Source organism: Nuphar pumila, chromosome 10, assembly GCF_984573655.1.
Source record: "Nuphar pumila chromosome 10, dmNupPumi1.hap1.1, whole genome shotgun sequence".
Taxonomy (NCBI): Eukaryota; Viridiplantae; Streptophyta; class Magnoliopsida; order Nymphaeales; family Nymphaeaceae; genus Nuphar; species Nuphar pumila.
The window spans coordinates 102821478-102893566 of NC_143258.1; the positions used below are offsets into that span (position 1 = coordinate 102821478).

The 72089-nt window shown below is 37.2% G+C and overlaps 2 protein-coding genes across 2 annotated transcripts; one reads left to right on the top strand and one right to left on the bottom strand.

The window, feature by feature from the left end:
- Positions 1-15647: 15647 nt before the first annotated feature.
- On the bottom strand, positions 15648-44721 carry LOC149827683 (ARM repeat superfamily protein). Its single transcript, XM_090019555.1, has 30 exons — positions 44554-44721; positions 44253-44375; positions 43208-43365; positions 41026-41070; positions 39699-39777; positions 39527-39600; positions 38212-38318; positions 37046-37228; positions 29509-29835; positions 29150-29369; positions 28985-29059; positions 28565-28899; positions 28272-28464; positions 27877-28126; positions 27459-27798; positions 26089-26269; positions 25833-25973; positions 25352-25613; positions 24197-25248; positions 22527-22663; positions 22234-22415; positions 21721-22143; positions 21518-21643; positions 21346-21411; positions 19468-21269; positions 19098-19389; positions 18219-18449; positions 17275-17793; positions 17069-17201; positions 15648-15905 (listed from the first exon to the last, which is right to left on the bottom strand). Exons 1-30 carry the CDS (start codon positions 44617-44619, stop codon positions 15649-15651), a joined length of 8379 nt encoding a protein of 2792 aa, XP_089875681.1. The 5' UTR covers positions 44620-44721; the 3' UTR covers position 15648.
- Positions 44722-68564: 23843 nt separating this feature from the next.
- LOC149827684 (FCS-Like Zinc finger 2-like) lies at positions 68565-70752 on the top strand. Its single transcript, XM_090018210.1, has 2 exons — positions 68565-68965; positions 70366-70752. The coding sequence occupies exons 1-2, from the start codon at positions 68721-68723 to the stop codon at positions 70559-70561; spliced, it is 441 nt and encodes a 146-aa protein (XP_089874336.1). The 5' UTR covers positions 68565-68720; the 3' UTR covers positions 70562-70752.
- The last annotated feature ends 1337 nt before the right edge of the window (positions 70753-72089 follow it).

A 72089-nucleotide genomic window follows, 5' to 3' on the forward strand; every position in this document is an offset into this window, starting at 1 on the left:
GATAAAGAATAGAAACAAATCTCAACGACTTTCAATAACTCATCAATCTCGCCAGCCACCATAACTAATATGAGTCACACGAGGAAATCACCTTCCTTGATTTTAAGAGGTGATAAAGTTCGGCAACAATCTCCCCCTCAATTTGGTGCATAGATGTCAATCTGTTCTAACTTGATAATGATTTGATGATGTTTCTCTTTTTCCAGAGATTTGATAAACACATCTGTCAGTTGCTCATTACTTCCCACATGGGAAGTTCGAATTATTCAACCCTAAATTTTCTCATGAATGAAATGACAATCCACTTTTATATGTTTTGTACGTTCATGAATGATAGATCCATTCATTCTCAAAATTTGTCTTATACTGCTATACTTTTGGTATATGTTGACATTATCATGATAGCTCATTCAATTTGGTAATCTATGTTTTGTACGAATGAATGATAGGATTGGCTCTAATATAGATTGGATTCATCTTATCACATTTAAGATCCATAGGTTGAGATACTTTGATTCCCATTTCCTGTAAAAGGGCTTTGACCTATATCAACTTGCATGTACACTGAGCCATTGCCCGGTATTTAGCCTGTGTGCTGGATCTGGCTACTATATTTTATTTTTTGCTTTTTCAAGTTATCAAATTTCCTCCAACAAATGCGCAATAACCTGTAGTGGATCTTTTGTCCTTTGTATCCCTAGTCCAATCAGCATCTGCATATCCAATAATATATATTGCATTATTTCTTTTCATTAAAATACCTTTCCTTGGGCGTCCCTTCAAGTACTAAAGAACTCTCTGAGCAGCTTTAACGTGTGTAGATCTAGGATTATGCATGAACTAACTAGTCACACTTACTATATATGCAATATCAGGATGAGTAACTATCAGATACTTTCCTACTAACCACTGGAAGCTCTCAACATTGCCAACTATGTCTCCATCTTTCTTATGTTTACAATTGACCTCAAGAGGTCTTTCAGCAGCCTTTGATCCCAATGTACCTATTTCTTTGAGAAGGTCTAAGATATATTTTTTCTGGCTAAGAAAAAATTCTTTATTTGAATGTGCAACTTCAATTCTAAGAAAATGTCTTAGTTTACCCAAATCTTTGATTTCAAACTGACTATGTAAAAATGTCTTCACTTTTTTCATTAAGTTATGACCATTACCTATCATGATAATGTCATCAACATATACCAAAAGTATAGCAGTATCAGACAATTTCTAAGAAATAAATATGGTATAGTTGGTTGTGCTTCTCTGAAAACCAATTTTGACATGGGCATCACTGAGTTTTGAAAACCATGCACGAGGAGACTGTTTAAGACCATAGATGGAATTTCTTAATTTGCATACTAATCTGTCTGAATTTTCTCTTCTCGAAGGAGGATCCATATATACTTCTTCCTCTAAATCTCTATGTAAGAAAGCGTTTTTCACGTCTAATTGGAATGTTTCTCAATTTTTGTTGGTTGCAACAGATAAGAGGATACGTATAGAACTCATTTTGGCAAATGGGACAAAAGTCTTGGTAAAATCGATTCCTTCTTTTTAAGTATATCCCTTGGCAACTAGTCTTTCTTTGAACCTTTCTATAGTTTCATCGCTATTATACTTTACTTTATATATCCACTGGCACCCAACGGGTTTTTTACCTTGAGGAAGGGGAACCATTGTCCATGTACTATTTTTGTCAAGAGCTTTTAACTCCTCAGTCATTGCACTTCGCCATTTTGGGTCATTGTTGGCTTCTTGAAAGGTCGGTGGCTCCTAGACAACATAGGTTTTTGAAAGGTAGGCTTGGTAGGAGGGTGACAAGTTTGCCAGACTAAAATTTTGCTCAATAGGATGATGGCTAGAAGGAGATGTATGATATGTGTAGTAGTCACTAAGGCGAACTAGGGGTCGAGTGGTTCTAGTAGATTTCCTAACTAATGGTTCTGAATTTGGATTGGGTTGGATATTCAGGCCATAGTAGATATTCGGACTTGGAAGTTCACTAGTCGGATCAGGATTATGGTTAAGATTATCTAGATGGTGATTTTCAAAAGAAGCTGAATTTTTCATTTGGATAATAGGTAAGATGGAACCATGACCATGATGATGTTCATTCTCCCCCACATGAGATTCATCCAGTCACCAACTTGGAAAGTATGATTCATTTTAAAAAAAAACCACATCTCGAGAAACATATAACCTTTTTGTATTGGGATCAAAACATTTGTATCCGCTTTTTGATGAAGAGTATCCCAAAAAAATACATTTGATAGCTCTTTTATCAAGTTTGGTGCAATTTTTTTCTTGAACATGTACAAAAGATTTGCACCAAAAAACTTTCAAATATTGTATAGAAACAAGTTTTTGTGTCAAAATTTTCATGGGAATCAAATTATTCATATTGGTGTTGGAAATGTGATTTATAACATAACAAGCAACTGAAATATCATCAACCCAATAATTTTGAGGAACATACATATGGAACATAAGAGATCTTGCCACATTGAGGAGATGCCTATTTTTTTCGTTCAGCGACCCCATTTTGTTAGGGGTGTTCCCACATAGGTGGTTTGAGAAAGAATACCCTTTTGTGTCATGAAATTTCCTAAAACCTCGTTTGTGTATTCTCCCCCATTATCTTATCTGAGATGCTTAATTTTAGCACCATACTGAGTATGAATCATATTATAAAAGTCTTTAAAAACTAAAGCAACTCCACTCTTATGTTTCACAAAGAAAACTCAAGTAACACGAGATTTGTCTTCAACAAAGGTGACATAATACATGTATCCAAACACAGACTCAATTGGAGTTGACCCTCACATATCTGAGTGAATGAGTTCAAACAAAGTATGGGATCGACTCTCTACGAGCTAAAATGACAAATGAGTGGCCTTGGTGAATTCACATGCATCACATGCCAATATAGATGGACTCAGATAAGGAAGAAAAGTCTTTAAAACATGGTCGGAGGCATGTCCGAGCCTAGAATGCCATAGGTCAAAGGAAGGACTTGATTGAACACGACTGAGAAGAGAGCACCCACAATCATTGAGCACGTATAACTCGTCTCTCTCCATTCCTCTACCAATCTCCTTCTTCGTGGCTATGTATCGAAAATTCACATGCTTGGGAGAAAAGATAGTCAAACAGTTATGAGCTTTGGTTAATTTACTCACAGATAAGAGAATAGCTGAGATTTTAGGTACATGCAAGACTTTTGATTCCACATTTTGATATAAAAAAGAAACTTTTTTTTCTTTAATTAGCATATGACAATCGTCAGCTGTGAAGACAAACTTAAAGCATTTGTCATCATTGTTACTAGTTTTAAAAAACCAACTTGTCATATGATGGGTGGCCCCAGAATCAACTATCCACTCAGAATTCAGACTGTGAGAGATATAAGCACAAAGTTTACCTTCGGTTTTTTCTAATTCAAAAATGGGTTGGTTGGTGATCAAATTTGTTTTGGCCATTTGCTGAAAAAATTGAGTCAGGTCCTCTTTGGTGACATAATTTACAACAGTTGGTTTGGGCTGAACAGATTGTCATTTGTAGGTCATCTGATAATGTCCCAACAATGATCACGAGTATGCCCCAACTTCTTGCAGCAGGTGCATCTCAACTTGGGTTGGCTCTTTGATCGGTCTGGTTGGTTCGTGTTTGATTGATTGCTCATTATAGGGGAAGACTTTGTAGCTATTTGAAATGTCATCTTCTCGGGTTGTTCATCTCCACTTTTGTTAACAGGGTTTATTGCTTTCCTGCGGGTCTCTTCTCTTTGGATAATAGCACATACAACATTAAACAAGGGCAGTGAATTAGTTAATAAAAGTTGGCTTTTGAGAGCTTCATAGTCTTGACCGAGCCTTGCTAAAGCCTTGAAGATCTTATCTTCTTTAAATGGTTGTCGACTGACCATGAGATCAGCAGTAGGAGGTCAGAGTTGTAGCAACTCATCATACATGCCTCGAAGGGTGCCAATATACACATTGAATGGAGTGTCACCGCGGGTGAGATTAGCAATCTTCTATTGATGTTCATAGACTCGTGTCAGATTTTGTTGTTCACCATATACTTCACAGACTGCTTCCCAAATTTCTTGAGTTGTGTCAAGAAAGAGGAAGCTTTTTGCTATGGGCGGTTCCATAGAGTTGAGGAGCAAGGACATCACAAGATGGTTTACTGACTCCCACTCATCAAATTCGGGACTAGACAATTTTGGTTGTTTGATCTTGCATGTGATGAACCCAAACTTGGATTTGTTGCTCAGAAACAGGCTAGCGGCCTTCGACCAACTCAAGTAGTTGGTGCCATTGGACAAATTTGGTGTGATCTTAAGGATCGGGCTTTGATCCAAAATAGTTTTCTTGGTGATGCTTGTTGTGCTTGGGTTGGCCGACGTCGACTCACTGCTCTCAGCCATGACAGCTGATAATATGTTGTTAGGAAGGATACCAACAATCGCAGGTAAACGAAAGAGTCATGCAAGAGCCTTGATACCATGTTAAAACATGGCACACATAGGAAACAAGAACAACATATTTACGTGGTTCGACATTAGAATGCCTACGTCCACGAGTGAAAAAAATGCATCAGGATCTCTACTTTTTCTCTCTTATTATTTTTCAGACTTTTACATCCAACTTATATACAATAGAGAGATACAAGGATAAGGAATATAAACAAATCTCAACAATTTCCAACAACTCAATCTTGCCAACCACCATAACATATATGAGTCACACAAGAAAATCACCTTCCTTAATTTTAGGAGGTGATAAAGTTCGGCAACATAAAACCCCTTCACAAGAAGGTTGCAAGGACCTAACGGTGAACTCACCATCTATCTATCATATCAAAGCATAGAAACAACGAGGCACTACGACATCGATGCTGAATGGCGGTGCTGAGAAAGATATGATGAAGATGTACACAAAGAGAGCAACCCCTTAAGAGGACCGAACTCAGCTCGATGGGTGATAAAATTGAGAACATCTTCCAAAGTTTCTTCTACTGGAAAAGCTTGCATATTTTAGCCACTGGAAACAAGTTGAGGGCACTTGCTGCTCAGAAAAGCACTGATACCATCACCAATGTTTCAGGTATGAATTACAAGTTCAGATTCATGGAGAAATTAGATCACCTATAGACTTGGTGCCATCTTTAGCCCACAACTAAGATAAATGAAAATCCACATTTTATTGTGCTCATTACAAGATTAGTCATACCGAAAAACTGCACAAAAATAGTGTGTCATTGTGTCTTTTACAATTGACTGGTCTTCATAAGAAGATGCCTAAAGACACGCTGATGGAGGACGATTGTCAGGTATATATAATGGACACTTTTATCACTCATCAAATGTGGCCAACCAAAGGAGAATCAGTTGTTATGTTGGAACTGAAATCCCTTCTTGGTTTCTCTAACAAGATCCAGTTTTGGGTTTCCCTTTGGATAACGAGATGGGTCTATTCTAAATTGACCCCAACATCCTACCAAGATCCAAACAACCCTCCAAGTCCTCTCTCAAGGGGGGGTGGTAAAGAAAATCGGCCCAACGCAGCTCCAAGAGTAGTGAGACTCTGTGTTCTTGATCTTTGGATCATCAATTGATCAATGAGCTGTTATGGGACTTTGAGGCACCACAACACCAAATTGAGGGTGACAAAGAGGAACCGACCATGACAGATGAGTCAGATGACTGGATATGGGACACCCGGGGTGAGCCCACCTCCCCTAACAATTATGTCAATAAAGCTAGTCTCGTGGAATGTTGGGGGGGGGGGGCTACTAGTGGACACGTCGGCAATTTTTTGAAGTTTTGAGAGTTTAAGAAATAGATGTGGTCTTTCTGTTGGAAACCAAGGTCACTAGAGATCAAATGTTGAAGATTGAAAAGGAATTTCCTAGTTTTGGCATGCAATGCAGTAGAGAGTAGCATAATAATTTGTACATGGAATAAGTGTGGAGTCAAGTTGGAGGTTGTGCTCAATACAAATGACAGTGATTATAGGCCTTCCTAATGAGGTTGTAGAGGTGATGGGCATATAAGGGCGTAATGAAGTGATGGTAGGAATTATGGCAATAGTTAATGCAACATCCTCGTGACAATCCGTAGATTGTTTTGAGGAATTTGAACACCACATGTTCTCCTACAGAATGAATAAGTTCCAGAGTTGGATATGTGGATAATGAAGTATTTAACTATATGATTGTGTCATGTGGGTTAATAGAGATCCAGATTCTTGATTCGGCAATAACATGGCACAATCAAGAAAAAGGACTTCCCTTCTAAGCTTGTTATTTGGACAAATGTTAGGTTAACGACCATTGGATACAATGATTTCTTAACACTAAAGGTAAACTCATTCTTAGGGTGATTTCATGCCATAATGGGATTCATATATATGTCTTTCCCTCTTGTAGACCATCCCCATCATTTAAAATTTTAATTGTTGGGTCCTCAGGAAAGATTATGAACAGGTCATTAGTGATAGTTGGGCTTCGGAGGTACGAGGGTGTGCCATTATGTTCTTATGGCCTGCCTAGATGCCACAAAAAAGAAAGTTAATTGTGTGGGTTAAGTCGTTCATAGGTTCCATCCCAACAAGAATGAAATCCATTTATGCAAATCTTGAGACATGTCAAGTACAAATGGAGAAAGGGGATCCTGAAAGTATAGTTAAGGAGCTTCAGTTGAAATATGACCTTCAACTCCCTTATGGAATGGAGGAAACTGTGAAGACAAAAAGCGAGATGCCAGTCGATAGAAGAAGAGAATTATAACATTACCTTGTTTTACTCCTTTTACAACAGAAACATCATGAGAAACCATATTACCTCTCACTCAAAAAGATGATTCTATGATTCATTCTTTAGTGGAGATTAAAGTAGAGGCAGTTTGATACTTCTCTTCCCTCTTCTAGAAGACAAATATCAACATGGACCATCTCACGAGGGAGCAAAATCCTAGGGTCAACAAAGAAGAGAATATGATGCTTGTCCAAGAAGTAACTAATGAGGAAGTAAAGAAGGTAGTTTTCAAATTGGATGTCAATAGTGCCTTAGGCTCGGATGAGTTCTTGGGATTATTTTTTTCAAAAATATTGACATATTATAAGGAGAGATGTTGTAATATCCACAAAGAACTTCTTTCAGATGAGAAAACTTCTTAGAAGAGTAAATTATACTCACACAACTCTCATTCCCAAAGTAGTGGGAGCAAATAAATTAAGCAATTTTGTCATATTGGGTTGTGCAACTTTGTCTATAAGATCATATCTAAGATTATGGTCAATAAAATGAATAAGATATTGGATTGTCACAACCAGCAAGCCTTCTTAAAGGGGATGAGCATCCAGAAAGTATTCTCTTGTCTCATGAATTGGTGGATTCAATGTTCTCTAACAAGAAGAAATAAGTGATCTTTAAAATGGATCTCGCGAAAGCATATGACAAGATCGATTGAAACTTTTTTAGCACACTCTGGGTTTTTTGACTTTGATAAAGGATGGTCTGATAAGATCATAAAATGCATATAAACTCGTTCCTATGTAGTGATTTTGAATAGAGATGCCACTAAGCAATTTTGGGGGAGTAGACGTATTAGATAGGGAGACCCAGTGTCACCTTATCTCTTTTGCTTGTCATGGAGAGACTTACTAGACACCTCAACCTCTCAATATTAAAGGGCCACATCTTTCATGCATCTTTCAAAGAATTTCAATGGCATCACTCATTTTATGTGGATGATGCAGTGTTGTAACTCGCCTGAAATATTTAACCAAATTTTTGTAAGCAAGTCCATTGTAATTTAAAAAAATCCTGTAAAATTTTGAGTTTAATATTTTGGGGCGTTACAAGTGTTCTTACGGGACAACAAACAATCAGTGCCTGGTTTTTTTGAAAGCATGGGATCATTCAAGGCAGCATCTGGATTGCAAATTTGTAAAGAGAAAACTAAATTTCTCCCTTGCAACTTATCCCATAGCAAAGCAGTTACCATTTCCAATTGGAGTGGTTGGAAGATCAAAGAGCACCCTCATACTAGGGTTTGCTAATTTTTAAGAGGAGAATGGAAAGGATAATGTGTGATCCTCTCATTTCAAGGTTTCAAAACAATATTAAAATATGGAATGAGAAACAACTCTCAATGGCGATTAGAGTGGTGTTGAGAAGGACAGTTCTTTAATCCTTTCTTCTATATTAGATGAGATAATTTTTTCCTTCATTGAATATTACTAAATCCATAGAAAGTATCATCCGCAACTTGTTGGGAGAAGGTTTATAAGCCCCAAAAGGAAGGAGGCCTTGGCATTCACAATCTAAAGGAGATTGATATTGTTTGTCTTGCTAAATTAGCTTGGAAGGTTGCAAATCAAGTGAAAACTCCATGGGTGCAGATGATCAAAGTGAAATATCTAAAGGAGGAATCACTATGGGTTCTCAAATGTAATGGAAGAGGCTCCATTGGGTGGAAATGAGTTAAGCATGGGGTAGCAGTCATTTTGGAGAGCTTTAGATAGAAGATTAGAAAGGGGGTGAGGGTTAAATTTTGGTTTGACCCTTGGTCCCTAGAAGGTTTTCTTGTGAACCTTATCCCACCAAATTCTAAAAAGGTCATGTATTAGAGTTTGAGAGCCATTAAAGTTTAGGGGCAAATTAATAGCAGCCAAGCCCCCCAATTATTGGTATGTAGAATTTGTCCTTTGTATTCTAGTATCAATAAGAGAAATAATCAACATGCAAAATTGGTCACTATGGAGCCTTGATCGTCTAAGGTTGCAATTGGTGGAAGGCTTCTTAGTCAAATCGGCATTTGAGGTAACAAGGGAGAAGATATGAGGCGGAGTTGCTCAGGTGGTGAACGATGTTGATGGTCCTTAGTTGAAGGAGAAAAAGAGTGAGGGCCCCTCTGCAGACTGCAGACGAGGTAACACAAAAAAATAAGAAAACCCTGGTTGGAGAGTGTACAAGAGGATGTTGAGGAGTATGTGGAGGTGGAAGATGCGACATTGGAGGAGCAAGTGCATGCTATGAGAAAGATGTTGTATCGGCAACAGTCCAATTCTTGTGGACATGTAGTTTCTTTAGAAGTTATATATGTAATATGTTTGTGATCAATTTTAATGTTATATTCAATCATTCATTAAATTTTCATATATATATATATATATATATATATATATATATGTGTGTGTGTGTGTGTGTGTGTGTGTGTGTGTGTGTGTGTGTGTGTGTTTGTGTGTGTGTGTGTGTTGATTCTATATTACACAATCATTCAATAAATTGTCATATCTAGTTTAGTTTATATTTTAATTACATTATGAATTTTAAATTGATTCAGAATTTGCATTATCAAGAGTCAAAAGATCCAATACCCCTTATCGAATACATTTTTGAAAATTCTTGAAGGACATGCTATAAAAAATTTATCATAGACTCATAGATTCTATGGCGTAGTTATGAAACCGGCAACTAATATGATTAAGATCTTTTAGATTGAAATTACCATCACCTTGGAAGATATGGCACATATCACCAGACTGAAACGCCATGGAGAGCTAGTGAATTCACTTCAGTTTTGAGATTTGAAGCACTTATGTAGAGTCATATTAGGACCTGAGGATGCATTTGAAGGTGAAAGGTTGCAGTTGTCATGGTTGATAAAGACATATGACAACAACGCGATCAAGGAAATTATGAAGAAGATACCCTATATCAGAGGAAAGGTCGGTCATAGGGTAGAGAGGGAGTTAAGAGCCTTCTTGCTCTACTTATTGGGCGTCGGTTTATTTATTAACAATGGAGGAAAGTTGATTCATGCATCATATGTAAAACTATTGCAAAACGTGGATCACAGTGATGAATTTTCATAGGGAGCATCTTCACTTGCACACTTGTATGCAAGCTTAAGTGTGAAAAAAACCTAACCAGCATGTTAGTGTTATTGGAGGCACGAATATTGATTTCATTTGATTGATATGAAATAATGATTTTGTTATTTTTATTTAGTAATTATGTATTAATTCATGTAATGATCCTCGTAGGTTTGAGAGCACATATACAAGCTCCTTGGACATGACACAGTTTTCAGGTATTGCTGTGTGGACTAGGTCACACACTAGAGAGGAAGAAGAAGGAAAAAAATTGTGTATGTTGACTAAAGAATATGTAGGTATATATTAAAAAAGTGGTTATATTTTTATAAATAATACAATATAGAACTAACCATGAATAAAACTTCATTATGTAGGTAACGTGGTGCTCCTACAGAGAAGATGTAGTTGTCCAAGCCATGGACTTCGTGAAGAAGAATATTTAATTGCACAACATAAATGAAGTTGACTGCCAAATGACTAGCCGAATTGTCCAACAATTTGGATCTACTCAGCAACAACCCTCTCACCCCTCCATTGTTAGCAGAATTGTGTTAGCTTCTTTGAAGGATAGGCCTAATGATTACCCAATGTTGTTTTCCTTTAAACTAAAAAATTGACATGACGATGATGATGACATTGGCTTGTATTCCAACAGTTTTGCTAACAACAAACGAGTGGCAGGGTGAGACTTTATTGCCATAAAAATGTATTTGCTAACACCCAACAGTTGCCAAGTAATTCCATGGTGAAGAAGGGTTTCAATGAGATGGTAATGTACATATAGATATATTAACTCTGTTTATAAATTTATTACCTCACACACACACACACACGCATATATATGTGTGTGTGTGTGTGTATGTGTGTGTGTGTGTGTGTGTGAAAGGAGGAGGAGCAACTAGGGGAAAGGAGACATAAGAATGGACTTCAAGTGAAGAGAGTGCAAACTTAGCTCTTACAAGAGCTGAAATCCATAGGTTGCATGATCTGCTTAAATTCAATGATATGGAGTTGTCGACCAATGACCTCATTATTTTGGCTCTACAACAGATTTCGCAAACTCAACTAGTGTTGCTCTCTAGCAAGGACCAAATTATCTCTATTAAGGATAGGGAGCTTGAGGTGCTAAGAGCACGAGGGCAGTAGTTGTAGCCTCTATAATGTGGTGCCCCTATTTGTTTTTGTTGCTTAGATATATTTACAAATAGATATTTTTTTTTATTTGTATATAGTTTGTAACAAGAATGTATATACTATGAATCTTTATAACAGTAATGTATATACTGTGAATGTTTGTAATATATTTATTTATGAAAGAATAAAATGAATGTAATATATGAGAATGTTCAGTTCTAAATGATTGCATGATCATGTTCATTTTTTAATTAATGGAATATATATATATATATATATGAGGAGGTTCATTTTTAAATGAATGAAGGATTGTATCAGCAAGTTTATTTTTGTAATATATATATGAGCATACTCATTTCTTAATGAATGAATGGATGTATGAGCATGTTCATTTTTTAATGAATGTAATGAATATATATATGAGCATGTTCATTTTGTTAATGTTAGCAAACATTTACCGGCCTTCCTCTTCTCCACCTCAGTCATCTGCATCTCACCATTGCCACTACAGGTAGTCTTGTGTCTTGCTTCCTCTTGTCAGGCATTGATTTGAGTTAGCAAACTGCCTTAGACTCAATCATTGGTTTCTTAAACTTTTTCACCACTGGTTGTCGACATGAATTCCCTCCTTCAATGCTTCCTAGATGGAAAAGATGGTTTTCTCCAGAAGCTTCTCAACCTTTAATTTTGCAATACTTTTGTCCATTGAAGGTGTTATTTGCTTATTTAAGCCCAACTTTTTGAGCTTTCTCTTACTCATGATGCATTTTTGTGGTATATGTTGATTACCCATATTTTTTGTGATGAAACAGGTTCCTTCTATATCTATATGTCAAGCCTCAATCGTACTTTATAGTAGGACAAATAAGTAAGTGAATAAGGTATGTGTTGCTCTCTTTGCTCTATAACATCAGTAGGTATTGTTGTCTCAATGACATACTCTTAAATTGTCAATTTTTGATAAAAACAAATGAACAAACTGGTAATTGACACTTATTGTCTTTAGAACAAATTAAGAGGTATATGAGAAGATGAACTTTTTATCATGAAATTCAAATCAAAATCTACAAAATGTATTAGATTTACAATCTAGAGTGGAATCAAGTTGTGTCAAGAAATAAAATGCAATGCATAGGATAAACAAACATGCCTAAAAGTAAATCAATATTGAAAAAGAAAGTGCTAAAAGAATGTGCTTAACGAAAAAGAAAATGTCAAAATAACATAAACAAGTAAAATATGAAGCAAATTTTAGACTTTTACCTTTATCTATTCATTTAACTAAAAATGAGAATACCAAAATAACTTATTCATGCCAATGTTCAGTTCAAAAAAATGGATTCATAATAGAATTTTCAAAAAAAATTTGTTTCAGTTAATGATGTGCTTATCGAAATATCTAGCTGATGATGATGTTTTGAATGCTAAAAAAGTCACTGATGAAGTAATATACTTGTCGAAAATACTAGATGAAGAAATGCTGGAAATTTTTTATAGGAAAAACACAGTGGGGCAAAAGGGATTGGGGACCATAAACAAAGTCCTAAAATGCAAAAACAAACCCTAAAATATGAACCATCGCTTTTTAAATAAATATTAAAGTATCACATTTAATGCTAGTACAAACATTCAGAAAAAATAGAGGTTCACATTGTCTTTGAAAAAATTGTGAATCACATGTTCAATGTGAGAATGTTCGAAAAGTTCACAAATGAGGCACAAAAATCTTATATGCAAATATTTGTGAATGTAAGTATACATTTATGGATCTCATTAAAGATATTTACTTAACAGAGGTTCACAGGTTATACTCACAAAGTTTGTATATTCTACATGGGTGTTGTGAAACAGAGTGAGGTACAACATTTCAAAGAGAGTAGTGGGGTTGTAAAATGGAGAAGTTGCACATGTTTGATGTGTGAATCTACTCTATTGTAATGAAAACTAGCCATATTCACATATAAATTTATATGAAATTTGGGATTTCTATAAAAACATCATGTGAATATAGTTTTTACTTAGAAATTGTGAGATCTGAAAAATAGAATCGATGTATCATGCAAAACTTAGGAGAAAAATTACATATTTATCACTACATTCGCATATATATTTGAGAGGAAATTTGCATATTTAGGAAGAAATTCACATATTTTGAGAGAAATTTTGTAGAATGAGATTAAACATACAAAATATATAGAACATTAAACCTAGAAAGTAGATTTACAAAAAAAATATTCAGTTTATATATAATCTTTGACAATTCTATGAATTTACATACAATCTCCAACCCCTTTGGACCTTTGAACCTCTCATAGATGCGCATTCTCCACAGGATTCTCATCATTTCATTCATCAATTGTTTTGTATACATCACTTATAATTGTTTGTTTAACTGTTCAGGTTTGCAAGCAAGCAAGTAAATATTGTCACTAAATAACATTGATTCTACATCATCATCGTCTAAAACATCTATCTATGTTTGGAGAATAACTATATTGAAGGCCTATAACTCTTATGCATAATCGATTTTACGAGAGATCAAAGTTACAAATTCATTAAAGATATTGTTTTTAGAGACCAATACAGATCTTCAATTAGTATGATAGTTACGGTAGTGTACTTTGACTCTTTCGGAGACCATCATTAATTGTCTAAACCAACAAAAAAATAGCATTTATTTAATAAAAATACATGTGAGAAAAGTTCATCCATATTTAAAAATTAACAAATTCATGCCAAAATATTTAAAAAAATAACTATTTCAGTTATTAATTATGTGCTTATCAAAATATATCATGATCGATGATGTCTTGAACACTTAAAAAGTCATTGATGAAGTATTGTCAAAATACTCACTAAAAAATAATCGCAGGAAGAAGGCCGAAAAAATTTGTAAGGAAAACATGATGGGGCAAAAAGGGTTGAGGACCACAAAAAAAACCCTAAAATGCAAAAAAAAAAAAGCTAAAACATGAACCATTACTTTTTTAAATAAATATCCAAGTGTCGCATTTAATGCTAGTACAGACATTGACAAAAAAATTGAGAGGTTCACATTTAAGTTTTCAAAAAATATGTAAATCTCATGTTAAATGTGTGAATGTTCAAAAAGTTCACAAATGAAGAAAAAATCCGCATATATGCAAATTTAGTATAAGTTCACAAATTTAGTTATGTAAACTTCGTACTATATATGCATTTAGTAAAATATTTGTGAAGTTACAACATATTTCAGTTATAGATTTCAAACCTTGTAATATATTTGCGAATTTAGTAGGATATTTGCGAAGGTTCGAGAGATTTCAATTAAAGAAAGTTTGCGAATTTGATCATTCGAACTTCATACAATATATACAAATTTAATAGAATATTTGCAAAATTATGACAATTACAAGGAGTTCACAAATTTTGTTATGAAAACATCGTGAGGTCTACAAAAAAAGTGTGAATCTACCTTTTAGCGAGAGTTTGCGATACCTGGTGAGCATATTGATATTTCATGCAAACTTGAAAAAATTTGCTTGTACCGAAGTTAAAATGATCCTTTTTAAAGCCAGATATTTGCAAACTTGGACGTTTGGGCAAATTTCAAAAGTTGTAAGGTATTTCTATAAACGTGTCATTTTTTTAGTACAATACATTCATTTTCCGAAAACCCGATTGTATGAGGCTACTAACTAAATAAAAGCTGCCATGAATTAGACATTTTCTATGGCATTTTCCCACATTCCTTGTGAAAGTGTATTGAGTTTGTAGCTTTTGCACGGACCATCCATTCTATGATGAAACAAAATCATTGGCCAAGGATAGGAAATATACAACTAAGATCACTTACGTTTCCGATTAAGTTTGGAATAGATCTGATCCAGCCTTTTAATGGGCAAAGATTTGGTTGACCCAGCATCCCAAAACTGTTTCTTATGAGATTTTTTTTTGACCCATAAGCCCAAAACTCAGCTGCCAGGTTCTGACAGAAATTTGTATGGTTTTCGAAAACCTCTGGAGTGTCGGGATCATCCCCATACTCTCCATAATCTAGATCTCGAGCTTTACTACTAGAAAGGCTCATGGCCAATTAAGATAAAACCACATTCGTTTCCTCCAAGTACCTTTCCCATTATGATGAGCTTCTTGTGAAGTTACTCAGAGTATTACAGCTGATTTTAGAGTATCACCATGAAAACAAAGTGCAAACACCCTCTTAGATATTAAAGAGGCACTAATATTGCTCGCTCATCAAGGAGCGAAACAAAGAAGTTGATGACATATGCAAGTTCCTTCTCATTTAGGAAAGAACAGTAAGCCAGTTAACAAAACCAATATACATATGAGCAGAAGATGCTTTTAACATAATTTAGGGGAAAAGAAATAATACACTCCTTAATTCGCTCATCTTCTGAACCTACTACTTGTTTTCTGCATCAACAAGACCCTCTTCCCCCACAAAAAAGTGAGAATTTCGGTAAACTATTACCAGCATTTACAGCCCCTAAAACACCGATCTTCAGATCCTGGAACAGTTTTTAAGTTGCATCTTGAACTTAAGACACTTTGTTGACCAAAATGAAAACCAAAAAGGCAGCCTTGAATTCCGCACCTGTACACTCAGAAACAAATTCTTCAATATTTACATCCTCCACTTTCCCATCTTCATTAACATCAGTTTCCTTTTCTTGTGAGCCCGATGCTTTTCTGCAATCTTCAGTTTCCTTTTTGCACTGCGGGTGGGGTCAACAACTGCAGTTATCTTTTCTATTTGCTTCCTCTTCTCCCTCTTCGTCTTCACACCCTTCCGAATACGGTCATATACCCGTACAAACTCCTCTGTGCCCAGAATGCCGCGGATGCTATCACGAAGTTCTTCTGCAAGGTGCTTTGCCTCGTCTGAAGTGCAGAAATCCAAGTGATCAATATCCGCAAGAATGCCAGGATAACTATAAAAAAGGAAAAAGTTTTTCTACTGTATTGATGGTGGCCATTGGGATTAGCATCAGAATTCTCCTATTGATACAAGGAGATTCAACTTACAAACATAAGTTTCTTATAATTGCTTCAAATGATCTACAGAAACTTGTATACAAATATATATGTAAAGATAATAAGATATGTGTGCTGACATATGGTGTTGGGATAAACTAGAATACATCTCCATCTTTTACAATAAAGTCTGATAAGGGTCCAGGTGCAAAGATAGTACGGAATTTTCAGACTGGCATTAGAATGTAAGAGGGGTATATGTGAATTGGAAAAGAAAAAGTAAAGCAAGAGAGGTTAAAATCATATTTCTAGTTTGAAAAGACCTGGCTGTTCTGTCATCAAGGTGGCTCATTTTAGCAGGTCCCTGTGACAGGCTTGGATAGCTGAAATTGTGGGATTTCTTTGAGGATTGAGATGTCATTCGATGTTCAATTTATTCAAGGGTGACTGCACAACCCTCGAAGAGATGGAATTGAATTGGTTCAATAGAATCAAAGGGAAAATGTTCATAATAAAGAATGTCATGATTTAACAAGTTCCATTGTAGGAAAATTACTAAATGGTGTTATGCTAATCAACAGGTCTTGCCTGGAGAAAAACCAAGTAAATGATAACTAACAATTAATTACGCAATCCATTATGTGTTCTGCCTAAGGAAAAGTTTATCAGACATTTCTATCTCTTGATGTGTCCTTGTTGCAAACGAGACTTTGCACTCTCAACATGATATTTCCATTGGTTGAATGTTTTCAGTAAGTTTTGATTGTGTGCCCCATGTCTGCATGCACACATACGTGTACACACACACACAAACTATATAGATGTATATACATAGAGAGTGGAAAGGGAGTTCTAGTCTGAATGTTGATGAAAAGGGGACGGATATGGAATACTTTATAGTGTGCAACTTTGAGTTCAGGGCATTTGGCCTGTTTAATCACAATGGTGAGCACTTGCGTGCAATACAACAACCACAGATAACAAAACATGTCAAGTAGCCATGATTTAAAATATGCAGGACTGGCCAACATAGATTTTGCCCATGCAGAGGTTGATGGAAGTGCACATACCAGTGAAAAATTTCCCAGCAAATCCTTCACAAATTTTATATAACGGCAGCAGCAAGGTGTCCGCATATCCTAGACAGCCGTCCAGACCAATCTGTGCTGAGATCAGCTTGAAGCAACTAAAAACCACCTTAATCTGCATGCAGTAAGACATTTCATTAGAAACTTGAAAGGGAGAAAGAGGGAAGGGGAGAAGAAAGATATCATACCTGTTCCAAATCCAGAGATTGGAGGGCTACACCACCCAGTTTCCTAATCAAGGGTACAACTAACAAAGATGCAAGGTCCTCGTGAGGGCTCTCATTGCTAAAGGAAATGAGAACATTTTTCTCTTTTGTTGCCCCAAGTATCTCAAGAAACTCAAGAATAAGCACATGGTCAGAAGCGGCAAGGCTGGACCAGTGATCATGGAAGTTCTGATTATAGATTTGTTTGGCAAAAGAGTGCACACCGCAGATTGAAAATACAAGATTCTCCACAATTGTGTTGCATAATGTGTAATTGGAACCAGCAGGATGTGCCTCAAGTTGGCAACAGAGAGAAGCAGCTGTGACAAACAGCCTACATGGTTTCAGGAGCAACGGAACTGCCTCCTCACTCAACTTTGGATCCTTCAGTCCTATCCTCTTTGATGAAGTGCTGAAGTAATAGTTTACCAGGCAAGTTGATGTTTCATGAAGCCTCTGATCTGGATGCATGAGAAACCCAAGAACCAGTTCCCATATATCCTGAAAATAAAGTAAACATCATCAGATGTTAAAAGAAACACGTTAAGTAATGGCTCAAAAAAAAACCATGAGGATAGGTGCCTCGAGCTGCTTCTAAAGTCAACTGACAAGCGGTAGACACCTTCAAAGATGCAAGTGCACCGGCGAAGGATCCCATTTCAGAAAGGATGTCAAGGTGCCAAGTTAAATAATATCCATGCCACCCCAGCAGCAGGAAACCTATTTGAAAATTCCATGCAGCATTTTTTTTTAGTATGACAGAATGTGGCTTAGAAACAGCAGGGGCTTGACATCTGTTTACCATTTGTACATGGCATGCATGGCACAAACATAGCAACGCCCTTCATATACACATGCAGATGAAGCATGCCTCAAGTTAACATGATCAGAGAATATTATAAGGGGAAAGTTTTTCGGCTCCATACCTCAAAAGCTGTTTGAAAGCACAAGTCTGGGAACTGAAATAACACCTTCTCTGTCATTAAAAGTGAATGGAAAGCATCAATGATGCACTTTTCTTTTCCAGAACAATCTCTTCCATTGTTTCCATTTATGACGAGAGCAGCTTTCAGTATCCTTGCCAATACTGGTATAATATTATCTATATATCTCTCACTGAAACTTTTCTTTAGGAATTCAACCAACAAGCCAAGGAACTGCATTTGAAATTTGACAAAAGCTTCAGGTGAAAATCGTTTTACTTCTTAATGAATAGTAATCTGACATGAATGATGATGAGATGCGGATATTTTTGAGAGTTTTTTCCAACTAATACAGCTGAAATCATAGTTTAGTTTATATAATATACTTAAGCAGAAAGCACATAATGTAACTCATCACTTGAGAAATCCAGAAAGTAGGTTAAAAGAAAGAAAGCATGGATAAGAATCACACAGCCGTAAACATTATTTAAAGCTACAAGCATCAAAATAGTTTCCTTTTCAGAATTGAAGTAATTTTACAAAGTTCAAACTTCAGATTCCAATTACTTGGTAATTTCAGAAAGGAATTTCACTATGATAAATTTTAGAACAGAATTTAACTATGAGATCCCTTTCTCTACCAGCCATCAACATTAAAGCTATAGAACATAAAATAGTTTGTGTAATCAACAAGAAGCTATCAAAGTATTCTTATTTTACAGCTTACAGCAGTTAATAAGAATCATGAGAAGTGAATCTAACATTATTTCAAGCAACAATCTTTATGCATTTTAAGTTTTTAACTGTTATAGGAAGTAAAGAATTCATGAATGCCACTAGAAGGCCCCTAGAATATCTAAGACTACATTGGAAAATACATACCTGCGCTGCAGCAGACCACAAATTCGGATTTTCACCTGTATACCATGAAAGACCATAATCCAGAATGTTTTGAAGCATATTTGCACTGGAGTATTTTCTAACACGTCCTACCAGGATTTTTATCACTTTTGCAACCATGGCATGAACTTGGCCTTCATGTTCATTAGCCAAACGAAGCACTAAAGGGAGAATAAACGTCTCAGACAAATTAGTAACAGCTTTAGGCTGAAATTTTTTAATTATTGAATAAAGCATTTCAAGCACTGCTTCTCGTCCACTTGCATACTCATAACTGCAAAAGTAATAATCATTAGAACAAGAAAATTATAATCATAAAACAAATTAATAGACTAACTATTAAGATCCTTACCTCATGTTTTCTACCAAGAAGTCCAGATGCTGCTGTAAGCGTTTAGGACTGAATGGATAATCCATAAGAAATTGCAAAAATATTTTGCTACACTTTTGGGATATTGGTGGTGACTGGCTTGTAACCATCAACTTAGAAACTTGACAAACAATATCATACATCCGAGGTACCACCAGCTTTCTAGCAACTATAGCCTTCAAAAGTGAGAGGCAAACAACAGAAGGATTACTTTCTAGGTCAACAAAAAGGGGAAACTGCAAGAGCATCTGCAACTGATCTGTTGAAAATGAAAATTTGGGGTCTCGCAGCAGCCTTATCAACAATTTCAGAGAAGCTTGCGTTAACAGGCTGCTTGCTTTTGCCGGCTTCTGGGATAGTACCAAAACAAAGGAAGTAATCTTATCTTCTTGGTGTTGAAATGATGGTAAAGGTAGCCTTATCAGCAAAGTAAGGCACCAGAGAGCTCCTGACAAGATGTCTTCATATTTGGATTCTAAGCAGTTCACAAGTAGTTCCACAAAAGGGTCTAGCATGGACAACAGTTCTTGATCACTCTTGTCAAGCTTCATTTTCTTCATGCGATCATGCAATATTCGAAGGGCAAATGCAGCTACAAGTTGATTGCTTCCACTCGCAAAAAAATCATAAAATTTTTTCCCATTCTTTTCATTTTTCAATTGTTTTCCATTTTGTAAATTCGATGGTTCTTTGGATTGAAAACTTTCATCTGCAATATAATCTTCAATAAGACCATATATAAAAACCAAAAGGTCTGTCTGATTTACTGAGGGATTCGCTTCAATCCCTTCAGCAATGTGGCGCAGCATTTCTTCAAGTCGTATTTTATCTCTTGGTGTCAGATTCCTGAGGTGAGCCTTTAGGGGTGAAAGCAACTTTAGAGCATTCACTTTAAATGTAATACTTTGTGCAATCAACTTCAATGTCTCAAAAGACTTTCTCTTTCTAGCTTCCTTCATTTTGGAAGCAATCTTCCCGACCTCTTTCTGCTCTCCAACATCACCAAAAATGTCATGTTCTACCACAGAAAGCAGCTCTTCCAAACAATGATCAAGTTCAGAAATGCAAGGTTTTATCTTTGACAGAATGAAATTGACTGTATAACCTAAAACATGCAGTTCATATCCTCTTCTTAAAGTTGATTGCAGAATTTTAACAATGAAAGGGAGGTATTTGGGACCAAGCTCCTTTGCACAAGCAGCCAATGCAGACCTAGCTTCATCTCGTTCACTTTGAATACGACTCCTTAAGAAGTTAATAATACGATGAATAAGACCAGGAAGGTGTGAATCCATTGTTTCATCAGGAAGCAATTTAAGCAATTTTAATGCAGCAAGGTTAATTGGGGCATCAATTTTGCCAGATTCGGCTGAAATAATCTTTACTATTTCAGGAAGTAATGAATTCTGCAGAGAAGCCTGTATTTTAGGTGGGACAACATCAGCAATATCTGATTGCTTCTCTAATGCAATCATCGGCTTTCCCTCATCAAGAAGTTGGCTTGAAACCTCGATGTCATTATAGTTTGAATCTTTCCTTTCATAGAAGTGGAACATATCCAAGATTAAGCAGATCAGCCGTAAGATGACCTTACTTTTTTCAGGCTTCAAGCGCATCTCATGAAAGCAACTCATCAAGTATTTATAATAGGATTCCCACCGCAAATTCTTCGATATAGAAGCGAGTGATTCCAAGCAAGCTTTTCTAACATGTTCATCTGCTCCTTCTTTCAAGTCGAAAAGGATATGGAAAAAGAGTGGAGAAAACACCTTCAAGGTAATCTCCTGCAAGTCATAAAAGTTTGCCACCTAAGAAAGAAGCATCGGACTCAGAAGAATAATTAAAAGGTACTGGCCATACCTCAGGGATGCTATGAGAACCAATGGCATCTTTAAAACGCAAAAGTGCCCTTGCCCTTCGGTGTTTCTGCATAATATCATTAAATCAGGGACGTTAAAAGATTGTTTCTTTTCATCTGCCTTCGACCTATCCAACATTTTCAATGATCATCTTAGCAAGGACAAAACTGTACCTGCAAGTGGAGGATATTGTTGAAGAAATCAACTTCAGCATCCTCACTACAAAGAGTCCGACATGCATGTAGCATTGGTATTACTGAGAGATGCAACACCATCTCTCGCAGCAAGGCAATCCATTCCTGAAAGGAAAATAAACTACCTTATTAACATGAGTGCAGAAAACAACCAAGGTGATTTGAAGAGACCCTGTGAATACCTTCTGAATAAAGATTTCCTTGCCCATAGCATCCCTCATATGTGACAAAAAGAATTTGTGTATGATACGGTGGATGGATGCTTTGCTCCAGAAGTGTTCAGCTTCAAGTGTGGCATCAGCTCCAGATATCTTTTCAGGGTTCTTATCAGACAACTGAGCTGTGTACTTTTTACCAGCATTCTCCAAAACTAGGCTGGATAATTGTACAAAGGCGAGAAGTGACCTTGATGCACTTTGTCTCAGCTGCAACTCCCCTGAGGACATATCATATATACAATGTGATAAAATTACCATAGCATGTGATTCTTTCAGCTTTGAAAATAATTCCAGATTTATCTTCTCATATGCTCCTATTCTTCTCTCATAATCAAACTCGCCAATTTCCAAGACTGACATTGCATTCAGGTCACGGATGAGTTTCGCCTACAGAAAGGTAGAACCAAGGCAGTTATGATGATCAAGAGAAGCTAAAGAAAAACAACGCACAGAGAGGGAAGCATGGATAATTATTACCAGGGAAACTAAAGATGGATCACTTTTTGATAGACCATCAAGAGCGCCACAAATTGCCAACCTCATTTCCGATCCAACAGTTATGAGAAGTGAAGGAATCACATTCAAAACGCTTTCAGCAGAAGCACTGCCTGTAATTGGCAATACCTCCTGGATTATGCGCATAGCTTCAATAGATTGATCTGCATGCACAGGCAACAGAACAAGATGCAAAAGTGGTTAATTGTGATATTTATCATCTTTCCAACTGTTTTGCTAGGATCCTACCTTTTCAAAAGAACAGGACTACTTACCAGAATCTGGATCTTTTTTTTCCACGCATTGTAGAACAATTGCAAGAAATAGTTCAGCTAAGGAAGGGTCGCTTATATACTTCAGCAAAAGCTTGAATATTCCAAGTTCATTATTCCAGGGCCATGTGATTGGTTTCCTAGCAAGAAATAAAAGAAATCACAAAGGAGAAATGTATAGACATGGATAAATAAAGAACTTTTAGCCATACCAATATATTCTTCATGCAAGATAACATGTGACATGGATGAACAATTAAAGGACTGAAGTGCAGATCCTCCCCCTTGGTATATGTACATGACCAGGAAAGGAAAAAGGATTCATACAAAAAAAACAAAGGAGAGGTTTGAAATCTACAATGCAAGTTTAATATACATTTACAGACACAATATGTACAGACTGGTTTGTCCTGAACTATCGCATTTACATCTAACTGTTAGTTTTTGTACTCTGCCTTGGTGATCTCTCATTATTTTATTGAAACATTTCTTCTGCCCTCTCAATAAATATTTACAACCATGTTTATCAGTTGCTCAAAATCTATTTATTGCATACTTTGTCTTGCCAACACCACACTAACACTACGGAGCTACCTGTGCAGGTGAGGCGTGGGTTGGTCCTAGAAATGGCAGCAGCGGCTCAAGGAGTTAATGACTGGACATGCTGCAACCTAGGGATCACCAGGCAGCTCTTTCGCTCTACAGGAATCCAGGATCCTTCAAAAATGGGATGGAAAAAGGGGGAAGATCCTCTTTTCCTCTAACCCGACCCCATCCCCTCTCTTTCTTCCATGGTGTTGAGAAAAGAATTTTTACTGGCATATAATGCCGCTTTATTGTCTACAAACATCCGTCCAGCATGGTAGGTTGCAGTTGCACACCATCCTAGCTAGATATTCCCCATTTCTCTTCCAGAATAAAATTATGGAAGTAAGATGTTCCAAGGAAGCAACATTAACAAAATTAAACACCAAAAGCCTCCCAGTTGCAGCTAAGATCATGCATTTAGAACAGTAAAACAAGTTTTCCCCTCCCAGCTTGAATTTTTGAGGTGTGTCATCTCTCAATCTCAGTCATTTCCTCAAAAATATTCCACCCTTAAGTCTTCAAACTTCATGTGGATCTCATTGATCCATTCTATCTGCCATGCATAAGTTCACTCAATCAAAGCATTGTGTTGCTCAAATCCAGATATTTTCCTTTCGTAAATGCAGAAAATAAAATTATGCTTGTATCAACATTTTTCTGTTAGTTTATTTTATCACATATTGTCTCTTGATATATGCATGTCTAACGTTTCAGAATCTCACAAGCTGTGAAATAAAATATTGGGCAGGAAAAAACAAACATAAAATAAAACCTATAAGAAGAATATCAGTAAATGTGACAATGGTGCAAACAACGTAGTATAGACTCCTAAATTCTACTATAAGATCTTGTTGGCCCCAATATCAGAAAAACTAAATAAACACTATAAGAGAACAAAGTATAGAGAAATAACCACTGTGTGCAAGACATAGGCCACAAGAACTTTGATTACAGAATATAGGTAAGAACTCCCAATAAAAGCACCATTATTGTATGAGCAATGTAAATCATAAGTAAACAAAAAGGAAATTAATCCCATGAACCAAAAAGAGGGAGCTTGCACCAAGCATCATCAAAAAACCTACCTTTGAGCCCCCTTCCGACATACAAGTCCATGCAAGTTGAGTAACAGAATATTCAGATGAGGCACCAGGATTCCCCTTGGCATATGATCTTCATGTTCACCCATTTCTTCGTCCAGCATCAGAAGGTTCTCCACAAAAGTCAAAACAGCTGATATAACGGAATTAGATGCACTATTCATAGATAAAATTGAAAAAATACTTGGGACAAGGCTTTCCTTCCTCTCCATGAGATGGACAAGTTTACTATTCTTGCTCATAGCCAAAAAACATGAGAACAAAGAACTTGGTTTTTCACTACTAGAGGATTCCTGTGTAAAATTTTCAATCAGAGGCTCTACTGAAATGAAAAAAGAATCCCAGAACTCTGAGCTGAAGTTACAAGACATGTACTTATTGAGAACAAAAGATAAAATCTTTAAGCAAAGAGACCTTATGTCCTTAGACTGCCTCATAACTATATTCTTCTGCAAGATATCAGAATTCCTGAAAGAGTCACAAACAAGCCCTTGTTCCTGTGCATCTACATGAGCTTCCCCAGAACCAACATCATTAACATTGTCCCCCGCTAAGTTTCGCAAATGATCAAGGGGGTCTCCTAAAGTTGGGATCCTATCTCTATCAACAGTTGCAGCTGCTGTTTCACTAACACCACAATGACTTGCAGTCAGAGGTGTGCTCGATGTCATCACAACCAAATTGGATGTGCAGCATTCAAGAATCCGAACAACAAGCATCATTAGGAGGCCAAGAAAAGGTTTGATACGCAATTCGTGGAAAGTTTTCAAGACGTCCTCCAAAATGTGAAGGAATCCATATATTTTCTTCCATGGCAGATCCCCTACATTGTTTGAAGTGAAACTCTTGAAGAAATCTGATGACAGTACTCCTTGAACATATTGTTCGACAGAGGTGTATGACTGATGAACAATGCCAGTGAATCCATGTAACATACGCATGGGCCGGAAACATAATGAGAAGAAAAGAGATAGCTCTTCAACCTCAAGCTGAGTTAAGAAACAAAGTACAGCTTTTCGTCGAACTGCACCAGCATTCTGATCAAGCAAGCACATAATCAGCTAAAATAATAAGATGCACATGCACAAATGCACAAGTACAAAGTTGAAGTAAAATATCTCTTCTCAGGAAAAATTGTACCTTCCGTGAGGTCAGAGCCTTAATTTTTCTGACTTTTGGCATTAATATTCTAATAACCAGGGGAATTAAGTATTCTCGATGCCTTTCTTGTACTGAATTAGACTCTCTGGATAACTTCCATGTTGTCAATTCCTCTCGTAGAACCTTTACATTTATCAAATTTTTCAGATGCACATCATACGGAAGCAGTGTCTCATCCTTCCAGTTTGATAAAACATCCATGACATTCATCTGAATATCTGAATCAGTATCATCGAGAAACCTGCCAATTTCAAGTGAAGCAGGTTAGTAAATTAACAGAAGTTAATCGAACCATCATGCTTCAGTAGTTGTCCAATCTATGTAGAAGCACGAGAAAACACCCAGTCATGTTGTCACCACCTCATGAATATAAAGATGAGTTGATACTTGATAATGCACATACGAAAGTTGAGAGTTGAAAGGCAGCAATACAGACAATAATACTAAACAAACAACCCACCTGTTTATCAGAACCTCCTTCAGTACATTGCAACTGCATAGAGACCTTGGATTTTGCACCCTTTTGAATAAGTTGAGCCACTCTCTCAGAAGAATCTTCCATTCTTTTCCTTTGCAGGCCTTGTAATCATAAATCTCAGTGCTGTATATCAGGATAAACCACCATTTATCTATGTAATGCAGCCTGTTCTGAATGTCCAAAACCATGACACGACAAAACCAAGTAAAAACAAATGGACAAGTGATTAGCATCTCACCTGAAAGGAACCTCATCTGAATAGCCCAAAAACTTAAAGAACAGCGGAACAATTTCATAAGAATATGTTTCTGCAATGTTTGGTACTTTTTGAAGTGATTGTAGCAGCAGAGCTAACACTACCCTGTGTGGTGTGCTATCAGGCTCATGGCTTAAAAACGAGTGAAACTGGTCAAAAAGATCTGCAAGCAAAAATCACATGCCACGGGTAATGAGATTTCGGTCAATCATAAGGCACATGATAAAACCAAATAGCAATCACAACAAATTCATATATCTATATAAATCAATTATAAGCAATGCACACGCAGGAATATGTTCCTAAATCAATGCACATATCAAATTTTCAATACCAAGAGAAGACCATGATCACCAGGATACTATTGAAGCAGGCTATGAACAACCAGTGTGTGCTGAATACTGTGCTGGTCATAAGCTGTGGATTGCAACTCAAAGTAAAAAAACAACCACAGGAGAATTTTAAAACACACGTTAGGTCATCAAATGGAAAAGAGATAGAATCAGATATGCCAGTCAAACAAACACACTTTGTTGATGGTAATGCCAACAATCCAAAGGGAAAAGATTTAGGAATCAGAGATGAAAAAGAAATAAATCAATTAACACTAAGAAATATCATAAAATGGCAAGGAAAAAGCACACTAGCATAATATTGCAATTGAATAAACAGAAGAAACCAACAAAAATAAGTCCAATGTGAGCAACTAATGTTAACATCCTAAATCCACTGCCTAAGATTGTATTCTAATGCAACACTTCATTCAGCTTAATCCAAGGAAAATCGTCTTGTTCCGCGTACTTAACTATGAAGACCCCTAATTTATTACATCTTAATCAAGTCTGATCAGTACATACATGCACACATGCGCACGTGCACCAGTCACATACACATCCTAAGAGATCCATTAAGCTACAGTTTTTCACAGTCATGTTCAACAAAATTCTGAGATGACTGTAAATCCAAGTGATCTAATATTTAACTGTTGTAATCGATAGAACATAGGCTCTAAAGGTGGGAATGCATTTAGATGAACTCAACTTGTAACTTGTAACAGAAGTTATAACAGAGATAGAGACATAAACAGTGCTCCCACTCACTCAGAGGCACCCAACAAACTTCAGATGTCATGTTCGACACTGTATGTTTCCATGCTGGCATTAGCGAGAATTTGAAAACAACCATTACAGTATAGGATTTGGAAATGAATCATTCATCAAATATGACATGAAAACAATTCATTTAATAAGGAAATAAGATATAAAAAATAAAATTCAATTGCCATTGATAATCTGGAACATTTTTTAAAGCATGCAATTCAGATGGTTGACATTATAGGCCACCACTCATACCATTTGACATAATAGAACATCCAGAGCTAGACTTTTGTGATTCTTCATGAGACCCAGAGAAAGCTAATAAATAACGTCTGAAGTATTGAATATATCCATCCCAAACAGTAGGTGCATATCTTTCCAGGAGAACAGCAAGGCAATCTAGTGATGACTTCTGTAGATCACTGAACCGATTATGAAGTACCCCAATAATTCCATGCAAGAGAACTGGCAAATAGGGTTCAGGTACCCTTCCCGCAGAGAGTTCCATTTGTATCTTAGAGACAAACAATTCTATACTCCTGACGGTTGAAACTGAAAGAGGTGTTGCTTCAATCAACAGTAATAGTTGCAGAACCTGTTTTAACTTTTAAACTGTTAATACCAAAACTTATTAATTTTTCATCAGAAAAGACAACCAAAATAGAAAGCATACATTACTATTTTGAGGATCTTCACAGCATGAGGTTGACCCATCTATTCTTCTTTTCTTATGCATATGTTGATCACTTGTTGACAATTGAGACTCAAGAGGCTCATAATGGCATAGTATCCTTAGAGTTAAAAGACGAATCTTTTTATCAGGATCACCTAGATTAACACAAAATGCACCAAATGCTTCAAGAGTCCTCCCTCTCTTAAGTTCTGAATTAAATCCAATCTCACTGCTACTTTCTTGATTGGGTCTACGCCATGCACAAGATAAAACTATTAAAAAGATGAAGTCACCATATGTAGAAAACTTAACATGGGAAGGTCAATATACATGCAGCTTAAAGAACAGTACTCAACACTCATGGTATGACTAACCAAAGAACAGATTTTCATTACCTAAAGACATCATCCAAAAAATCAGCCACAGAGGATAACACATGACGAGATGTCCTATATCTTTTCGCAAGATCCAAAAATTTACTAGTCATTTGTAAAAGTTCAACTTCGTTGATCATAGATTTTCGATATGACGATAGAGCAGCACCAATGAGACTCTCCCAAGTGAACCTCATCTGACCTGCAATCCTGTCTAAGAAACAAAGTGGCCCATATGGCATTGATTCAGCATATTACATCACAAGGCCAACTGTGTCAAAGCATTGCCCACCCAAAAAAAAAAAGGTGTTTACCAGCTTCAGCAACAAGAAGATGATCAATCACATTGACAAGGTCCATCACCAAAGAGATATTCGACAGAGAAGAAAATACATGAGGATAGCAAACAAGAGCTCCCCACAGCTTAGCAATTTCAGACCCATGAAAGAGAATAGATGAATGTGTATCGCCATTGCTCTGGTCACCACTTATTTGGCTGATCCAAAATGTGATAAGCTTTTGGAAAAACCCACGGATATTTGGACCAATTTCTTCATTCCTTTGTGGCAACTCTTGCAGTTTCTCATAGAACATTAGCATCATGTATAAAACATCTTCTGGAGAAGACTCGATCATTTCATTCATAACTCTGATTAATGATAAAAAAGAAAACATAATCAATAGCAGTCCAGAAAAAAGAAATTGTCAACAAAAACAAGCTCTTAAAACAGTACCTGAATATATGACTTCTGAAGACACACACCACAGATGAATCCTTTAAAAGCAAGCCTTTAAGAAAATCAAATAAACTGAAAGAAGCAAACATACGATTCTAAAGTTCAGGACTGAACAAACAAAAGTACCTTGTAAAAAAAAATCAGCATAATGATAGAACATACCTTCTGCTCCTAATCTCAAACACACAACCCCAATGCATTGATATGTTGGATAATTTTGATACGTCATTAGAAACCCGAGGAATACCAAGAATAGTGAGCATTAATTGTAGAATATTTTCAACAACTTTGCAAAGATAGGTATTCTCCACCATTAAAGAATCAGTTGCAACTATGAAGTTCTGTATGAGTAATCCCACAACCTCAAACAACAAGGTATAGTCTTCATGGATGATTAATTTTACAGGCCGTATCAATAAAGAAAAAGAGAAAAAAAGAAAAAGAAAAAGTCAGGACTTAAAGAGAGAATAATTGAACCGAGTAGTAAAATGTCTAGAAAAGTCATAAGAAACATTGCTCACCAGAAAAATTTCTCCCATTATCAATCTGAAGAATGGCAACAAGAAAAGACAACAGACAATTGAGGTGCAACAAACATTTAGAAGTGCCGTCAACACCATCTGGAACATATTTCAAACAAGACGAGTTCAAACCGTCTTCCATTCTAGAGCATGAATCATTCCCTTGAACTGATGCCACAGGTGCAGCTTCTGTCCTAGCTACACTTTTTATGCAATTGGAGATTTCCTCAAATAAGCACTTTGACAACAACCCAAGATCCTCAGCATGGAACTCCTCACAGATTCTTCTTAAAGTTTCATTTAAAACCCCAACAAAAATATCAGATCCTACATTAATTACAATTACAAGCTCATGAGTACAGATGTTCTAATGCCAGGTGACAAGCCCGAATAGCTCAACATAAGTTGAAAGTCACAACCACAAGTTATGATAATATTGTATAAAACTGGCTCCAAAACTTTCAAGATGAAAGACTGGCAAGGCACGCTCAATTAGCAACTGTAGACTGTACACAGAGAGGGCCATAGGTTATGGGATACAGCTTTCTCATTGTTAAGGGTGTAACCAGGTCGGGTCTTATCAAACCCGATGCTGAATCTGGTCTAAAAGTAAGACCCAAACCTGACCCAATCTTCAGTAGACCCGTTTTGATTCGGGTCGGGATCGGGTTCGGGTTTGGGTATGGCTGAAAAAGTAGTCCCATATAGGTTAACGGGTTCAGGTATGGCTCGGGTCATAACGGGTTCAGGTTTCAGCTCGGGTCTTGATAAAATCAGTATTCTAGACCTAATTACCCCGCCAATAAAAAATTTGTAAATTAATGGAATCAACTGTAAATTAAAAAGAATATATGCTAACAAAATAGAAGCTTAATAACTATTCTAAATAATGTCAAAATCTGAATATAAAAAGGAATATATCCATGCCAAACCAACATTTTAAGTTGAAACAAAAAAACAGTGATAGATCATATTCAAAATATAGCAAATTCAATTAGTTCTCAAGTATTATTCTGGGATTCACTTCAATCTGACAATTTCCACAACAAAAGGGAAAATGAATTAATGATTAGATTACTAAAATGCAATGCATATTAATTTGAAGTTTATCAACATCTTCAAATGTTTAATTGAATATATAATATTTACCAATTAAAAACTTTCAGATGGATCGGGTATGAAGCGGGTTCGGGTACGGGTCGGTTCAAGTATATAGTCAGGTCGGTTTGGGTACAAAACAGGTTCGGTATATAATCAGGTCGGGTTTGGATCGGTTCGGTTTTAAAATATGGAGAACCATTTGGGTCCAGGTATATAATCGGGTCGGGTCCGTTCGGTCTGGTCTTTATTTACAATACCCAAGACCCGACTCGTTTTCACTACAGGTCTATATTTTGGACCCGACCCAAACCCACAGGTCCACCAATATTAGATTCAGGTCGAGTATAATAGGATTGGGACATCAGGTCGGGTCGGGTATACCCGACCCAGTTACACACCTACTCATTGTATTTTCCATAAAAATAGTGTTCATGGGTATAAAATATGGATGTAAAATAAATTATTTATCTAAACCGAACTGCTGGACACAAGAGGCATCTTGTGTAAATTGAATTTTCTGGGCAAGGCAGCATCTCAAGATGACAGAACGTGGTAGAGGATGTATGTTAAAGGAGACTACATGCTTCTGTAAAAGAGCGAGACATCATCATAAAAGACTACCACATTGAAGCCACAATCTGTGCTAATCACAGCAACTACTTCATTTAGACTTTTCAGAATTTGTGCAGAAATTTTAAATCAAAGATGAATGCAGATTGCAGACTTTACAGTATCAGAGATTACTAAATTCTGACATGACCCACACGAAATCATAAGATAGACCAGAAACTTTTATGCACACAAAACCCTTGTGAGGCATAATAACAGGTTATGTGTTTCATCAAGTAGGAGCCAACAGAGCTTGGATATAAGGATAGATTTCATAAGATATGTGCCAAAAGGAGAAGAAATGGAGCTCCAAGCAGTTATGCACAGAAACCAGTCAGCAAAATATCCATTCTAGCCATATCTCACCAAGGGCAAGAAGCTGAAGCCCCAAGCAACTGTTTCAACGAACTTCCCCTGGGGAAAAGGGTTCCAAAGTCTATGTAAATCAAGTACGCTGGACAATTTCCAAGAATTTTCAGGTCCTTCATAACAAATAGCATCTGAAAGGGATAACAGCTTCATGTTCTGTTTAGAAGGCCATGCAGATAAAGAATAGGTGGATGCCTCTGTCACAGCAACACAGCTAAAGAGGCCGTGTAAAAGTGTCAACACGGGGGCGGGTACCGGGCACAGTGCGGGTACACCGCAGGTCAGGTCCCGCACTGCGCCGGGTCGGGTCCAACGCAGATCTGGCCTTTTTTCTTAAAACCCCTCCGACACAACCCCTCCACTCTCTCTTTGCTCTTCAGAAACCCCCAAACCCCGAAACCCTCGGCCTTTTCTTCTCTCTCTCCCGGTCTCTCTCTTTCCTCTTCTCCCTCCCTCTCTCATCTTCCCCCTTCTCTATCTGGTTTTTGAGAGAGAGAGAGAGAGAGAAAAAAGGAGAAGGAAGGAGACGAAACAAGCAGGGAGGAGGAGATGAGAGAGAAGAAGAACAAGAAGGAGAGCGAGACAGTGAGAGAGGAAGAAGAACTGAAGGAGGAAGAAAGTGGTGGAGAGAGAGAGGAGCAAGAGGGGAAGGTGTACCTTTTCTCCTTCCTCTTTTCTTTTGTTCTTTGTGTGCTGGAGCAAGAAACGGGGAGAAAGAGAAAGACGGTCTCTCTCTCTCTCTCTCTCTCTCTCTCTCTCTCTCTCTCTCTCTCTCTCTCTCTATATATATATATATATATATATATATATATATATATATATATATATATATATATATATATACACATATATATATACACATATATATATATACATATATACAAGATGGATTGAGACCAACCCAATCCAAAATCCAAACTATATATAGCCGTGTCCCCATACCTGCAATTTTTGACATCGTCGTACCATACCCTACGTACCTGCACCCGTACCCATACTCGTACCCATGACATAGGTGGAGGCATAGTTACTGGAATCCCTTAGGACAGGGGAATCCTGATTCCAAGTCACTATTCCTTATTTTGTTTCCCATACTGCTTCCCATTTTCGATTCTCACTCTGGCAACTATGGTTGGAGGTTACAAAAAGGCATATACAATGGTTAACAAAACATGGAAGATTTTTCACTGAAAAATATGGACAGGAACTTATTAATTGAATAAGAAAACCAGCATTATCAGGTCCAACAATTAACAACTTAAAAGAGTGTGGTAGTCATTTATCATGTCAACGGCTTTAGATGTCAGTTGGTTTCCTAATGGTGACCATGTAACAAAAAACATGTTGCACAATAACACATAGATGCTAAGAAAATTTACAAGTATGCTGCTTCTCTTGGAAGCTAAATAGTTGAAAAATCTAGCAAATGGTGGACGAAATTGACAGCCACTAACAGGTGACTGCAGAATATATGGCCTACTGCAACCCTCTGATGAATCCAAAATAAAAATGTTAGTAAGGAAAATTCAGAAAAAATAAACACTACTGGTTCAGACAGAATTTTGAGTTGGATGATGCTCATGGTTTCACAATGAGATATCTGGCCACATCAATTGGCTAAAGATAAGAAGCCAAGATTAGCAGATGTGCAGCCTATTAATCACTGTTAAAGCCTTCTACAGTTTGTAATTATTGGTATTCAGGCCCATCACCAAAAGTGAAAATTCCCATCAATGTAATCCAAGGCAAGCTACTCTCTGCAAGCTGTAAGCAATCTAACAAAAAAGGATATCCCTTGCCATCAAGATTTGTGTTGCATTAGTTCAGACGGTGCACCATTTATAAAGTAATTCCAATTTATTGAATAGGAACCCTGGCACCCTTCTTGTTTGTAGTACCAAAGTCAAGCTATATGACTTATTCAATAAGCCCATATCCAAGAGATTAAGGGCCTTCGGATACAAAGGCCTCACCACCTTTGAAAAATCATGATTCAAGGTTTTAAACTTCTTATCGAAAAAAAAAAGGTTTTACACTTCATTAAACATTAAAAAAATTAACTTAGCATAGAAGGTTGAAGTAGGTAAGAGTAATGTTCCTTATATTCAACAATGAAGTTGATGTTTTTGTTGCAACGAATTTTATAGCAATAATGTTTTAACATAACGTGTTCCTATCACTTCTTTGTCATTTCATGATTTATCGCTACCAATATTTGTCACATAGGTTGGTAAGGATGACATTACTCAACTTCTCTATGTCCTGCAGAGAGAGCAAATTTTGAAATTATCTCATATATATGCACTAAGGAATACAATCACTAAGAGCTCGCTCCTTTGTCATTTAGCAATGGATCTCCCTTATGGACCAACCTAGGTGTATCCTATGTCACATGGGTGCGGGTGCGGCGCAATTTCAAAAATTTTGGACACGGGGACACGGCTATATATATATATATATATATATATATATATATATATATATATATATATATATATATATATATATATATATATATATATATATATATATATATATCCAGTGTGTGCATATATGTGGATATTGTCCTCTAAAGTTTGGCATAGCATGAGTGTTTTTACAAACTTTGCAAATTGTACTTTTGCCCTTGCAGAAAGGGGGGGTCCGGGTTTTTTTTCTGGGGCTTATGTTTGAGACTCATGCTATATATATAATTTTTTTTAAAAATATATAAAAAGATCATTTTTTTTTTGTTTTTTGCCCTAAAAATTAACATTTTTGGATTCGGTCAACGTTGACCGAGTCCAAAACGAGGACGGACTCAGCCTCGACTCGTTGACCGAGTCCAACTTGTCGTTGACCGAGTCCAACTTGTCGTTGACCGAGTCTGGCCCGTGTCCGAAGCCGCACCCGTGTCGGGGCGTGTCAACTCGGGTGCGTCGCCTCCCTAGCCGAGTCCGTGTGACTTAGGGTGTATGTTATTTTCATTCATTAGGTTTCAACTGTTGCTATTCTCTGCTAGTTCATTTAGAGATCCTTGTGCATATATATCATGTGTAATCTCATAGGCTTCCTTTGTATGTTGATGCATATATTGTTAATCTAGCTCCTACTTTAAAAACAAGTCCAGTATCAAAAGTATTGCAAACTATTTAATTCATTAATTGTATATTTAGAAACTCGAGCTTATTTATTTTTTTAAATGTAGCATTTGTTGCAGGGAACAGATCGTTCGTAGTATCATGAATAAGTGGGATCACCACCTAAATAAAACAAATTAACTACTAAGGTCTAAGTAGCAACCCTTTCTACACACACACACACACACACACATATATATATAGAGAGAGAGAGAGAAAGAGGGAGAATGTATTTTGGCATGTGGCATTGACACGTGCACTGATAGATCTAGTACCATGTGGTGCACCAATAAAAAAATCTCAACACAATAGTGACGTGACTCTCCTGTTTACACACCCTATTGGTTGTTAGACAGTCTTCCTTACAGAATTCTTCATCTAAAAGAATAAGTGAAAGTTGAAAACCATAAGGGTGCAAGGGAGGAAGGCCAACAACAAGCGAATTATTTAAATATCAGTTTCAAATATAGATAGTACCATATTCACACAATAGAGTATACACAACCAATTATACATACATGGGGCCAGTCCAAATAACACCTGCCAATACCCATATCATGCCCAATACTTAGCCTGCTTTAAAATATCAATTTCAAATATAGATATTACCACATTCACACAATAGAGTATACACGAACAATTATACATACAATGGGGCCAGTCAAAATCACAGCTGTCTATATACCCATATCATGACCAAAAGTCAACCTCAACAGCCAGACATAACCGCAAACAAACCAAAGCTTGGACCAGATCTAGAATGAACAATTGTATCCCAAATTGGTCAAATCTTATAGAAAGACATCCAGAGATAGTGGGGTTATTTATTGGTAATAAGCATGCCATTTTGGTTGGGTTAGTCAGTCGACCCCCGACTCCCAAGTGCTTCGACCATATGCATATCGTGATAATGTCAGCAAAGATTTTTCACAATAGCTTAAATATAAGTGTTATCTTAGGGAAACCTTAGAGATTTCTTTAAAGTAAAAAATGAAAAGAAAATTTGAAGTTTGATTTTTGAGAAAAATATCATGGTAATAGAAGTTTTCTTCACTCTTGAATATATCAAGATATTTTGAAGTAGTTTTTAAAGTTCTTTTAAAAAACTTCCTCTAAAAAGTCAATAAAATGAAAAAAATATTTGGTGACTCTGGTTTCAACGCTAGTAGAGTGGACTATCTTGAGGAAACCATGTATCCTAAATAGTGGTAACGCACAACATAACAGGTGTGCTTATCTGAAACACTCTTCCACGTCTTGCAGAGATTTTCCTTTACAATTCCACATCATCTCTAACAAAACAGAGCCAGTGGAGGATTGGTTGGAAGTTTGAACAAAATATGCAAGAAATCTGGGACTAGGAGCACAAATTATCTCTTGATATCCAAGATATTTCAGAATACAGAGTGAATACACATGATCAAAAAAGTCCCACCTTAGGCAGCCTTAGTTGAGGGTCTGCCTAAGGTGATTAAACAAGGTGTAAGAAATGGAAAATATAGTCAAAGTACACTCCTATCTTGGACTGGGAAAAAAAATGGGTAGGTTAAATCACACTGCCGGTGGAATATTGTATAATTAGTTTCAATGGCCCTATGGCAACGAGTGTCATCTTTTTTTTTCAATCTACTTCTGGAAATTGTTCAATTGTGAAATAAAAGGAACTTCACATTTTCAAACAAAAAAAATAAATGAAAATAAGAAAAGAGAGTATGGAAATATTGCAACATAATATTTGAAACTTCAAATCCAAGGGATTCATGCACATGAGCAAGAAAGAGAGCAACCAAGCAATTTGTATTGTCCTAAAAATCAACAAATCATCTTTGGCACTGCTAACAAAACAAACTCTGAGAGAGAGAGAGAGTAATGTAAAAGGGTTGTTGGCAGATTCCTGTCAACACCAGCAAAGAGAAACCATAGAAAACTAAATTTAAAAAGATGAGCGTGACTGAAAGGTTTAGATGGCAAAACAAATATTAGCAATTTGTGTTGTCACCAAATAGGCTCGGCCATAAAAAAATACCACACAAAAAATACAATATCTTTTAAAGATTGTAAAAAACAAGCCAGTACCATGCTGAACTTTTACAGACTGTTAAGTGTCAAGTGTCTCACTAGCAACAATCATTCAAAATAGCATGAAAAGAACAACCAAAGAATCTGTGCATACAAACAGTGTGTGGGGCAATTATAGGCCTATCTTTTTAACTGCACCCTAGATTTCAAACAAGAGATGGGCGCCATGAAATTTCCACCTACACAGAATTCGACTTGCATATAGTTGACAATTAAAAAACATGATTTCAATCAGGTATTAGCTAGTAACATGAGTGTACCATTGCCTAATTTTTCAGCATATTCATATATAGAATTATCCATCAAAAGGAGGAGCACTCGTTTAGCTTTTGAATGAAACCGTGATGAAGATCCCCTTAGGACATGCCATAACAAACTAGAAGTGCCAGTTTTTCTTGTTGATGTTGGAAACTTTACAACTTCAGAACATATCCTCCTGAGACCTGAAGGATAGTCATGAGCAACATGTTAGGCATTCAGTTTACAACAAAATGATGACTACTCTTTATAATTTGTACACATTAGCCATTCATGATCAGAATCATTTGTCATGCATCGCTTGTGAACACTTTCTTCATCAACAAATTAGATGAGCCAAACAAATTCTGCAAAAATTTAAATATCCATGTATAGATAAACATGTATACACAACAAGAAGAGAAGAAACATCTTATGAACATGTGTGGCATGCAGCACAGCCGGAAGTAATTTTGTAATTTCTAAGTATAGTTATGATACCAATGTTGCATCACACATTAGACAGTAAATTCAGTAACACAGGTTATATACTGTTGCAAGATAACAATATTATCACAGCAGAACCTCGAGAAAGCAAGGAAGGCCACTACAGCAGCTTGCTTTTATTGTTAAAGGCATAGACCCAATCTATCTAGACAAAGAGATGCTAAGGACATATAGACAACTTATATATACACATACATATGGGAATACTAGCTAAATTGCTAAGCTAAAGAATGTAAAGGATAGGCTTTTCAACACTTAGAAAACAAAATCTTAGTATATTAGCAGGTTATATAGTTAGGTAAAACGAAGTTGTACTTTATTTCCTTCAAAAACAAAGTAGTCCAACATGTGAAGGAAAGAAAAAAAAGAATGAGAGAGGAGTGACCGCATGTCAAGAACCCTAGCTCTAATGTGTTCTGTATTCCATATATACATATATACATATATATATATATATGTGTGTGTGTGACTAAATTATCCACATTTGAAATATCATTGCGAATAGCAAACAATTTTTAGTCAAATATTGTTTGATATGGCCAATAATGGGGTTAATCACTAAGTCCCCTAGAAAAGTGAGATCTAAAAGAAAAGAAAGAAAAAGTTGTTAAGAGGAAAACCAGATAGAAAGATTCACTGGTAGGGTCAACTGATAGCACTACATAATTGACATTGCTTTTACCTTTAATGAGCTCCTTGGTGGTTGCACTTCTCAGCAAAAATGAAAGAGCCTCAGCTATAAATTCTTGGATGTAGTCACGAGGGTAGAATCTTAGTTTCTTTGTCATTCTACCAGAGAGAAAAAGGGATTAGCATTCATGTTTTAAAACATTTAAGTCCTTGAAAAAATATATGTAACTTATCATGTAAGCATAGCAAGCATTTCAAGAAACTACAAATCAGTTTATTATTGTTTAAATAGTAAATTAGTGAATCTTCATTCACAAATTTTGTACAATCAATAAACTATCAACCTACTTCCAAACTGACTTAAAACACTATTTCAAGTCTGCTTCAATCCTTGTGGAACCAAAAAAACACAACCCCAAATCAACCTAATTACACATTAATAGAAGTGTGTGTGTCCTAACTCCTAACCATGACAACCTGCCACATAGAACCTTAAGCTTTCCATTCCAAACAAATACCAAATTCTAGAATACTTGTAGAACCTCCAATGAAGATATTTAAATGTGGGAGCAATTATTTTAGTGAATCTAGATTAACCGAAAGTGCCATGTTTATAGTTGACATTTAGCATTCGTGAATGACAGAACGTAAGTAGACCAATATCAGCAATTTTCATTATGGAACAGATAAAAAATAGCCATGTGTCACTGTAATAACACAATAATAGACTCAGGAACAGAAAAGAATATCAACTAAAAAAAGGAGCACAAAGAGAGATTAAACTTAGAAGTGTTACATTTGGGAACTATGCCACATGGATATCACTCCTTTTCTGAAATTTTCAAATAATAGAAGGGTGTTAAGGGAAGTTGAAAAAACAAGTAGGTCTGTAACAAGCTTAGGGAATGGGATTTTAAAAGCAAATTCGCCTCTAGCAAGTGAGCTCATGGAGAATCTGGGTTCCAAATTGTAGAGAAGCTTCTGGTAACTAAAGTGAATGAGATACTTTTGCACCAAAATCAGAGACAACTATAAACAAGTCACCTACACCTTTCCTCAAGTTACAGACAACTACAAAACAGTCCAAATCGTATAACATATATCAAACATTGTAAGAATCACATGGTTAACTAATCATTTCTTTTAAAGTTCTAACAAGGAAAATCATAGAAATTCATTGCATAAAATTCTCAATAAGTCCATGAATTTAAAATTTTAAACCCCTTAGAAAACAACCATATTGAAATGACATTGAACATTGGAATCCAATACATATCCATATAGAAAGCTTACCCATCAGGTGCAAAGTGTTTAGATGGAAAATGAATGCATTCAATGAAAAATGACCAAAGCTGTTAGTGACTCACTTGAGGACAAGAACAATGTCTTTGACAAGAAACTTCTGAAGATACATAAAAATGTGAGAAAGTGAGGTGAAGACCTGAAAAATATTTGTCCAACAGAAGCACCACTCAATTTGAGAAAGAAATTATCTTTAAACTAATGAAACTAAATCCCACAAGCAAGCAAAGATCTCACCTGTTCAAGAATATCAGGATCCCTATCACCACCACTACTTAGAAGTGTAACAAGTGAATCACAAATCCTCTGTAGAAAACTGCAACAAACACATAATCAGCACAACCATGCAAAAACTATAGACAAACAACAACAAAATTACATATTATGGAAGTTTTTATATAGACAAATGATAGCTCTAGTCCGCAGGAATGTCTACTTCACATTTAACTAATCCATTTGCATGTGAAGACAAAAAAGCCTTGTGCATGTGTTCTTTACCGAACACACTTGCTGCTTTAGTGCCCAGCCTGACTTGACCCATTGTCCACCCTTTCACTGGGGCAGACAGTCTTTGGGACACAGATAGCAAGGCCCTTTTGTGGGCTGGGATTGACCAGAAAGCCGCCCACCAAAAATATAGGCTAAGCCAGCCTGTTGCCCAGCCTTGACATATATGAGAAAATATATGGTGGTTCCAAACCACGATACCATACGATAGTACATACTCTTGTTTGCATGGTCTAACCATACAGATGTGTTTAACATAGTTTATTTACTATGATAGGACGTCTTATCAAGTCTAATACACCAGATATTCGATTTCTAAGAGGGTGAAAAATCGATGGCTCACAATTCATGAAGGCAATCATGGTCAAAAAATCGTATAAAACATCATTTAGAGTCAAATTTAAGACGTGAAACTAGTGAATAGAACATGTTAAACATGATTTAAAGACCAGTTTTTCCTGTGAAGATTGGATATATGTAAATCAAGTGTGTAACACAGTAAGTTATGGTGGTTCAGTACCACAATATATATATATTGAAGGCACGGAACTATTGAGGTGGAAATCATAGGTTCAAGATTTATCAACACAATCTGATAGATGTCTTCAACATGGTCTGTTTGCTAAGGATCAAACCTTGGATCGTGTCATATCGATCTAAAAGTCTGATTTTTTGAGTAGTGAAATTTTAGTGCATTGTGGGCCATTGATTTTTGAAGCTCTTAGAAAACCTGCTTACATGTCACAATCGCATGATTCAAAACTCATTTTCTACTAAACAAACCTTGTAGATCACATCCATAAGGTCCGTTCTTCAAAAAAAACTAAAAAATATGAAAACAACATGATTTATACTCAATAGTTATGTGTCTTCAATAGCACCAAATATTAACCCTATATATATATATAGCCACAGAGAGATAGAGACTACAAACAAGCACAACACAATAGAATCAACAACACAAATCCTTCAAAAATATGCTGGAAGTAATTTTCATGAGATAAACTGGAAGTTGCCTTCATTGTTCAAAAGCAAAGATACATGTGAATGTACTTACGGTAGAAACTCCTCTTGGAGATCTCGGGAGAGAACGGCAGTCAACCTAAAACAAAAATTCAACATACTTGTTTTTCAGCATTATCAACTGAAAATCTACAAAGATGTGCCATCTAAATGAAATCACAAGGTTTGGGTATAGCACAGAAGCATCACCAAAAAAACAGAGATCCTTCTCCTACCAGAATATAAGATAATTGTCATGATTTCAACAGAGTACAAAATTTCATCAAGCAGAATTTGTTAGGTACTGTTGCTAAGGCTAGAAGCAACCAGGAAGAAAAACAAGCACAAGTGACAAGCAACTAGGTTCCAGCCATATAGTGTTCAGGCTCGGCTCTTATGGTTTGAGCAAGCGGAGCTGAACTCAGCTCGTATTGGCCCAAGCCAAATGAGCTAAGCCCAAGCTGAAAAAAACACTTTTCATCAAAGGATCCACAGTGAGAATGGGACCCAAACCCGTTGGATGCAAGTAAACCTAACCAACCAGTTGAGCTAACATGCTTTTTAACATGTATGAAATAAATTCTGTCTACTCTATCTAAATGAGCCTATACAAGCCGAGCTGAGACATACACCCCTTTTCGTGCTAGACTCTGCTATCTATAACAAACGAGTTTGTGCTTGGCTCGCCATTCAAACAAACTGAACAAGAACGAGCTTGGGAAGAGCTGGACTGAGCTGAGCCACAAGTTGCTCAGTTTGTTTCCCATCCCTAGAAGCAATCAAGCCTTAAAAGGAGAAAAAGTCAAAAGCATGTATGATTATCGAGGTGTTTAGGGGAAGTAGATAAGTACTCTTTTTTACTCATTTAAAAAAGATGAAAAGTGCATTCCATCATTCACAATAAAAAGTGGTACAGGAACCACAAAATATTTCACTACCACAAATATATATCCTTAACAAGTTCACAAGTGACTGATGGTTTGATGGAATGACAGTCACCATCATGGGTATTTTGGTGATTTTAAAAAGAAAGAATGCCACACTTATTAGTTGTAAGCTGAAAATGCATAATGTCTTTCAATGTTCACACACACACACACACACACACACACACATATATATATATATAGGTCCTAAAGAGTCTTACCTCCTAAGCCATCGAAAATGGCTTAAAAAGGCATATGCCTAAGTATTTAACTCACAGATATATTCTATATAATTAACTTGGTAGAAAACATGCTTTAGATGATGTCCTCTTCATGCTTCAAAGTGTTTTTAGAGCAATAAAAAAACAATGGCACATGTTGCACTAAATCTTGATGATAAAAAAATGAATTTTCTGGTTAAGTTGGTTTGATCTAAGGCATGATTTAAGTAAATAACAATGATAAACACATATACAGGTTCAGATTAAGCAAAAAATACCTATAATTATATATTTTGAAGTGTTTAGGATGTTCAGGAGATAAAACTGCTTTAACACATGGATGCACATGTGTACGCAAACACACACACATGCACGTTGCACGCACATACACACACAGTAACGTTCTTTAAAATAATCCCAACCACAATGTACACAAGACAGAATATCTTAAACGCAAATTAAGAAAATGCCCTGGAAAGCCAAGCAAGCTATTTGAATACGTATCCATCCCATTACAACTATTATACATGTAAAAAAACATATCTAGCATCTCGTACACAAACTAAACTGGTTTGTAAGGCTTGCAAGAATTTGACTAAATATCAACAGCATTCCATTTACATAAATGATAACAAAGGCAAAAATGATAAGGGGTTATACCCTATTTGTGCTGTTTATTCTCCCAGTGAAATAGGGACACTTATAGTGAGTCTTAGGCCTTTGTATTAGCCAAGTCAAGTGCTAAGAACTAAAGATGAACAGTAAGATTATCTGGAATAAACAAGGACAAGAAACAATGGATAATGTACAACTAAGATACACATGACCCAACACTTAATGCTAGATTCCTTGTGCTTGACAATGCATACTGAATAACAGATGTTTGACCCAGTTCGATGAATGTAATCACTAACAAAAATGACAAAGTAGCTAGTACCCAGAAGAACAGGTAGAAGCGGAAGTCTTCCAATATGATAGCATTACAAAATTTTGAAGAATATAACAAGGATACCACTATTTTCCACATAAAAAACACATATACTGACATATCTGAGCACCAAACTTTCATTTCATAAGAGATTTCGCATACCTGAAAATAGGTTCAAGAGATAATCTCGCCTGCATGTGGAACTTCGACGTGAGTTTTGACACAAGATTGTCCTTATGCAATAATACTTGTGGCAGTGTTTGAACCAAAGGCATCACTTCCTCATAGATTGATATGAAATCTTCAGCAGTATTTAATTCCTTTTTCAACAAAAGGAAAATAAGAATTGAGGATCAACCAGATTCACAAAGGCAAAGAAAGAATAATCATATTTGTTTTTCCCAGTTAACATTCATAAAGTGTAACGGCACTGTCATAACAATGCATAAAGACTTATATAAACGTATACATAAAAAAAGATAAGTCTCAAGCATGGATGTATATCCCATAAATCTGTTACAAATGAATGAGATCTTACATAACCAAAACTTTTCAATTACGGCTCTGTTTGGGAGCCTTACATTGAGATGGGAACACCATTTCCATGTGTTGCCAAAATAAGGTGTCAACGATGGAGTTGCCAAAAACCTGCTCTTGTGAATAGTGTTGAAATGTGGTATTGGGGCTGCCAACTCTGCTCTCAATGCAGTGTTTTAGCAACACCACAGCTCCCAAACAGCAGAGAGCGTGAGAGCACTGGGGGAAACCACAACACGCCTCCTATTTAAGGCTCCAAAACGGAGCATAAATTGGACCATATAGATGTGTTTGCAGGGTTCAATGAGTGTGGAACATGCTTTAAAACAAGCAATTCAAATTTAAAATATCATGTCAAGGGTGGATGGGAAGGCCCAAACAGCAGCAGTTGTCAATAAAGTGAATGCCAACATATGCAGATGTGAAATATAATTGGTACTAAATAAACCACTAGAAAGGCATATTACAGTCCTATCAGGCAGATATATCAGTGGGCCGTGATCTACTTAATGCTTTGTATATACATATATGCAAACTGTTTATTCTTTGTGCCTTAATAATGGGAATTCCTCTCTGAATCGTAATTGAAGTAGCCTACGAAGCATAAATGACAATTTGAAAGCAAAACCAAGAAGGCAACCAATGAAGACGAGACATCGTAGGAGTATACCCGCCAATAAACCAGAGCATCCCTGAAGAAGGTCGACCCATGCATCGGCTCAGGCTTCACCGGTTCGAGGCTGCGGAAGACGTTGATGTCGACGTCCTCTAGACGCTGATGGAATGTCTTGAACTGAAACAAGGGACACATAACGACACAAAATCAACTGACCAGGCAATGAAACGGCAGGGAAAAAAGAGATGGAACGCAATTAGATTGTAATTCGCACTTCGACGAAACCCAGCCAGAAAAAACATCAGAAAAAAAAGAAAATTTTCCCGAGAATCTCAGAGAAAGAGAGAGAGTATACCACGAAGCGTCGGCGGCCGGGGCCCGTGTTGAGAGACTTGATGGGCTGAGAGACTGGGTGCGCCATCTCTCTCAGCCTCTTCCAATAGAGACGAAGCTCAGGACGGTAGGGTTTTAGGGTCCTAGGGTTTTCAGAGAGGAGCCACTTCCGCTTCCCACTTCCTTATTTCTTATCGCTTCCTCCTCGATGGGAAAGAGAGAGCCCTCGTGTTTAGCCTCTCAGAGCACCGCCTCTCTCTCTCTCTCTCTGTCTCTCTCGTTGAAGTGGTGAACTTTTATTCAACCCTCCTTAAACCCTTCCCGAAAGTGTTCACCATGATACGGGTTCGACCCGACACGCGACGCGAGTTCGACACATAAGTTCTACGTTTTAAATTTCTTTGAAAAAAAAAAGATCATGTGGTCAGCCACAAGGGGTTTAGTGCAATGGAAGGGGCCTTGGCCACTAGACGAGTGGTTAGGGTTTCGTTCTCATAAGCATCAGCCTCTTGTATCAACACAAGGGCAAGAAATAAGCCCTTGTTCATACTAATCAGCAATAATAAGTACGGCAGACTTAGCCAGCGCTACTAGGTTGCTGATTTTAAAAGTGATTTATTTATCTTTTTTATGGAAAAAAAAAAGTTGATGGTTAGTGACAAATTCTTAAATTTTTTAACAAATATTTCATTATTTTCCCAATAACATGTGTTTTTATTAAAAGTTTTCAACTAACATTACCTTACAATGGAATGAAAACACAGTTTCATTGTGTTGCCAAAATATATGTTGAGAGATAGAATTGCCAAAAACATCCTCTTGTGAAAGGTAATTGAAACGTGGTGTTGGTCCTGATAACACCTGTCCCAACACATTGATTTAGCAATGCCACTGCTCCCAAACAGTGAGTATGAGAGGAAGGGGAAACCGCAAAACAACTTTCGATTCATTGCTCCCAAACATATAATAATAAAATATTGTTGGTGCATGGCAGTGTGTCATAATGTGCCCTACCCGTGTCCTGTGATGGGGCATTTAATGACGCATCACTTTCACATAAATCAGAGATGTAATTAAGTTGGAAATGGGTGCAAAGTAGGATCCAGCCATGTGGTACATCACTACCTGTACCAAGTCCGTAACCGGGTTCAAAACACCAGGCTTACGAACAGCAGCTTTTGAAGATGGATCGGGTTTGGTCGAGCCATCTATCTGTATCCAATACTTTATTTCCAAATACGGATCATTAAAGTAAGAGTCGGGTTATTCGGATTGGATTGAGATTTACACATTCAGATCATTTATGTTCAGATTCAGATCTAATTCATTTCTTTTCTACACTTTACATGTAAAAGCCTCGATTTCGAGCTTTTACCAGATCCAGTATGTGGTTTGCTTCCCAGATTCAGTCTTGTATCATGGGATCAAGGATATGCATTCAGTTCTATGTTGATCTGTTGCTCTATGTTTTGAGGACTATTTTTGCATATTGAAACTACTAATGCAATCGTTTTAGGAGAATAACTGCAATGTAGTTTGTCTGGCTCTCGAAAACCATTACCATGGTTGGTGCACATAAGTACGGATCTCAACTGGTCGGATTGTAGTTGGATCTAGGCGTTGCCAAGTTTGATTTAATTGAATCTGACTTAATTGGATTCGGAGTCTAATGGAAAAAAATAAATTGAATCCAGATCTGACTAGTCTAAACCTGATATCCACACTTAATCGGATTTGGATTTTAATCAGTCCCAGATTTGGATTTTAATGTAAAATTAAAACTGAATCCGGATTTGATTTCTAATCGGATCCAGATTAGGCTACTGAATCCTACTAATCTAATTTGGATTTAGGTTTGGATATTAGGTTGCATTCAACCCATTGACATCCCTACACGTAAGGCTGGGTGGTCGTGTCCTTAGCTCGGAGTTTTACCTTGCAAAAAGGCTGACCCATTAAGTGACCTGGTTCTCGATGAGGGTTTATCGAAAAAAACGTGTATGCTCATGGATATGAGGACAATGGTGCAAGATGGTTGATAATTTGATGCTTATTGACTGGAGAGGTGTTCTATGGAATAAGGATACACTATCATATGATGCAATATTGAACAATACAGAACTGAATTAAATGGAGACTGTGGTTGAGGTGCATGTGATGAGCGTAGAAAATAAAACAAGTGCAATATGAGAAGTTGACAATAGTACTAATAGGAAGGAAAAATGAAAGCCTCAAAGGGTTTTAGCGTAGTGGGATGTGGCTTATGCCTGCTAAGGGATAGCAACAGTAAGTACAGCAAGAGCCAGCACGGTTAGATCTCTGATCCTGTGGGCGGTTTCTTTGTGTAAATATAAAAGCATTAAAGGAAAATGAAGGATGGAGATCTGAAATAGGTGCAACTATGGAGCTTGATATGTGTTAAAGAAACTTGGTGGTGGAAACCCGCTTGTAAGATTTTGCAACAGATGAATTGAAGGAACATTAAGAATCTAAGATGCATGTAGTTCAGCGATGAACAAGGAGTCAGATCCCATGAAGATGAACAGTGTTGATAACTCCGACAATATACATATTCTTTAGTGATTAATGTGGAAAATCCTTGTTCTAATTTCAAATTTAGCTGTTTGAGAGGGAAACATTGGTTCTCATTCTTTTATTCTTTTGAAAGTGTTGATTTTTGCTCCTTTACATTGTTTCTTATTTCTTGATCACAAACAACAGCTGATTTTGTTGGATTAACCACCACGATTGACTGCTGGTTATCCACGATGTGGATACATCCCCACATCAGGGATGATTCATCCGATAAATCAGCATATGATAAGGGGGAACGGTTACGCAAACTGTTCCCACCCTATGCTTTATAAATACATGAGCAACCCTGATATACCTGGAATATAGGTCTACTCACCGACTGCCCGAGGAAGCTTGCGCTTGTGGTAGCTGCAGCCCGGCTGAGCAGAGAACCTCTGACGAGCTCCATCTCCAGTAACCACAACCTGCTAATGGCCGGATCAGGTATGAATTCCTTGCATTTTTGTTCTTTGTTTTCCTGTCTTTACGCAGGGCCACCGCCATTCATAAGAGGCGATGTGTTTGTCGGACCAGCGACCCAACAATGGGTTATGGGCCCACACCACCCCTCCGCTGCGATGGTTTTTCAGGCAAATATCGTCATTGGGCGACAGTGTTTTTCGGTGACTGTCGGCATGGGGCGACATAGCTTTTTCTGGCAGAGATGCATCGCCGTGGGGTGACATTGGTGGTTGTCGACAGTAGGTCACCATGGGGCGACATTGCGTCAACGACAGCCGGCGACTGTCGCCGTTGGGCGACAGACAGCAAAAAAAAAAAATCAAGGGGGTTTCGGGTTTTTTCTTTACCTAAGGCCATTAGGCTACTGTATCGCCGAGAAATAGAGGCCTTCGACGGTCGATTCGCCGGTGTCAAGGACCATCCGATGACGTACGACATTCGAGGCACTCTGTCGTTCTATTTCAGGGCGGCAGGCTGTGTCGGGCAGCAGGTTTTACCGGTGGTGCATCGCCGGCAAGCAGCATGGGTCGCTGGCAAGCCGCGTGGGTCACCGACGGGCGACATTGGTCGCCGGCAAGAAGATGGGGAAAACCCCTCTTTTTCAGAAAAAATGGGTTTTAAGTTTTAAAGTTCTGATTTTAATCGGGTGGAACCGGATCGGGTCTGGTACCATGACCCGAATCTGGATACAACTCGGGTCTGACCCGAATCCGATTAATATTGGGTCCGACCCGGATCTGGTTTGTACTGGGTCTGACCCGGATCCAGTTAAACCCGAGTCTGACCCGACTCCAGCTTATACTGGGTCAGGCCTGGATTCGGTTTGTACCAGGTCTGACTCGGATCCAGTTTACACCCGGGGTTGACCCGGATCCAGTAGGGTTCAGGCACTATTTGGACTGAACCAGATCAAGGACTGATTCCCTCCCCCTTTCGGGACCAGTTCAGAGCCGTTTTTGACCGGTTCCTTTCAGTTTCTCACCGGTTCTGAGATGCTAAGACCTTGTTTTCTTAAATATAAGAAAATACAGGGATTTTGGCATACGGTTATAGGGTTTTTATGAACTTTTGTTCATACTTGACATCGGTTTATAAGGTTTAGAACCGGTTCAGACCCTTGGATAACCGGTTCGGGGTTGTTTCAGACTGGTTCAAAGTACGTTCAAACCGGTTCTTGCTTGAGAACCCAGGGTTTTACCCATTTAAGCCTGGCTTGGGTTATTGTTCATGCATTTATTTGTAATTTTGCATGCGTGAATGATGTGTGTATAGTATTGGCATTATGAATAGCTAGATAACTTAGTGAATTCATGTCACCAAAGTGACTTAATACACGTATGTTGTCAAAATATTGTATTATCATATGGTTTTTAGCCAATATTATTGTTGTACTTAGATTCATGAAATGATAAATGACCCAAAGGTAGTTTTATCATGTTTGGAATTTAAGTAGGGCAGAATAAGGTAAATGTGTCGAGATACATCACACATGTGTATCCAAAGGTACCTTATGTCGATGGTCTAACTTCACAAAAGCCTTAGTTTTACCGAATATGGTCGGTAGGCGAAGTGGTTTTGCGTGTCAGAGCTCTTACCAAAGTAGGACTCCGATGACCCCCTTCACTCGCCTAGAAACAAGCATATTAAGGGTCTTTATTCTTTTGCTTTTTCCATTAAAGTTTTAGTCTTGTACGAATGCTTCTTGATATGTGTCTTTTGTCGTGCAGTTTCTAGTTCTGTGATTTTAGATGGCTCTAGCTCTATACATTTTCTTGATAGATCTAATTTTAGTGATTGGAAAAAATTGTTCTTTTTACATTAGGGTATATGGATTTAGATCTGGCCTTAAGGATAGATGAACCTGCTGCCCTCACTGACCAGAGCACTGTTGATCAAAAGATTGCTTATGAGAAGTAAGAGCGCTCAAATAGGCTTAGCTTGTTGCTTTTGCAATCTAAAGTAGCAAAGAATATTCGCAGTGCTATCCCACAATGCAGAACAGTGAGGGAATTTCTGAGTGTCATTGAGGCACAATTTGTGAGTTCAAACAAGGTCAGAGCCAGTACCCTGATGTCAAAACTCATATCTATGAAATATACTAGAGGGAAAAATATTCGTCAGCACATTTTGGAGATGAGGAACATAGTGTCTCGGATAAATGACATAAAGATTATCATCTCTGATTCTTTCCTAGTGCATTTAGTTCTAACATCCTTACCTTTGAAATACGGACCTTTCAAAATCTCTTACAACACACATAATGATGAATGGACGTTCAATGAACTTATGTCCAAGTGTGTTGAAGAAGAAGAGAGGTTGAAAGGAGAGGTGGAGAGTGCACATATGGCTTCTCATACATCCAAGGTAGGACCAAGGAAGAATGCATTTAAGAGAAATACTAGGAAGAAGCCAACTGGGGATAAGTCATCCCAAGACAAGCAATCTGACTCTACTCCCATAAGGTGCTTCTTTTGCAAGAAGAAGGGACACATAAAGGTAGATTGCATGAAGTATAAGAAGTGGTTGGAAAAAGAGAGTTAATTTGTCATTTGTTTCTCATGAATGTAATTTATTATATATTCCTGAAAATACCTGATGAATTAAATCTTACATGCTTTGGCACTGAAGATTGGGTCATATCTCTGAAAAGAGAATAAAGAGACTCATAAATGAAGGGATCTTGAAATCTCTAGATTTTACCGACAATGACCCATGTGTTGATTGCATAAAGGCTAAGCAAACACATACAAAGAGGGTGTCAAACACAGTAGTGAGATATTAAAGATAGTCCATACAGATGTATGCGAACCATTTTCCCCCTGTTACACAGGCAAAAAATATTTTGTCACCTTTATTGATGACTATTCTCGGTATATGTATCTCTACTTGATCTTTGAAAAATCTGATATTTTTCAGATGTTTAAGGAATTTAAGAAAGAAGTAGAGAAACAAACTAATAAGGTTATTAAGATAGTCAGGTCTGATAGATGAGGTGAATATTATGGTAGATTTACTGAGATGGGGCAAAGGGAAGGACCATTAGCGCGATTTCTCAAAGAGGAAGGTATTGTACTTCAATATACCATGTCTGGTAGTGCCTATCAGAATGGTGTAGCTGAAAAGAGAAATCGTACGCTTAAAGAAATGGTCATAGCTATGTTGAATTATTCAATACTTTCCATAAAGTTGTAGGGTGAAGCCTTAAGGACTGTTGTGCATATTTTAAATAAGGTTCCTACAAAATCTGTGCTTAAAACTCCTTAGGAGTTGTGGACAGGTAGGAAACCATCATTGTCTTATATGCACATATGGGGATGTCCTGTAGAGGCTAAGTTACATAACCCCCACATTAAAGCCTTTGATTCAAAAACAACCGGTGGATATTTCATTAGTTATCAAGAAAGATCAAAAGGGTACAAGTTTTATTGCTCATCTCACTCACCACAGATTGTTGAAATGGATAAGGCAAAATTTCTAGAAGATGGTTCAGTAGGATTGAGTGCACTTCAAAGTTTTGGTTTTGAGGAAGTACAGGATCCAGTTTTATCACCTGTTAAGGAAAACATCGAAAGATACCACGTTATTATTCCTAATGATGATGTGGTTGATTGTTCAGTTGTTAATGCACAAATCCAAAGTGAACCTATTGTGGACAATGTAGAAGAGCATGAATAGGATGATCAGGTTCAATCTAAGCTTGAAGAATGACCTATTTGGAGATCCACAAGGATTAGGAGATCTGTCATACATCCTGATTATATGGTGTACCTTCAGGAGCCTGGTGATTTCATAGATATGGATGATGATCCGTTGATTTTTATGGAAGCTGTTGAAAGCAAACAATCTTCGCACTTGATAGAAGTCATGAAAGAAGAGTTAGACTCTATGGCTAAAAATCAAATGTGAAATCTTGTCGAGTTACCTAAGGGAGTAAAGTCCGTAGGGTGTAAATGGGTCTTTAAGACCAAGAAGGACTCCAAAGGTAATATAGAGAGACATAAAACAAGATTGGTTGCTAAAGAATTCACCCAAATGAAGGGCATTGACTATAATGAGACATTTTCTCCTGTCTCAACTAAGGAATCAATGATGATAATTTTGGCCCTCGTAGCTCATTATGACTTAGAGCTACATCAGATGGATGTGAAAACAGTGTTTCTCAACGGGGATCTGAATGAAGAAGTATACATGGAACAACCTCTTGGTATCTCTGAAAATGATTGACTAGTTTGCAAGCTCAACAAATCAATATATTTGCTTAAACAGGCCTCCCGACAGTGGTATATTAAATTTTCCTAAGTCATTGTGACTTTCGGGTTTACAGAAAATATTATTGATCAATGTATATACCTTAAGGAAAGTGAGAGTAAATTCATTATATTGATGTTGTATATGGATGACATCTTACTTGCAACCAACGATATAAAGTTGCTTTTAGAGACAAAACAGTTTCTTGCATCATATTTTGATATGAAAGATATGGGTGAGGCTGCTTATGTTCTTGGCATTGAGATTCGTCCAGACAGAGCAAAAGGTTTTCTAGGCCTCTCCCAGAGATCCTATATAGATAAGGTGTTAAAGTGTTATGGGATGAAGAATTGTACTCTTAGTTCTACACCCATATCAAAAGGTGACAAGTTGAGCCTAAAGGATTGTCCACATAACGATATTGACAAAGCACAGATGAGTGCTTATCCATATGCATCAGTTGTTGGCAGCTTGCAGTACACGCAGACATGTTCTCGACCAGATATTTTTTTGCAGTAGGGGTGCTTGACAGATTTTTGTCTAACCCAGGTTTACCCCATTGGAAGACTGCTAACAAAGTTTTGCGGTACTTGCAAGGGACAAAAGATTATATGTTGATGTATCATAAAGTTGATCACATCGAGGTCATTGGCTACTCAGATGCGGATTTAGGAGGATGCCTTGATAGTAGAAAGTCTACTACTGGGTGCATCTTTTTACTTACTGGGGGCGCAATCTCTTGGAGGAGTGGAAAGCAGACGACCACTGTTGCCCACACCATAGAGGCTGGATTCATAGCATTGTACAAGACTACTTCGCAGGCTATATAGTTAAAGAACTTCATATCATAGTTAAAGGTGGTCGATTCCATTGGGAAGCTACTGAAGGTCTACTGTGATAATGAAGTTGCGGTGTTCTTTTCGAATAACAACAAAAGTACTATGTTGTGCAAGCATATGGATTTGAAGTATTTTGTTGTTAAAGAAAGGACGGCAAATCATTTAGTTTATATTGTTAATATTGGTACCAAAGAGATGATCGTTGATCCTCTTGCTAAAGGGCTAGCACCAGGATTATATTCCGAACATGTAATGAGGATGTGATTGTTAAACTCTTTTTTGACATATCCATATAAATAAAATGATTACTTTCAGTTATTGATTCTTATTATGGTTGTTGTTAATCTCATAAGAATTAGAGATTTAACTCAGGATCTATAGAATAGATTATAAAGGCCAATCTATTCATCAAGTTATTCTCATAAGTTTTTCTAGTTAAAAAGGTTTATCGTCGGATCAAGTGGGAGAATGTTGGATTAACCACCAAGATTGACGTGGTGGTTATCCACGATGTGGATACATCCCCACATCAGGGATGATTCATCTGATAAATCAGCATACGATAAGGGGGAACGGTTACGCAAATCGTTCCCACCCTATGCTTTATAAATACAGGGTATCATGAGCGACCCTGATATACGTGGAATATAGGTCTACTCACCGGCTGCCTGAGGAAGCTTGCGCTTGTGGTAGCTGCAGCCCGGCTGAGCAGAGAACCTCCGGCTACCTCCATCTCCAGTAACCACAACCTGCTAATGGTCGGATCAGGTATGAATTCCCTGCATTTTTGTTCTCTGTTTTCCTGTCTTTACGCAGGGCCACCGCCATTCAGGGGAGGCGATGTGTTTGCTGGACCAACGACCCAACAGATTTGTCTTGTAATTTTGTGTGCATATGCAGAGATCTACATGCATTTTGTACCCCAGGATCTTGACAAGTTGTGATAGCAAAAGAGGAGAAGACTTACATAGAGAACTTGATGGCTACTACAACCAAGGGTGTGTTTGTGTGCAGCAGAAGAAGGCTCCCCGCAAGGGTTTCAACTTTCTGCAGTCTTTTTCCGTTGAAACAGGGTCAAATTTGTTGAAAATGACCTTCTCTTTCTATGGAAAAAGAGAGGGCAACATTTGTGTTGCCGCCGTGAGGCCTGCGGAAATGCAATGATTTTTTCATGTGTTTTCGTCGTAGGCAAACACATTTATATGATTTTTTAATGCATTTTCATAAAAAGTAAAAATAAAATGCCGAACACAAAAAACATTGTTTTTGTCTAGTCAAAACAAATACTGGACTTAGTACAATTGTTACAGAACATGTGTTATGTTTGTTATATTGTGTTGTTTCGCCCAATTTTAAACTAGCAATCAAACTTCACCATCACCTCATATAGTCAGATTTTGGTTATGACTTATTGACCACCTGGGTTTTGAGGTCTTTCCTATTGGCATCCCTAGGCATTGACCGCTTGTATCAGGCAAGGCATAATCTCACCAAAAATAATTAATCAAGCTTTGTCTAGCGCATAGTGTCCTTTATTTTCCTTTGATATGGTGAAAAGTTAGTAAATGAGTAAAGTTTTGTTAGCATTCAAATTGGTAAATTAATTATAAAAAAAACATAAAAAATAATTAAAAAATAAAAAAAATATCCCAGGCCATTTTTTAGGAATAGAGCATGTGCAGTGTGTAGAAACGTGCGGTATGCGTTTGCTTGATCGATAACGTGCGGTGGTAGCATGACATGCGATAGGCATTGGTATCGTTGTTAATGCATTGTTGTGTGGCAGCACGGACGTTGAGCGTTGTTTGGTTAAGCAGTGTCAGCGGATCAGATGATGTTATCTTTGAAGATTTGGTTAAGGACATATCAGCTTATAAGAGTTCTAACGCATAGCGGTTGGATGCATGAAGGTATGTGTGGGTTAGGGCTAATTCTCTCAGAAATTACCCTAGGTGATTCCAACCGAGTATGGTGACTCGGAGCTAGGCAAGTGAATACGTAGGTGTCGATGAATGACTCTAGGTGGTGCTCTTCGGTATGGTGTTCAATCATCAATTGGTCTTCGGACTGAGGGCCGCAAGGTCTTGTTTCTTCAGTGATGAGGTTTTGCTATGTCGTGTGCATGAAGTTGCAGTACACTTCATGGCACACAAGGCTAAAAACTTTCATCACTATGACTGCCTTAGAACATATATGAGCATGATAGAATCACATATAAAGTTTTTTTACTGTCTTAGAACACATATGAGCATTATAGAATCACATATAAAGTTTTTTTACTGCCTTAGAACACATATGAGCATGATAGAATCACATATAAAGTTTTTTGTCTGCCTTAGAACACATATGAGCATGATAGAATCAAATATAAAGTTTTTTTACAACCTTAGAATACATATGAGCATGATAGAATCACATATAAAGTTTTTTTACTGCCTTAGAACACATATGAGAATGATTGAATTAATATGCAAGTTTTTGACTGTTTTATAACACATATGAGCATTTTGTTTGCATTTTGTTTATAAATATTAACAGTTTGGTTCTCTTGTAGGATACTAGAGATGATCAGCGTAGAGGAGCTGACAGAGGTATGGAGGGAGGGGTAGATCGAGAAAATGAAGAGGATGATGCCCCAAATCTTGATGATGATTAGTTTCATGTATTTAATTTGTTTGACGTGCTTGTAATTAACTATAACTTGGCAAAGACTGTATTTTATTGTTTAACTTAGAACCTGTGTTAATTTTGTTTCACCTGTTTATGTATTTTGTTTTTTATAAGCAGATTATATGAATTGTATTACGAAAAAAATTCTCGAGTTTCATAATTCAATTTTTTTTTTAAATTAGCGACGGATTGGCGATGGAGTATGTCCGTCGCCAAGCCGTCACCAATTTTATACAGGTGATGGTTTGCGAAGGACTTTAATCCATCGATAATCCATCGCTAACGTGCCAACTAAAAGTTAGTGATGGATTTTATCCAGATATAATTTGTCGTCAGTCCATCGCTAATTAGCGACAAACTAGTGACAAACATAAGTTATCGCTAATTAGCAATGGATTGGCAACAAATAAAGTTTGTCGCAATTTAGTGACTAAGATTATGCGATAGACGCTCTCCGTCCCTAATCCATAGCTAATCCATCGCTAAACACATTTAGCGATGGATTAGTTATGGATAGCGTCTGTTGCTAATACGCATTTTTCTTGTAGTGTAGTTTGGACCATTGAAAAACCGCAAGTTGATGCTTAAGGGAGTAGATATTCCTGCAGCACGCATTGGTAGTCATCTTTCTCTGCGAAGACTACGAAGAGCTTAGAATTGCCCTTGTTGGGGTTAGAAGGCACGCCAACCATGAGCATAAAGATGGCAAGTTTATTGTATGGGCGAGTATGACCCATTTATATTTGAGACTACAATGAAGTCTCACGAGCAGAGAATGCTCGATATTGATAAAGAAGAAGACCATTGTCTAAGTGATTGGAGGCGCGTTAAGGAATAATACTTGGTGTGTTAAAGGTTGCAGCGATGGTGGATGTAAACCAGAATAAGTTGAGTAGGCTGAAGAAAAAGAGTAAACCACATATAAGTATAAAGAAAAATTGGCATATCAGTGAAGACTGTGTTCTTACATACACCAGCATTATCGAGGACGATAATGGTTTTGGGTGGGGAAGAATGTCCCAGACCGATCTTTCAGAATAGGGCATGTGCAGTGCGGAGCTCTACTAAGTGAAAAATGCATTGAGTGTAGGAATACGCAGTATGCATTCATTTGATCGGTGATGTGCGGTGGTAGTACGACACGCGATAGGCATCAATATCGTTGTTAGTGCATCGTTGTGTGGCAGCATAGACATGGAGCATTGTTTGGTTAAGCAGTGCCAACGGATTAGAGGATGTTGCCTTTGAAAATTTGGTTAAGGACCTCTCAGCTTGCAAGAGTTCTCACGCGTAGCGGTTGGACGCATGTGGGTGCATGTGGGTTAGGACTAATTATCCCAAGAATTATCTTAGGTGATTCCAACCAAGTATGGTGACTCAGGGCTAGGCGAGTGAATGCCTAGGCACCTGCAAATGAGTCTAGGTGGTGTTCTTTGCTATGGTGTTCAATCATCAACTGGTCTTCTGACTCGGGGCCGCAAGGTCTTATTTCTTCAGTGATGAGGTTTCGCAATGTCGTGTGCATGGAGCTGCAATACTCTTCATGACACGCAAGGCTAAGGCAAAGTTTGTGCCTCTTTCGGAAGTAATAGCTGGTATGGGATGACTATGCACTAAGCGGCATGGATTACATAGAATGCGCATTTGAAAATGTGCTTGATCAGCTTTCGCTCGCACATGGTGGTGCGCAAGGCCAATAAAAAGATCCAGGTCCAGACCTGATACCATACCCAAAAATCAAAATCAGGTATGATTTCACCTAGGTCTGAACCAAACCTGACCCATTGACACCCCTAAGCACAAAGCAGACTTAGCCACATCTTAATTTATTTGTATTTTCACGTTGAAAATTAGTGGTTGTTATTGTCTCAAAACACAGGTAGGACGTTGGTTTGGTACAGAATTTAAAAATTAAACCCAAGTCCGTACAATATTTGAATTATTGAGGAGAGCCTTTGTGTGCAGCAGAAGACTCGGCTCAAGAGTTTCTGTGAAGTCTTCTTCCACTGAAAGAGAATCAGACTCCCTCCTAATGGGAAAGCTTTCTGCGTAAGGGGGATCACATTGAAAATTGCCCTCTTTTTCTGAGGGGAAAGAGAGAGCAGTGTTTGCATAGTCACGATGGGCTCGTGAAAATGCTTAGTGCATTTTTGCAAAAATCTCCTTGTTTCTGTGGCACACAATTGTGCTCTGAATGTTGAAAATGCTCCCATTCAGAAAACGATCATTACTCCAACCTTGGTGCCTCTCTTGCCATGGTATTAGAAAGTATACTATTAGGACACATTTGTGTGTCATAGAAAGTCATTGCTTTCACATAAATGCACGAGCCCATGCATTTCTACAGGTCCCATTGTGGCCACACAAAAAGAGGAACCTCTTTCCTCAAGGAAAGCGACCTCTGTTTCAATGCAAGGACTCCATTTATCCTAAAAGGTTTTCTGTTGGAGGGGGGGTTCGACTTTGTTTTCGTGGTTGGCGCTTCCACGACAAGTGTTGTTGCAAAGCCTCATCCATTACAGACAAACACCTTCTTGGGAAAAAGCAACGAAGAAGAAAAAAGAACAATCCAATGGCTACCATTGAACTTGAAGCACAAGAGCAGGTAGTGTCAGAACCACAAAACTCATTCTCTCTCTCAATTTTCTAAAGTTGTTTTAGATCTTTTGTCTCAATTTTCTGAACTTGGTTTGCCAAAAATTGGAGCTTTTAGGAGTTTGGCCCTCTTTCTGGGGTAGTGTTTGCATAGCCACGGTGGCGTCCACAAAAAAACTTTGTGCATCATACATTTCTGTGAAACCCCCCCTTTTTTTTTGTGGCACACAAACGTGCCCTGAATTTTGAAAATGCTCCCAATCAGAAAATGACCATTACTTCAACCTTGGTGACTCTCTTGCCATGGTATTAGAAATAAGCATACTATTAGGGCACTTTTGTGTGCCACAAAAAGTTGGAGCTTTTCAAAGAAACGCACTGGCCCCATGCATTTATGTGGGCTCCATTGCGGCCACGCAAACAAAGGAACATCTTTCCTCAAGGAAAGATGCCCTCGTTTCAACACACCACTGAAAGGTTTCCCATTGGGGTCCAATTTTGTTTTAGTGGACGATGCTTCCACGATAAGTATTGCTGCAAAGCTACGTCCATGGCAGACAAACGCCCCTTAGGAAGAAGCAACGAAGAAGAAAAAAGAACAAACCAATGGCCACCATTGAACTTGAAGCACAAGAGCAGATAGTGGCAGAATCACTCTCTCTCTCTCTCAATTTTCTAAAAATATTTTCGATCTTTTATCTCAATTTTCTGAACTTGGTTAGCCAAAAATTGGAGCTTTTAGGTGTTTGGCTAACCAAATATATGGAAAACCATGTCTTTAGTTTGAAAAAAAAGGCAACCATCTTCCCACCACACATTAGCCAGACAATGATTGGGATGGTACTTGTAATACCCAAACCCACCTGGTTAGCTCAGTGTAAAGTGGTGGGACCCTCCTCTCCCATTAAATGAGTAGTGGGGAGAGGGAGGAGCCCCACTTTCTCTCTCATTAAGAGGAGAAACCCCCCTCTTTCACGATTTTGATAGTGGGGGAGAGAGAGAAAGGTAACTCTTCTTAAAAAGGAGCCCACCCATGGCTTATAAAAGTCATGGTTCCCTCTCTCTCTCAATTTTGTTGTGAGAGAGAGAGGACAAAGAAATAGAGATAGATTGAGAGAAAGAAATAAGAGGCTGGAGAGGATAAGAAGAAGAGACTACGAGGAGAGCATCATTTCTAGGTAAGTTGGTTCTCTCCTTTTATTAAAAAAAAAACCAATAACCACAGTGGTTGTCGACGATAATGGAGGGACTCTATCAAGGAAGAAAAGGGCAAGGACAAGGATTGACTCTGTCCCTACCGCTCTCAATAGAGAGGCACAGAGAGGATCATCCCCTTTGCCCTCATCGTCGGCAATGCAGTTGTTGCTGAAAAAAAAAAACAAAAGGAGGGGGGGGGGGGGCAGACTGCCACCGACAATTGTTTTTATTGGCAGTGCCACCGCGTTAACGGAGGTAGGTAAGGGGGTTGCCCTGCCTCAGTCGCCGACAACCATACGGTTGCCAGAGGCTACCATACCAGAAAGAGAAGGGGGAGACAGATAGGTTCTACTCTCTGTCTCAACCCCAAAATATCAGATCGTCTTGGTCCGAACATGCCAAACCAAATTAGGTCTGAGAAAAAAAAGGAGACCAGATGGGTCTCAGGTTCTTAAAGGACTTACTCGGTCTATGTCGCGTGTGAGACCGAGCCAGGTCGGTATTAACCCAGACCAAGTCAGAGAGTATTAGTCAACCAACTCAGTTTGGATGTGGCCCAAACTGAGTCCGGTAGAAATATATATATATATATATATATATATATATATATATATATATATATATATATATATATATATATATATATATATATATATATATATATATATACCATACCGAGTCAAGACTATTTTTTTTGGTAAATCGACTCAGTCCAAACCGAGTTAGGTCTGCTATTGACTAACCGAGTCGGGTCTACTATTAACAGGCTGACTCGGTCTAGACCGAGTAGGTCATGTTTTTAGAAAATAAATAAAAATAAAAATAATGAAAAATATACATATATATATATATATATATATATATATATATATATATATGTGTGTGTGTGTGTGTGTGTGTGTGTGTGTGTGTGTGTGTGTGAATATATGTACATATAGGTGTAGATTGAACATGGTGAATGTTTCATAGGAGTCAGATCTAGGTTTGGATCTGAATCAGATCTTGTCTATTTACAATAGATCCAAAACAAACTTAGATCCAGTTGGGTTTAATTCAAACCAAAGCTCGTTTCATTGTTGGCACCACACTTGTACCAAACCCATTATTAACAAAATTTAGATCGACCATACCATATCCAAGATCCAGTCAGGTTTATGTTTGAAAACTTAAATGATGAATTAGAGACAGAAGTAGCGACAAATCAGTTCTGTCGCTAATTAGAAACCAAGAAATCGCGATGGACGCTATCCATTGCCAATCCGTCGCTAAACGGATTGGCGACAGATTTGTGATGGATTATCAATGGATACCGTCCATCGCTAATCCGCAGATTTCTTGTAGTGCTTGCTCCCATCAACAATACATATGGATTTCCTTTTTGAGTACCGAATGTCATGCAACTAAGATGCTTGCTTGGTCATATGATCGGAAGCTCTGGTGTCAACAATCCATTTTTCAAGTAAAGTCTTGAAAGAAAAATAGAGAATCTTACCTGTCGTATCTTCATAAGATGGGTCGGCTAGTTCACAGACAACAAGACGAGTTTTATTAATTTGTTGTAATGCATTTGTAAAGTCGGCAATAAAGACCAAGTTTGCCACATAGGATTCCTTTTTATTAGCAAAACCAGTAGGATTGGCTTTAGATGGTTTGCCATGAAGTTCCCAACATCTGTCCTTTGTATGGCCAACCTTCTTACAGTAGCTGCAATGTAATGTTGGCCTTTTTTAAATGTCTTTTTGATCAATGATGACAATGGTTGTAGGTGAGTGATCAGCCTTGAATGCAATTTTCTCAGTCGTAGATTATGTGGATTGTGAGGCAGGATTCATTACCTTCCGTCTAGTCTCTTCATGTTGGATGATTGAACACATATTATTGAAGGTAGGTTACAATGTTGATACGAGGATCTGACTTTAGAGGGATTCAAACTCGGGTCTAAGACACGTCAATATTTAAAAAAATTCATCCTCATATTTTCACTTTTTGATGATTTCAGGATTAGCAGTGATAGGACGATACTGAGCAAGCTCGTCCCCTAGACCTCGAAGGGTACCCAGATAAAAATGAAAGGTTTTTTCTTGCTGGTTGTAAAGAGAAATTTCTTGTTGAATTTGATAAATTCAAGCAAGATTATTTTGTGCTCCATAAACATCGTGAATGATTTCCCACATCTCTTAGGCAGTTTTTACAAATAAAAAAACCCCAGCGATACTTGGATCCATTGAATTAAGAAGACAAGACATTACCAAGTGGTTTGCGGACTCCCATTCATCATAGTCGACGTCATTCGGTTCTAATGAGGAATTTTTTCTGTTACATATCACAACTTTCCTTTGTCACTAAGAAACAAGCTGGCTGCCTTAAACCAACTGAGATAATTTGTTCCATTTAATGGAATCATGGTAATCTTAATGGTATGATTTTGTTCTTGAACCACCATTTTCTCATTCAAGAAACTTTGAGAGGAGACATCCATATCAACACAATAGAATTAAAAAATACCTTGAAGATGGGCTAAAAGCAGTCAGGAAGAAGAATGTGTACACCATCAAAAAAATCAATCAAACGCTATAGAGGATAAAAAAAATGAGCTCTGATACCATGTTGAAAAATGATGGGGAGATCACACGATAACACACACACACACAACACTGAGAAAAAATAGGAGATTATGTGGTTCAGCATTTGCCTACATCCACGAAAGAAAAAGATTTGATATTCCTCATATGCAGTATTTTCTAGTTACAATCACCAAAAATAAATACTGCTATCTTGATCTCTCAAGATAGCAACCGATTAGGTAAAAAGAACTTACTAAAGATAACATTTGGTAGAATACAAATAACAAACTCCTAAACGTAAGGGATGTGTATTCTTATCCAAACTCGCCAACAAAGAGGAAGGTGGTGTAGGCGAGGGAGAAGAGAAAGGCGACATCAATGACAGAGACGAGGGCAACAGAGGCAAGGACAACGATGACGACGAGGGCGTTGAGCTGGCGGAAGGTGAGAAGGTGGAAGCTGAAGTCGACAGAGGAGGTTGAAGGGGCTCATCATCGTCGTTTGGGAGGCAGATGTTTTTGCACACTGGCCTGACTCCTCCCGACATCCTCCTCCTTCTTCTTCTTGTGGAGGAGGTTGAAGGGGTTCGTCGTCATCGTCTGGGAGGCATATGTTTTTGCACACCAGCCCAACATCCTCCTTCTGCTTCTTCTTGGTTGGTTATAATTGGTGCAAGAGAGAAGAAATGACTTCTTCTTCTTTGAGTATCTCTGAAGGAGGGAGATCAGAAAGAAGATGGGAGCTCGGTTTGGTGAAGAGAGGAGAAAGTTGGGCAAAAAAAATGTTTTTTTTTTCTTTTTTCTTGTGTCAGTGGATTCTTTGTAGCACAAGTGGTGAAGAAGCAACAGGACATCTCTCTCTCTCTCTCTCTCTGGAGTTATGTAAGAAGGATACAAATATGATTCGACACGACACCAGAGATTTGAAAATTTCTGGAAAATAGAACAATGCTGACAGATGTTTTTATCTTTAACGAACAAATTCTAGTTTTTTAATATTGAAAAATGTGTTGTTAATAAAAGTTATTACAAATATTAAGTTGAAATTAAAGAATGTAGTCAATATTTTCTCAGCATGTCGTATCGTATCCGTTCTCTTCAGTGAAGGTTAATATTACAACTTGGTTGAAGTGTACGATGGAGAAATTAGGGTGTTCTTTAATCATAAGAAACAACACCGTAGCGAGGTAACTGGAGTATTCTACTCTAATAAAAAAAATTTAATTTGGGAAGAATTCCGAATTTCAGAATTAGTTTTACGTTCAAATAAAAGGATGACATGAAAAAAAGGAAAATTTTAAACAAGGCACTTAAAATTTTGGACATTAATAAAAAACGCACTTAAATTTTAAAAAAAATTAGGAAGACACATAAAGTTTTGCACCATTAATTAAAAATAAACTTTCGTTCATTTAACGTAGGTTATCAGTAAACCAAGATGAGTTAAAAGAATTAGTTTACTAGTTAACCCTTCACAGACTCTTTTCCTCTTTTTTTAAGTGTATTTTTGAAAATATAATGATGAGGGTAAAATGATAATTCTACATCACATTTGACAACAAACTTGACTGCCGTAAACTCGGCCTTTTTTAATTAACCACGATATTTTTAAACGTGTTTTAAAAAAATTTCAAAACTTAAGTGTCATTTTGATTAATGATCAAACTTTAGGAGCCTTTTTAAAAATTTAAAGAAAACAAAGTGGAGAGTAAATAGAACTTCATCGCCACCGTCGGATGCATCTCCACTAGATTTGCGGGGATGATGGGTTTACGTGGCTAGAGTTTAGCCCTTGACGTTTGCATGTCCGCCACGTGTAAAGGTGAGACAGTACCAGTCTTCCGACTTTTTTCATGGTCAGCCGGCTTGGATTTGGTCTGGTGGTAATTGGGTCTGGATTGTGGAATCACCAACCTGCTCCATAATATTCAGGTTCAAATGAGCCATCTTGAAAAAATAGCTGTTTCATGTACTTGACGGATCCGGAAGCTGATGAGCCCTCCAGTTCTGACCCGGACCAGCTGGAGTGACCTTGCTATTAGCGGTGAATATGGAACGGATATGGTCAAAATATCTTATCCAAATCCAACATGTTATTTTTGCATTTGGATCCTTTATGTAAAACCCAAAGACGAGTTACTTTAAGTCGGATTTGGTTTTGGTTCAGATCGAAATCTGATCTGATTGCATTTTATACATGTGTGATTTTGTTTTATTTTTCCCAAGGGTCTATATTACCGCATGTATTTCAGATCTGAGTTCAACCTTACCTCATCTGACCTGATTCAGATCCGCGTTTGGATTTGAATCTACTGTTTGCATTTGAGTACAGATTGGGATCTGAAAAGATCTAGCCTGAATATGAACCGTTTGCACCGCGACTAGTTCCAGACCTAATGGGGCATATGTCATCCCAAAGATCTTGATTTTGTAATAAGTTGGGAACTTGGGAGATTGAGTTTTTGCTCCGTTAGCTATCACGTTGTTACGAGAAGTGAGCTAAAAAACAGTTGGTGCAACGCGGAGTCGCCACGTCTGAAGTACGGGGTTGTTTTTCCAGAATTCAGTTCAACATTGTTTTTAATTCACTAAATGCCCTTGGCAGTCGACACTTGGCAGATCCACAATATAAGACTTTGAGCGAATTACAGTCCCTTAAAATAAGAACGGTGGGAGGTACTTGACCGTCTGTTTCACGTTAAACTGTCGGAAAATGAGCCATTTTCGTACGAAAATGGCAAACAAAAGTAACATTAGACATTTGCCCGTCTGTTTCACGGCAAACCCGTGGTTCATTTTCTCACATAACACTCAACTTTGTTGTTGACCACTGTGGTTGGCATCTATAACACCAGACTCAAAACAGTCACTGTTTTTTATTTAATTTATTAAAAAAGAGAACAAAAAATTATATTCATGAACTTAGATACATATATATATATATATAATATATATATATATAACTTTATAAATTTATATGGGAAGATCATTATTTAAAAAAAAAGTTGATAAAATTATAAGACTCAGAGTGACTTACTAGGTGCGAATATGATACTATGGAGTATGGACCATTCCTTTCGTACAAAAGTCAAGTCATTTGGGAAGTGCTTTCACACGATTTTTTCTGTGTAGGTCCCACACATTAATTAATATGACAAGCTTACTTTTTCCAGTGGGACCCACTCGCTAGAGGGTGGAGCGTTTCAATAACACTGAAACAAAACTGATAGAAATGTATGTAAACTTTCTTATGATATATATATATATATATATATATATAAGAGAGAGAGAGATGACCGTCCAACTAAAAGAATGTCCAAAATCTACAACTAGGCATGATCGGATGGCTCCCTTCTCTAATGCTGGACCATCTCATCTAATCACACCTCATATATATATTTTTATTTTTTTTAATGAAAACACATTTTACAAGAAGACTTTATGACATAAAAACATGTTTTTTGAAACGTGAAAAACCGATGGCTTACAATGTATTTAAAAATTTACAATACAAAGTATTGTGGACAATTGTTTTTTAGTGCTTTTAAAAACACATCTAAACATTGAAAAATCATAATTCAAAACATGCCACCCACTAAATGAATGATAAAAATTCAATATGTAAAGTCCGATTGGTGAAAAACTTGATCATTCCGGCGGTTGTAAATTTTGAACCTTTTTTTGGTTGGATGAATATATATATATATATGTGTAAATATTTTTCTTGCTTGTAGTATGCAAATGACAAAGCAATTATACTTCATTTTTTTAGTAAAAAATCCGACATGTTTATAATTTTGTTTGGCAATGCAAAAATTAATACGTTATGAATACATTGATTTTTTTTTAATAAAAAAAACTTGTCTTTGTTGAAAAACATGATCTAAGGGACAATTCTCACTAAATTAATCATGCTAAACTCATCTACTAGGTTATATTTAGCCAACACATCTTTCATCATGAGATTCCCACTAAATTGTAAGTACGATCGAATATAGCAAATGTAAAACCTTATTTACTTACTTTTCTAATGGGTTAATATTTAGTGTTATTGAAGACACAAAGCTATTAAGTTTAAAATCATACATTTAGACTTTATCCACTCAATCTAAACACATAAATATGTTCAGCATGGCTTGTTTGTTAATAATCAAACCTTCCATCTAAATACATAAATATGTTCAGCATGACTTTATATGGGAAGATCATTATTTTAAAAAAAAAAGTTGATAAGATTATAAGACTCAGAGTGACTCGGCTGAGTTTAATTAATGCCTAACCGAGCCAAGCTGACTTGCTAAGTTCGAATACCATACTATGGAATATGGACCATTCCTTTCGTAGAAAAGTCAAGTCAGTTGGGAAGTGCTTTCACACGTTTTTTGCTGTGTAGGTCCCACTCATTAATTAATATGACAAGCTTACTTTTTCCAGTGGGACCCACTTGCTAGAGCATGGAGCGTTTCAATAACACGAAAACAAAACTGATTAGAAATGTATGAAAACTTTCTTATGAAGTTTTTTTTAAAGGCAAGCTGGGGTTAGGCAGACCCTCGCAGGTTACATAACATGCCATTGGGTTTTGAACTTGCAACGTCCCAACAGATGACGACGTGCACTAACAGCTCCTACCAAACAAGCAGATACCCTGTTAGGTGGAGGACATGAAAATAAAAAACCGTGCCGGGATGAAGGCGGGGATGCCACCCCACGGCTCCGCCCCCCCCCCCCCCCCCCCCGATTTGGACTGTGGATGAAAGACATGAGGAAGGGATGGAGCTTAAAATCCAAATCCATGCGGGGATGGAAGGCAGGATTTTTAGATGGGTCAGGGTGGAGACCTTTGTGCCCCGCCCCCGCCCCCGCCCCGATCCACTAGTATCCCTAAAGATGACCAAATTGCTGTCAAGAGTTTCTCTTTCGAACTTTCCTAAGCCGGAACGAATGGGCAATGTGCAAAAACACAAGCATATTTTCAGCATTTTTTGCAAATTTGTGCCTGCAAATATGCTTAGTCTATTTTGCTAAAAATCAATATTTGAATCACATTTTTTCTGTATATATATATAAAGAGAGAGAGAGAGAGAGAGAGAGAGAGAGAGAGAGAGAGCATCTAATCAAAAGAATGTCCAAAATCTACAACCAACTATGATTGAATGGCTCCCACTAATGCTTGAACATCTCATAGATTGGACCTCATATATATATTTAATTTATTTAGCAAAAACATGTTTTATAAGAAGACTTTACGACATATAGACATGTTTTTAGAAATGTGAAAAACTGATGGCTTACAATGCATTTAAAAATTTACAATACAACGTATTGTAGACAATTGAATTTTAGTGCTTTCCAAAACACATCTAAACATCGAAAATTCATAATTCAAAACATGTCGCCCACTAAATGAATGATAAAAATTAAATATGTAAAGTTCTATCGGTGAAAAACTTGATCATTAAAGAAAAAACATCATCGATTATCATCCATTGTAGATTTTGAACATTTCTTTGGTTGGATGGTCTCCCTTTCATATATATATATATATATATGTGTGTGTGTAAATATTTTATGCAATAGTGACAAAACAATTATACTTCATTCTTTTAGTCAAGAATCTCACATGTTTTATAGGTTTTTTTGGCAATACAAAATTTGATAGGTTATGAATATATTGTTTTTTTTTTAATAAAAAAGCTTATCATTGTTGAAAAAACATGCTCCAGGGATCAATTCTCACTAAACTGATCATGCTGAACACATCTACGAGGTTAGATTTTGCCAACACATCTTTCATCATGAGATTCCCACTAAATTGTAAGTACGATCAAATATAGCAAATGTAGAACCTTATTTAGTACTTTTAGTGGGTTAATATTTAGTGTTATTGAAGACACAAAACTATTAAGTTTAAAATCATACATTTAGACTTTATCCACTCAATCTAAACACATAAATATGTTCAGCATGGCTTGTTTGTTAATAATCAAACCTTCGATCTAAATACATAAATATGTTCAGCATGGCTTGTTTGTTAAGAATCAAACCTTAGATCGTGTTATTTTCATTTAAAAATATGATTGTTTCAATCATATAATTTTAAGTTATTGATTTTTAAGTTCTTAAAAAGCTTGCTTACATGTCAAAATCACATGATTCAAAACTCATTCCTACTAAACAAACATATATAATGTCCAATAAAGCATTCCCTACTTTGAATAGCTTTAAATATCAACCCTTTTCTTAAGAGCGTGAAGTTTTAAGCAATATATATATACAAAAGAGAATAAAAACCTCTGCAATGGAAACCCTCTCAAACCTCTTCAGTGAGAATTTTTTGATGTTTTTTTCAAAATTTTGATCTCTGATCTTACATATGTGTTCAGCATGATTGATTTACCATAAATAGATACTTTAATAAAGAATTTGGGATAGAAAAAATGGTATTTGAATACTGAAAAATTTATGAAAATTGTATGCCATTGATTTTAAAACTTATAAAAACTTATTCATGCATTGAAATCAGATGCTCTAAGAACTGATTTTTATAAAAACAAGCCACAGATCACATGTATGGCTGAAATTTTGAAAAAAAATGCCAAAAATCTAATAAAACTTCTATTGAAGAAGCTTGGGAGGGTTTTTCATTGAGAAGTTTTCATTTTCACATCATATATACGATGTTTGGACATCCGTGAGCACAGCCAAAGAGGGACCCACCTACTGCCACTATACGAATTGCCCCAATGGCGTGGAATCCACAACAGATGGGACCCACATCCGCGCGCCGCGCGCCACGGGCCCACCGGTACTCATTAGTTGAAGCCAGGAATCGTGTCCCCTGGTTCTGCTCTCTCTCTCTCTCTTCTTTACCGTTCTACCGACATCTCTTTCTCTCTTTTGCCTCTCTTTCTCTCCTTGACTGCCGTTTCCTTTTTTCTTTTGGTTCTCTCCTTTTGAATTTTGCTGTAACTCCCGTTTCTTTTGCTCTCTCTCTGTCGAGCACCCCTCCCTCTCTCTCTGAGAAGGAAGCGGGGAGCGATGGCCGGAGCGTGGCAACCGGCCGGAACGACGCGGACCAGAAGCACGGGACAGCTCGGGGTTTATTCGGAGAATCCTGGCGTCGGCTTCTCCCGGCTCAGCGTGAACCCCATAACCCACCCACATGAGATGAAGTGGGAGACGGACATAGAGGACCCCCGATGGAAGGGCCTCGGCGGATTCCTCGAGCGTTGCTTCTTGTGCAAGCGTCGTCTCCAGCTCTCCCAAGATGTCTTCATGTACAGGTAATTCCCTTGTCCTCTGCCCTTTTTTCCTCCTCTGTTTTAATGGGTTTCTTTGTGCTTCTTGGTCCTTTCGCTCTTCTTGGTTGTTGGATTGTGATGAAGAAGTAGATTGTGAGGTTGGGTTTTTCTTGGTTTTGGGTTTCTCTTCCTTCTCTCTGTGTTCGGATTCTTGTGTTCTTTTTCCTTGTTGGATGATGGTGGAAATGTAAAGTGTGAAGTTGGGTACTCTTGCTTTTGCATTCTATCTGAGCCCAATGTAAAATGTGAAGTTGGGTACTCTTGTTTTTGCATTTTATCTGAGCCCAACGTAAATTGCGAAGTGGGGTACTCTTGTTTCCGCACTTCTCTGAGCTCTTTGTAATGATTTTCTTTGTGCATTTTGATCCCTTTGGTTTTTCAGTGCTAGTGAACTGTGAATTACTGAATTACGTTCTCTCTCTCTCTCTCATCCAAATTTTTAATCTCATCTTATATATGCTTGGAAGTAAATTATGAGATTAGAAAATATATTGTTTTCTTTCTATGTTGTAATTTAAGGGGTGTGTGCTGTTAGTCCATGATCAAATTGGAGTTAGATGAAATTTTTTCTGGTTCGGTCGATGTACGTCTTCAATGCGACGGTTTTAGTGATCCTCTCTGCTTTTTGACCATATCTCCTGGATTTAGATGGTTGATATGTTACAAGGATTTGTGTCCAGTACCATATTAACTGGTTCTCTGCGTTGGACAAATCCATTTGCATATAAGAGACGTGCATTCAGTTCCATGTTGATCTGTTTCTCTATGTTTTGAGGATTATTTTTGCATATTGAGCTACTAATGCACTCGTTTTAGACAATAACTGCATTGTAGTTTGTGTGGCTCTCAAGAACCATATAAGCTGATGGATATGAGGGTAATGGTGCAAGATGGTTGAAGCTACAATGAACTCGTGGTGCTTGTGTGGTAACTTGATGCTTATTGACTGAGAGGTGTTCTCCAAAATTAAGATACGCTATCATATGATGAAACATTGAACAATAAAGAACTGATGTTAATTGGAGTGCGTGTGGTTGAGATGCATGTGCTGAGTATAAGAATGAAACCCAATCAAAGCCTGTAGGATGTTGTAACAGATGAACTTTGAAGGAATGCTTAGATACTTATGGTCTAGCCTTATATAAGGATGAACAGAGAGCCAGGTCCCATGAAGATGAGCAGTGTTGTTACCTTTGACAATACTTAGTAATCAATGTGGTAAATCCTTGTTCTAATTTCAAATTCACCTGTTTGAGAGGGAAGCATTAGTTCTCATTCTTTTATTCATTTGGAAATGTTAGTTCTTCTTCCTTTGTATTGTTTCTCATTCCTTCTTTCTAAACAACAGCTGATTTGTGTTGCAATTTTGTCTATACATGTAGGGATCTGCGTGCATTTTGCACCCCAGAATGTAGACAAGTTGTGATAGCAAAAGAGGAGAAGGCTTACAAAGATAAATTGATGGCTACTGCAGCTAAAGGTACTGGCTCAGCAAATTGTCACATAGAAATTGACAATGTGAATGTGAAAGAACAGGCCAGCCAGAACACTAGAGATGCAGGGCATACAGCTTCTTAGTCTGCACCTAATTTCTCAGAAATTGCATTACTTAGTGTCAGTTCTTTATATATAAATTGGCTACCTTCGAGTGCGGTGCTACAACATTTTGTCAATAGCATGCACTTTTCGTATCTTCAGTCAGCTATTATTATTTTTTGCAAATAGCTGCCTTTATTTTCACATAGGATCTTCAACCCTTGTAGGGAAGTTTACTTCTATCATGCTATCTTTTTTGTATTAAAGATGTTTTTCAGAGGACAAATATATATATATATATATATATATATATATATATATATATATATATATAATTTCCTTTTATTTTAACTTTGAATGCCCATTCAGAGCACACCCATTGTCTTCTTTAACCAAACAAATTGTTATTTTGAGACCATGACAATGTTATTTATTACATAAATATTCAGCTAACCGTGCACCTATTCTGCGGGTATCTAGACCTTGTGACCTGCCTACACTAATAACAGTCACTTCTATGTCTAAGCTTAGTGTTCATAATGTATAAGAAAAGAGTTCCTGGAATGTCCAGAAAAATAACTCATGCCTCAGGTAAATTGTTCTGGCTGAATATCTGCCTCTTCTAAGGCGAAATTTCCTGGTATCAACTGAGTTGGATTGGCTCCCTTTAATTGGGGCAGGGGGTATCAGATGTCTCACAGATTTTTTATTTTTTATTGTATGTTATTGTTATACTGTCTTGTTCAACGCTCATTTCTCTTTTAATGGGACTATTTGCATTGGTAAGAGACAACCAAGCAAATACATGAAGCATATGATACAAGGGCAGGGAAATAGTCATCATTTCTAATTATTATTTTTGTAAGCAAGTTCTTTATCCTAGGTTTCAGATGAAGTGGGTAGGTGTAGATATTTTCTTTCATACTGAAGTTAACTGCACATCTGATGCTATACTGTCTTTGTCAACAAAAATATGTTGTTGATCTCCTTGAGAAAAAGGATGAAATGCAAGTCATCTTTTTGCGCTTGCAACATTAGCCCAACTGCATTTGCAATCAATCAAGGATGTTGGTTCACAACTTTATGTATGCTTGAAGAACAGTTTCCTGGAACTAATAGACCAGCTTCTTGAAACTAATAGATTTATGGTGTAATATGTGATAAAGACATTTAACAATTGACCGGAAAACATATATACAAAGATGTTAAACGTATATAATTGGGGATTGAAACACAATTGGGTGCAAGGTGATGACCTTCTACGTTACTGGAGTTATTGTTTATAGTTGGGGAATAAATTATTTCCTGAAAAAAAAAAAACAGACCTTGAACCATGATACATATTTACATAGTTGTGGCTGGTATCATTAACAATAAGGGTGCTGCAATTGTGGCAAATCTAGATTATTGTGATAGCCATAAACACATCTATGATGGTTTCCATTTGATTGAGAAAATGTAGAAGCTCAAGAACCTAGAACAAGATTTATCAAATAAAAAAACTGATATTTTTTGTTTTTTTTAAGGTTGTGTTTGGACATAGACACTTGTCCAGATAAACAAGATGATG

What these genes read in the sequence shown, in the direction of transcription:
- LOC149827684 (XM_090018210.1), top strand. Translation starts at nt 68,721, where the DNA reads ATGGCCGGAGCGTGGCAACCGGCCGGAACGACGCGGACCAGAAGCACG. An exon ending in CAAGATGTCTTCATGTACAG is followed by an intron (nt 68,966 to 70,365) that starts GTAATTCCCTTG and finishes CTATACATGTAG; the next exon opens with GGATCTGCGTGCATTTTGCA.
- LOC149827683 (XM_090019555.1), bottom strand. Translation starts at nt 44,619, where the DNA reads ATGGCGCACCCAGTCTCTCAGCCCATCAAGTCTCTCAACACGGGCCCC. An exon ending in AGGCTCTGACCTCACGGAAG is followed by an intron (nt 25,249 to 25,351) that starts GTACAATTTTTC and finishes TTGCTTGATCAG; the next exon opens with AATGCTGGTGCAGTTCGACG. An exon ending in AGGAAATCTTTATTCAGAAG is followed by an intron (nt 21,644 to 21,720) that starts GTATTCACAGGG and finishes TTTTCCTTTCAG; the next exon opens with GAATGGATTGCCTTGCTGCG.